Source organism: Papaver somniferum, chromosome 4 (assembly GCF_003573695.1).
Source record: "Papaver somniferum cultivar HN1 chromosome 4, ASM357369v1, whole genome shotgun sequence".
Classification (NCBI taxonomy): Eukaryota; Viridiplantae; Streptophyta; class Magnoliopsida; order Ranunculales; family Papaveraceae; genus Papaver; species Papaver somniferum.
Genome location: NC_039361.1, coordinates 79852247 through 79924335, shown reverse-complemented (window position 1 = coordinate 79924335; position 72089 = coordinate 79852247). Strand labels below are relative to the sequence as shown.

At 36.3% G+C, this 72089-nt stretch overlaps 1 protein-coding gene and 1 pseudogene across 1 annotated transcript; one reads left to right on the top strand and one right to left on the bottom strand.

Moving 5' to 3' along the window:
- Positions 1-31263: 31263 nt before the first annotated feature.
- LOC113272733 lies at positions 31264-33062 on the top strand. Its single transcript, XM_026522531.1, has 3 exons — positions 31264-31599; positions 31997-32608; positions 32742-33062. Exons 1-3 carry the CDS (start codon positions 31264-31266, stop codon positions 33060-33062), a joined length of 1269 nt encoding a protein of 422 aa, XP_026378316.1.
- Positions 33063-36549: 3487 nt separating this feature from the next.
- Positions 36550-36649, bottom strand: LOC113276692 (annotated as a pseudogene).
- Positions 36650-72089: the final 35440 nt, after the last annotated feature.

Genomic DNA, 72089 nt, shown 5'->3' with positions numbered 1-72089 from the left:
CATCACAACTTGATTGTGTTGTTTTGTGCGTCTTGTCTCATATGCCTCATCAAAAGAAACAAGATTGTGCATACCTCAGGATGATAGGTGTAGAATACACCTTAATTTAATATCTATTGGTTATGCTTTCTTTGCTATTTTTCTTGTAAATTATGCATTTTACGCGTGTTTTTGAGTTATTATGTACTCTGGAGTCACAAGGAGGAAAAGAAGAAGAAATTACCCAATTTGAGCAAAAAAAGGCAAAATCGTCATCTCATAGACGAATACTATTAGGAGCCCAACCACATGTTAAGGGGAAACTCTCTTTTGGAAGAATGATTAAATGCAGCCAGTTATGGTTAAGGGGTTGTCATTCAGGGTATCCCTTATCATTTATCAGAGGGTGTAATTATCATTGGGTGTAAGTATCCGTCCAACCCTGAATTGAGAAATATCTCCTCTCAATCATTTGTAAACCTAAAAACAAAAATTGAGAAAGAAAAGCAGCCACTGCTGTTGTCGTGTCCGAGAAAATGGAATCTAAGATCGAGATTTAGATGAAGAAAGTGATAAATTCAGGGTTAGTAAATGAGAAATGTTGTTGCTGATGATTTATGGTAATCGACAGAGATGGAGTTGGAATTGATGATGGGAATGATTTACAGGTCTCTTGAGTTGTTCATGTGATGTTGCTGCCATTGGCTAAGAAGGAATGAGTTGCAGGAATGGACGATAGAGGAGAAGGCAGTGGTAATGGTTTGAGCTACAGACTGAAGATGGAAGATCTCCTAGTGAATGTGTTACTGTGAATGTTTGAATTGAACTAAATGAATCTTAGGATTGTCGCAGGAGAAGACCAAAATAAAGGTCTGAATTCGGTCGGGATTAACCAGAAACAGACGGAACTTTGTCGGATTTTTATGTCGATGAGCCAACTCGGTACCGACCGGTGACAGATCCAACTCAGCTGAGTAAGACCAGTAAGACCGAGTCAGATAGCTTACTCGACTGTCTCTCTTCTTATTTGACCCATTGACTAATGATTGACCGTCTTAACCGTTAACTCTAACGGTATCGTGACAGAATATTTCGTTATCAGAGATGAAAATTGAAAAAGCGAGGGTCTAACAACACCACCCAATATTTCGCTTAGCAATCTGTATGGACTAACTCCGAAATACTTTCTAGAGAATCAACTAGACAGTCAGACTCAATCTAGGTAAAAGTATCTCGAGGAGTTAATATCTCTCTCTTTTTTTGATTTACTCAATCTAATAGAAATCAGCGAGTCTTTAATCAAACACAAGGAATAACTTGTATGGTACCAAAGACCAATTTCCAAGGATTAATCAATGAAAATCAACAACCAAAGGTTGGGTTACTCTAATTGATGATCTAACGCACAACCTGTATTATTTCAATTATAAAGATAAAACAATATAATGCGGAAATTGAAATAACACAGACACCAGAAATTTTGTTAACGAGGAAACCGCAAATGCAGAAAACCCCCGGGACCTAGTCCAGATTGAACATACACTGTATTAAGCTGCTATAGACACTAGCCTACTCCAATCTAACTTCGTACTGGACTGTAGTTGAACCCCAATCAGTCTCCCACTGATCCAAGGTACAATTGTACTCCCTACGCCTCTGATCCCAGCAGGATACTGCTCACTTGATTCCCTTAGCTGATCTCACCCACAACTAAGAGTTGCTACGACCCAAAATCGCAGGCTTTGACAATAAACAAATATTTCTCACACAGACAAGTCTATCAAAGGATCAATCTGTCTCCCGCAGATAAACCCTAAAGGTTTTGTTCCGTCTTTTGATAATAATCAAGGTGAACAGGAACCAATTGATAATCCAGTCTTATATTCCCGAAGAACATCCTAGAGTTATCAATCACCTCATAACAATCTTAATCGAATGGTAGCGAAACAAGATGTTGCGGAATCACAAACAATGAGACGAAGATGTTTGTTATTACTTTTTATATCTTGCCTATGAGAGATATCAATCTCAAGCCAATCAATCTGATTGTACTCGTACGATAGAAGATGCAAGATCAGATCACACAACTACGATAAAAGTAGTATCGGTCTGGCTTCACAATTCCAATGAAGTCTTTAAGTCGTTAACATGGTTTTAGAAGAAGAAAACCAAATGTTAAAGGAGAATCGACTCTAGTATGCAAACTAGTATCACACGTAAGGTGTGGGGATTAGTATTGCACAATACTAGATGTCTCCTTTATATAGTCTTTCAAATCAGGGTTTGCAATTAGGTTACCTTGGTAACAAAGCAATCAATATCCACCGTTAGATGAAAACCTTATTTAGATTCAAGCTAATATTTCTCAACCGTTAGATCGAAAACTTAGCTTGTTATACACACTTTACAATGCACGCTTCTAGGTTTGTTAATCGTGCCCAAACGTATGCACTTGTTGGTTCAATAATAGTTAACCAAAGGTTAGCCATATGAGAATTTCATATCAACCATGTTCTTCCTCACCATAACTAATTCAAATGACTTCAGATGAACTAGTTAGAGAGTTGTTCAATTGCAAGGAAATCTTATGTACTACACAAGACACAATTGAAGAAAATATGATTTGATTCACTCGAATCGGTTCATGAACTTTTATAGCCACGGTTTGCAAACTGCATTCCTTAGGCTTTTTAAGTTTAAGTTCAGAAATCATCTTCAGATATATAACCTTCTCAAGTTCGCAGAATAGGTTCGCGGACTTAAGTCACCGGGCAGTGTTTACAAACTCCAGCAGAAATTCTTGGGCTTGAGAACTTCGCCGGTTCATGGACTGAGTTTGCGTACTTAGCTTCACGCAAGTAATTTGTCAACTCCAGCAGAAATTCTCGGGTTTGAGAACTTCGACAGTTCGTGGACTGAGTTCGCGGACTTGGCTCACGCCATTCTTCTGGTTCTCTTGATCAACAAAGTCCGCAAACTTTGGTTCAAGGAATAGGACTTATACATAAATGTGTTTCCACAACAATGCTTATGTCCACCATTGGTTATGTAATCTAAAATCTCATTTCAATCATTGAAACATTCTTAGAGGACGTTATATAGTTATTACACCATTTGTCGTCAAAGCAATTTTCAAGATGATTGAAACATATCATGACTTTCATCACATGGTAAAGATAAACTTGATCGAAGCGAAAAGCTTACCAACACATATTTCGAGATATAGATAGGCGAGGTATACTCGGATCGAAATACCAAATATGTATAATCCAAGTCTATATATATAGCATACGGCTTCTTGTCTCAAAGAGTAGGAGATAGAGTAGATATACTTTTGAGTGAAAGATAAGTTCAAGTCTTCACATACCTTTTTGTTGAGAATTTCCACCGTTTCCTTGAGTATTTCTTCTACTTGTATGATGAATCGACATGAAGTCCTTGAGCTCAACTACACTTTCTATCCTAGTCCGAGACTTAGCTATAATAGACTAGAAATCAAGACTTATAGTTTTGATCACTAACATTGACAAACATGCTTGAGATAGCAACGCATGCGAGTTCGACCGAGCAATGCTCTAACACAAAATTCAGATGACCGACAGAGATCTTTCTGGCCGGATTCTGGTGGTACCAGGACTTTCCCGGCGACCAAAAATAACAAAATTTTGTGTGAACTTTTCTCATGGGTATGAAGACTTGGATTTGGAATTGGATGTGGAATTTGAATTGAAATTGAATTCGGAAGAGAAGATGAGGATTTTACAAAGACAAGGTCTTGGAAATTGAATGGGAAAAGGATCTTAATCTTGAGAGGATTGCAACCAAAGTGAAGCCTATAAATAGAGAAGTTCTATACTTTTCTCTACACACCTTTACACACACAACACTTGTGTTTTTGCTTGCTTTTCACATCTTTTCTTCTTTTAATTATTTATGTGAACTTCAAAATTCTTCTATTAATTATTTGTGTGAATTTAAAAAACATGAGTAGCTAATTTTATTATTGATTGGGGATGAATTCCTAGTTCTTAACATATGATTTGAGTTTTGTTTTAAAACCTACTTTGAAGTTTTCACATGATTATCGTTTGTTTTTACGAATAAGAATGTTTATGCTTGCATGATAGATCGTTTAGGTGTCCAACTAAATTGATTTGTTGTTCAATCTAAAGCTAGTAAAATTTAGGGAAAACGTAATCGTTTCATGATTCCTTACACAAGTAGAAAAAACGAGACCTTGCAGAGGGATTCTGTCGAGCAATTGTGTGTGAAAACAACGCTAGAAAGTGGACCGAGCGAACCGAGTTTAACTACTATTATTAAACCTAAATTCACAAATCTTAATACGTTCGAGCGAATTACATCTTGTAAGCGAACCTCAAGGTGGTTATTTTGAAAAGAATCTGATAACTAGGCGGACCTGTTACTCAGTGAAACGAGGTATTTTGTGGATAACTAAGCTAACCTGCTATTCTACGGTTGGTGATAATCTGTGACTAATAAAAAGTGGAAAAGAACATAACTTGAATCATTGTTTTGCAACGAAGAACGATTCCTTGATCTAACTTCTCTTATTGATTTCAACTTAAACTTTTGATTGTTTTATTTACGTTCTTTTGTTTTTTAAATCTAAAACCAAAACCCCCCCTTTTTGTGGCAATCTTACAACTAAAAATCTCTTGCTCCTCGTGGGAACGAACTTGACTACACTATATTACTTGTTAATTAGGTGGAAAAATATTAATTAATTTGTTGTGGTTACCACACGCATTAAATTTTGGCGCCGCTGCCGGGGAGCAACGGACGATTTTAGTTGTTTTTATTTTTCTTTTTGCTTTATTCTTGCTTTGTTAGATTCTATATCGTATCTAACTTAGTTTTTGAGAATCTTGTTTCAATTACTATATCTTTGGTGAATGCTTAAAGAGGGAAGACCGAGTCCAATTGGTATACGTCTTCGATCCGGCACTCAACTATTCGACTTTATTCGAGAGGTTAACACTCCGCTTCATCGTTCTTCATCAAGTGAGTTCGCAGATTCAAACATAGAAGAAGAATCAATGGGTGATCATACACTCAAGGACCTAGCTTCTCACAAGATCGATACACAACAAAGGTGTATCCAAAATAACTCAACCTTCGAGATCAAGTCGGTGTTTATTAGAGAGTTACCAAAGTTTCATGGCATGCTAAATGAAGATCCAAACAAACATCTTATGAACTTCCATACCATAGTCATGGGCATGCTTCCACCGGAGACTAATGCGGATGAACCGATGTTGAAAGCTTTTCCGTTCTCTTTGGCGGGCAATGATAATGAATGGTTGTATTATTTGACTTCCGGAAGTGTCACAACATGGAATGGGTTGAATAAACTTTTCCTCGAGAGATATTTTACCGCATCAAAAGCTACTCAAATTCGCTAGGAGATTTGTGGGATGAAGCAAAATGTTGGAGAGTCATTGTATGAATGTTGGGAGAGACACAAGAGATTAGTGGCAAGCTGTCCACACCATCAATTCACTGATGCTATGATAATCCAATACTTCTATGAAGGTCTCCGAACAAGTGATAGATATCTTCTTGACGCCGCGGGTGGTGGTTCACTAGTGAACAAGAAGGTGTCCCAAGCTACCGAGTTGATTAAAAGCATGGCGGCGAACTCGCAACAATTCTATACAATAGGTGAACCAATGGTTAGGTCGGTGCATGAAGTTAGTGATATATCATCACACCTTGATCAAAGGATAGGGAGCATAAAGAGGGTAGTGTCACAAATGGCCGCGGTAATTATTCTGGATGATGAGACCAAACAAGTAAATGCTTTATTTCCAAATCAAAGGCCAAGGTACAATCCATACTCAAATAATTACAATTCCGGTTGGAAGGATCATCTCAACTTTAGTTATGCAAACAAGCAAGCGGCGTTCCCAATCCGTATGAGCAATAAGGTGGTTTCCAACAACCACACTTTCAACCTCAACAACAATTCCAATCTCAAATGAAGGAACGAGGATCTTCGATTGATGATAAGCTTAATATCATGATGCAAAGTATTACGTCATTTTTTCAACAAAACCAACAAAAGACTTATTCGGCAATCAAGGCTTTGCAACAAAATACAGATTCGGCCAGCAAGGATTTACAAACTCAAATGGGACAATTGGCGACCAATATGAACTTAATGAAATCTCAAGCGTCCACAAAGCTTCTGAAAAGGCGAGGGTACCCAAATATACCTCAAGCTAAAACTTTTCCTACCTATAAGTCCTTTCTCTGAAAGTGATTGTCTATGGACTGAGTCGAGACAATAAAACTAATCGGTTCACACTTCGTGTGATCATCTATGGATACGAGATCGAGATAATACAACAACGAAGTATGTTTACTTGATACAAACGTTCGGACTTAACCAAACACAATAGGATTGCTTATCAAGTAAATAGGAATTAACGTTTGTGTAATTTACTTTAGTTATAATAAAAAAATTATAATGCGGAAAATAAAAGTAAATGACACAGCAAGATTTTGTTGACGAGGAAAACTGCAAATGCAGAAAAACCCAGGGACCTAGTCCAGAATTGAATACTCTCAGGATTAAGCCGCTACACAAAATTACACTAACTTCGTATAGTTTACACCAAGTAACTAACCCTATAGTTCACCTAGTTCCGTCTGTATTCACATGCCTCCAACTTATGAAATAAATCACGTACTTGGATCAATCTCTTTGGTTTGTATTCCAAACAGTAAAGGAACAAGAAATCTGTTTGGTATCAACTCTATTCAACCAAGTGATATGAGTCGGACAACGGCTCTTCCGTTTATCTCAACATAAACTCCTTCGTCAGGTCTAGATCTATCTTATGTTCAATCACCCAAATGTAATCGATTAATATTAAGACAATAACACCTTTAATCCGAAGTACTGTGTTGATGCCGATCTACTCAATTAATCAATCCAATCTACCACAAGGATAAACCGATTATTAATTGGATCCTCTTTTACCGAAACAAGTATTTTGCACACCAAAGATTGTAAAACCCAAGTTAGATCTTCAATATCTTCTTTGTCTTCAAATCTTCTTAAATCTTCAATAAAAACCTGCACACAATCACTTGAATCTCTTGTGATCAATCACGCACAGAACGAAGTCTGTTAACAACGGATTATCACAAGATCGTCTTTAAAACTAACAATAGTCTAAAGATCCCGGTCGAAACTCTGAACTAGTTTGAATGAATCTTATATCAGAAGATAAGATTCTCAAGAATAAACAAACTATGTGCAATCAGATTTCTACCACCGTTAGTCAATCAAATCAATCGAAAACAAAGATAAACCGTAATTATCTAGTTTCCCACCAACGGGTCGCGCTAGAGCTTCTCAATGCCAAAGAGGGATTTAAAATGAGCGGCCGTAAGAGATTTCACCTAATTAGATTAATTTCCTCTCCGATAGGCGGCTACACCAGTAACAATAACAAAAGAGTAAATCTGTTGTTACGAAGGATTAATTTGATAGAAAGGCAAACTTCGTGTATTTATAGACAAGGAAGTTTGGACACCAAGGAATTTCCAAAACCGAAAATATTCTCAAGATATTCATTAAAGCACAAATTCGGTTTCCATAATTCCTGTAAATGCTCTGTCCAAAAATAACGATCGAAATCTCTCGGAAAATCTAATTAGTAAATGCACATTACTAATTCTGTAATTTCCTTACAAAATGAAATTAATAACCTTAATTAAAAGATTCTTAACTTACTTATGTTTCGATCCTGGGATTCTCTTCCCTTAGCCGTTAAGGAATATCTTTGAACAATTATAGAAATAAACATTCACAGCACGTGTTCAAAGTTTATCGACATCTTTACTTTGGAAGTTCTCTTTCACACTTACAACCTTGAAACCAATTTTCCACACTTCCAAACAAGTTTAGAATTGGTTCATCTGACTTTCAAGAACTATGTGATTGATCAAACCAACATTCAATCACAATCATAGGTTTAACGGTTCAACCAAAACAAGTTTCGGTTCTACCTCCATGTGAGTACTACGCATAGTCACACTAGCTTCCCAAAGATTCGGTTGACTAGGTACTAGGATCGGTTCCCCACATATATATGGTATCTAACTTATATGTGTTGCACATGTCCATAGGATCGGTTCCCCTTTCTACTATAAACCTTGTTGCACCCCATACAAGGATCGGTTCCCCTTGATGTACTGCACCCCTTACTAGGATCGTTTCCCTTACTAGGATCGGTTACCTTTCCCTTACAAGTATCGGTTCCCTTTCCCTTACTAGGATCGGTTCCATTTCCCCAAGGTCAGACATAATCCGATCATACCACAGGTGATTACTTAAGATTGGTTTTACTAATAAAAGTTATACCAATACATAAGTCAGGACTTTGTGAATAGTTCTACCAAGAACACAACAAGTTATGAGCGGTTATACTCTATCACACATATTGGTTGTTCATAAGATATTTAATGAATAACAAAACCAATAACTCCCGGCAATTTCCTTTTCGGTTCATAAACAAGTTTATGAACTTACTTCCATAGAACACATGTAAACATTGTTCCCTAGGATGAAATCCTCACCTCATACCCATACATAATCACAATAGCGTTCAAATGATTATGGAGATGTCTTATCTACAAAGTTTAATGGTTAAGCAATAAACCTCGTATTGTATTCCTTAATACTATGTCTATCTAGAGTTCGAATATGCTTTGCAGTTATTTTTTCAATATGCACGACTTGAAAGATACGTTAGGGAATGAAACAGTTCAAGTCAAATATCACTAACCTCAAGTGGAAGGATGATTGTTGTCGTTGTAGCTCCTTGCTTCTTCACATCTTCAAGATTTCGCGGTACTTGTAATGTCTCATATCCTAATACTTTCAAGCTAACCTATACAAAGTTTAACTCTAGTACATAATCAAGCGACTCTTAACATGAGTTTTGATTCACTAAAATATGACAACCAAACTTGACATACCAACGCTTGGTGGGTTCAACCGAGCAATTCTCTAACAATCTCCCCCTTTGTCAATTTTAGTGACAAAACTCTTACATCACATGGATAAACGAATTACAAGAATTCATTACAATCCGCTTGATTCCCGATTTAACAGCACAGTAAAACTGCTTACATTCAATCCTTGAAAATGTCGTTGTTGACATTATGATAACAAAGCAAATACTACCCCTAAGGAAGATAGGTAGATATTCAATCCGCACGTCTTTGTTATACCAATCAATATGACATGTTACTCCCCCTTAGTCTGTGCTTTCACTATTTCATTAGATAAAACATTCAAGTACCAATGTTCTTTTCCCTAGCGATGCGAATCAATATAAATATCAATGCCAGCATCACCTGTTTACTCCATATATTTCTCCCCCCTTTTGTCACAAAAATGACAAAGAAATGAAAAAAATAAAGGACAACACGAAAAGAATCTTACAAATCTTAGAATAGACTTGTAAACCTGTAGAGTTAGGCACGAGGGTTCCACACATCATGTTATGATAACCAATATCAAAACCGAAACTACAAGTAGTCTTATTTTGATATGTTACCAAGGAAACAATTTCCAGAAACAATTTTTCCCATTTAGTTTAGCCAACCAAAAACAACTAATCACATTAGTCCCTTTGCTAAACCGATTGTTCAAAAACAATCGTTTAATTCGATAAGACCAAAATAAAGATAAAATCCATTTTTCTCATCAGGTTCTAATTATCCATAAACTTAGACCTTTCAATTTTAAACAATCCAAATACTAGGTTAGTTAACTAGTATTTCCTTGTTTAGGAATTCGATTAGACTTGAATAACCGAAACCTCACTTTGATAAGACAAACTAAGATCAAAATTAACTTAATTTCTTATCCGGAATCGAATTGGACTAAACAACTCATCCCGTACACATATTATTTCGTTAATCCATAAATAATTCTTACAAACCAAAATAAATCAACTTGCATAATTATTCACCTCAACCGGAAGAAATTGAAACAACATAGACATTAAAAGCACCGCAATTGCACCATAATTTTGTAATCCTAAAAAATTGATACCATACAAAAGCAAGATAACAATAGTTTTTCTTAACCGGAACCAATTGAATCACACACACATCAATTGTACCGAAATTTTGTAAGCCTAAACGATTGATACCACACAATAAAGCAAGATAACAATAGTTTTTCTTAACAGGAACCAATTGAAACACACATCCACACACACATCATGGAATAAATATCAATTGAACCTAAATTTTGTTAATCAAAAGCAACAAATATATATAATATAAACTCAGGCTTTTCTTAAACAGGAAAACAATTAACTAACAAGATTGTTACCTCAAATTTCACATCCACTTCTCCAATATGATAGCATCTTCGTCCAGGGTGAATTGATATTGAAATATCACCACGTTGTCATCCTTATGCATAAACAAAAGAATAACAACACACCTCAACCTTTACCAGAGAAAGGTTGAAAACCATCGAAACACATATGCTTTTATGCTAAACCAAAACCGATTCAATATATTGTGACTTTTTCACATACTGTTTCTATTAGAACCCCTCATGATCCTTTTATAAATCCTACCTACTAGGGATAGAACATAATCCCGCTAAATCAAAAAGTCACCCAAACCATAAGGGTTCACAATATATGAGATCGAATATTAAGATAGTAAAACCGAAATCAAACATCTCATAAATCAATTTGCAATACACCATAAATGTTTAACATAAAATAAAGTATTGAAATTACCTCAATCTTGTAGGAAATTGAATTACGAAAACAACGCAAAAATAATGAGGTCATTCCGAGTTCGGACGAAGAAGTTATGTGCAAAACAGTTTTTACACTTCTTCGTAAGGGGACCTCTCACTAGGATCGGTTCCCAAGAGTTACTTGTGACAGATCACAACACTAAACTGTTTTCGACATAACTTTTGCATACGATGTCCGAATTCAGTGATGTTTGGCTCGTTTGACCACAAAAGCAAGAGCTACACATATATGATTAGTAGATATCAACATCATAAACTCACAATTACCATTTCTTTCAAAACCCAAATATAGATAGAGAAAGTATGAGTATAGAAGAAAATAAATATCCTAAAGATGTTAATTAGTCATATAGTAACCGAGAGATCATGTGCTCAGTTTTTCATGTGCTTCCTCACCTTTTTAAAAATATGGAGCACTAATGGTGAGAATGCACATTTTAACACAACTAGGTTGTGTTGAGTTGATCCTTGTCTTGTTCGTCACATTTTAACACAACTAGGTTGTGTTGAGCATGCACATTTTACCTCTTGCTTGGTTTCTTTTATCTTGTTCCATCTCTTGTTTTTCTTCTTTGACTTGTGATGTAGAGTGTCATTATCACAACCTTTACTAGTACAAGAGATTTCAGACATAATGTCTTTCTTTAGCTTTTCAAGAAGACTCTTGTAATTATTGTCACCAACAATTAACAGTTGAGAGTCATTCTTGTGACTAACTTTTGGTCCTTTCTTGGCTATGGAGGACTTAGGGACCTATTTAAAATTGGGTTTCGCAGGAGAAGCTTTCTCCTTCACAATACCATTAGGATCATCGCCCTTTTGAATATTTTGTGAAACACCCTTTCTCCAATTTGGAACATCAGATCTTGTCTTTGCATTTACAAAGTTATCTCTCTTTCTATATTCGGGTTTTTTATCAGATGACCTTGTCGAGTGATATGCAAAATTTGAACTATCATTATAATAATTCTTTTTCCTAAACTTAGGGGAATAACGATCTGATTTCTTATGAGGAGAAAACTTAGCCAATTCGTTTGATACAAAAGAAATGCATCTTGCATCTTACGAACTTTTCATCCCCATTGCAAGTGTCCTTTATATCCACAATAATAACAATGCTTAGTATAAATATACGAAGTATGAGTTTTAATGTTACCTTTTTGTGGATCCTCTTGCATTGGAGCTCGACGAGTTTCTTCTTCTTCTTCTTATCCGTGTTCAACGTTTTTGCTTTATTGACATTAGTGGAAGCCTCGGATTGAGAAGAATTTTTAGCTTTAACAAATTTTACCTATTTGTTAATATTTGAAGCATTTATTCCCTTATAGCCCAATCCTCGTGTATCATGATGATTTCTACTTGCTTCTAACATTGAGGTTAACTTGTTTGAGCTTTCATTGGATTTTTTCAGTTCCAAATTTTCTTATTCCAACGTCTTGATTTTATCAAGAGCACCGGCTAGATCATCCTCAAGGTGTCTTTCTCGTGAGAGATATACACCTTCTTTCTCTTCAAAACTCTTTTGCTGAGAGTTAATCCTTGCATCAGATTCAACAAGTTTCTCTTCCAACAAGTGAATTTTTTTTAGAGCAACATCACGCTCTTTCTCTAACAATTTTGTTTGAGAGAGACTAGCACTGGATTTTTCTTCAAGACCCTGTACTTGTCGAGAATTAAACATTGCTTCCGATTCAGCATGTTTCTTTTCCGACAAAACAGTTCTCTTCGAAGATTTTCACATTCTAATTTCTTAGAATTTAGATCGTTTGTACGATCTTTAAGAAGATAATCATGGTTTTGGAAATCAATATTGTTAGAGCACTGCTCGGTTGAACCCACTAGCATTGGTATGTCAAGTTAGTTGTCAATTTTAGTTGCCAAAATGCATTCTTGATTTAGCATACTAAAGATAGTTTCAGACTAGATTAGGTCTAAGAAGTTGAATTGAAGCTATCCTTAAAGGATGAAGATTGAAGACTGCAAGAATACATCAACAAGTACTTCATCAACAAAGGTATGTGATTTATTTCATTTGGATTCTTTTTCAATTCTACCTTTCTAATCTATCAAGATATATGCTCACTATATGGAACAATTCTGATGACGGTAAATGTATATTTATGTATATATACTTGAGGTTATTTGATTCATGACCTTGTAGACAATAACCTTTATCATTATAAAGAATCTCATGTTATAATGAATGAGCTTACGAATCCAATGAGCCAAGAATCACTCGATTCCGAGTTATAACGATGAAGTTATGAGTGGTTTATTAAAGTAACAATTATAAGTGTTGTTGTAATTGTTACAGTTCGTTAGTAGGAAACATTCCTTGGACTTTTTGTAACAGTACACGGACTTGGGCCCAATTACGTGACTAAAAGGCACTTTTGGTCAAGTTGGTGATGTTTCCTTATTTAGGCAAGATGGCTATTGGTCCAGACATATTTGATTACCATATTAAAGTATTTGTGTTTCCTTCCTAAGTTAAAATGTGATTTATTCACATAAATACAATTTTTGCTAATTAGTTATTTATTTAATTATTTTGGCAAGAGTTGTAACTTAGGAAAGACTCCCATATTTAGGAGAGTCTTGAAAAAGGAAAATAGTCAAAACCCTTTCTTAGCTTCTAAGCTACCTTTTTCACTATAAATAAAGGGTTCACGTTTTTACACGTTTTTATCCCCTTTGGAAAATTGGTGTAAGCTTTGAGGTTGTTTTCCATGTCTTTTGTTCTCCGTGAACAAGAGTCAGATAAAAGTCTTTGTATTGGGGATCACAAAGCCGAGTTGGATTTAATCTTCGTGATTGATCATACAACTTGTAATCTAGGTTTTTCACCTCTTGTCTATTCTAAGGTTTTCTCTTCTGATATAAAACCATTCAAGAGTTGTTGATCATAAACCCTAGGTTTTGATAGATTTAAGTTTCCGATCGCATACCAACACTTGTTAGTCAAAATCGGAGACTAGAAAGAAAAACTTCTATTGAGGCATCTCGTAAAAATCCTTGAGAACTTTTAGACAAGATATCTCTAGATTTATTCTAGTTGTTCTTGTTGTAGAGTTATTAGGTTTCTCTTCCTTTTATTGAAGAGTATAATAATCCCTAATCTACAGGTTTGTTTTTGATATTACTTTTACCTAGTAATTGTTTTTATCAAAACAAACACAAGATTTCCAAAACCTTGATTCACATCTAAAGGGAAATCAAACTGGTGTTTTGTGCAAACAAAATATCAAATCGTATCAATCGTGTTGGTGTATCTTTTAAAGAGAACCTTGGGTTCTGCTAGAAGATTTTTGTGAAGAATTTCTAAAGAGAATCGGTATTCTTATAGGAGTTCGATAAGTACTGAAGCAGGTGTTACATCTAGTCCGAATAGGTAGTAGGAAATTGGTGTAACAACTTTTAATCAGTGTGTGTTTATTCTGGACTAGGTCCCGGGGTTTTTCTGCATTTGCGGTTTCCTCGTTAACAAAATTCAGGTGTCTATGTTGTTTCTTTTCCGCATTATATTTTATTTATATAATAGAAATATCACAGGTTGTGCGTTAAGATCAATCAGTTCTTGTATTCGGCCTTTGGGTTGTTGAGTGAATTGATTGACACTTGAACATTGGTCTTTGGTACCGTTCAAGTTAATCCTCTTATATTCTATCGGGCTCGCGAATTCCTATTTACTGATTGCGGATTGAATCAAGAGATAGAGATATAAAACTCTTCGATATACTTTTTATATATTGAGTCTAACTGTCTAGTTGATTCTCTTGAAAGTATATTGGAGTTTGTCTATTCAGATTGCCAAACGAAATATTGGGTGTGCTTGTTAGACCCCCGCTTTTTCATTTGGTATCAGAGCAGGCAAACACGCTAATACCTCATAAGTATGTGTTTGTAGCAATATGATTCTATGGACAGAGGTGTTATCTCTATAAACGTACCGCCAGCCTTCGGTGGCACGAACCATTTATGGTGGAAAATTGTTATGCGTTCTTTCATTCAAGCGCGATATTTTCAATCATGGGTTCGTATTATTAATGGCTATGATCCTCCATCAGTTACAATAGAAGGTGTAACTGTTGAAAAAGATATTGGTGATTATAATGATCTTGAGATTCTTGTTGCAAAGCAAAATTCTGAAGGATTAGATGCGATCATCCACGCCATTTCCCCAGATCTTCACCACCATGTTACTACGTGTAATAAGTCTAAAGATTCTTGGGATATCTTAGAAACCGTATTCGAATGGAATGCCGCAGAGAAAGAAGCAAGGCTTCAAAATCTAGCTTCTGACTGGGAAAACCTTCGCATGTCTGATGATTAAACCTTTGATGAGTTTAACCAAAGACTTTCTCAAATAGTTAACTCCTCATTTGCGTTAGGAAGAACTATTCCGGAGAAAGATATTGTGTGCAAAATTCTCAGGTCTCTACCGTCAAGATACGAGTCTAATAAACATGCCATTGAAGAAGGAAACGATCTTTCTACACTCTCCCGATATACTCTTGCTGGAAAGCTAAAGATCTTTGATAATGAACACACAAGAAAAGAGTTGATTTCTCTTAAAGATGCAAACAACTCTGAATCCTCTAAGGATAAATCTGGTTCGCCAGATACTAAGGATGTTACTCCACGATAATTTAGAAAATTCTTGAGAGACAGGAAAAAGTGTTTTTCTAAAAATGTAACATCTCCTAAGGATGATGTACAATGCTATAATTGTCGTGGTTTCGGGCACTTGTCTTCAGTATGTCCTAGATGGAGCCATAGACAATTGGCATATGCAGCAGATTTTCCTACTCTTGATGATGGACCTGAATATTATAATCCTCAAGAGATCTTAGGCGAGCTTGCATTAGCTTCTGGAAAAATTCTTTCGGATACTGATTCTGATTTTGACGAAAAAATATTCCATGATGATCCAATTGTTAATAATCTTCTTAAAGAATGTCATCAGAAACTCTTGGATGCTGAAAGCACCATTTTCAGTGAGAGAGTTAAATATGACAGACTTCATAGTCGGAATAAATACTTTCAAGGAAAACTTGATTCTAGTGGTGCAAGAGATTATCTCAACGAAATACGAAAGCTTAAATAAGAAATTGCCGAAGGTCGTGATCGGGAAATTATTCTTCAAGCAAAGCTAGATAACTTGGAAAACATTGAGATTAACTTGTTATTTGATTCAGAACGAGAAGATCTCAAAGTTCAATGTGAATCATCCAAGAATGATCTAGTTATTGCGCTTGAAAGGTCAAAAGTTTGGAAGAAGAAAACTCGAGCTTAAAAGAGAGTTTGTCTAGAAATAGCAGCTCAAATAAATTAACCTCGATATTCGGAGCATGTAGAATTCATCGTGATACACGAGGATTGGGCTATGAAGGAATAGACGCTTCTAGTATTTGCAAAGAGGTAAAATTTGTCAAATCTAAAGATTCATCCCAACCAAAACCTTCCACGGTTGACAAAAATAAAGTGTCTCTATCAACTGATGATAACGAAAAGAGGAAATCTTGTCAAGTTCCAAAGCAAGCACATAAACATTCAGATAACACTAAACATAACTTTTTCCATTCTACTAAACATTGTTTTTATTATGGAAAACTAGGTCACTTGCAAAGGAATTGCAGTTTTCTTAAACGAGATAAAACCAGATATTATTCTGTTAAGATGACAAGATCTGATGTTCCAAACTGGAGAAAAACTGAGTCTCATAATATCAGTTTTTTCAATATCCCCCCCAAGAAGTTCCATAATTATATTGGGGAGAAAAAGAAATACGTTGCTCCAAAAGATGCTCAGAAATGGGTACCAAAAAATACCAATAAAGCAACGAGTACTATTAAGAAGGATCTCCCAGACAAGAGTTAGACAAGGGATAACATCTTAAAAAGGTATGGAACAGTTATTGAAAGTTTCAAGGAGGTTGTTAAATTCTTATATCCCATGTTTGATTTTGTTTAAAATACCTGTTGTGAGCAAGATCTTTCTCACCTCAACACAACCTGATTGTGTTGAAATTGCATCCTCACCAAGAAGCCCTACTAAATGTGGTGAGGATTGAAAAAGAATTGGGGCGCACATATTATGTTGGGAAATTTCTGAATATGTGGAACAATTTATTGTTTCAAGCTGGAGTTTAAATCGCTTACATATTCCTCGAAATATGTGTTGGTAAGCTTTCGCTTCAACCAAGTTTATCTTTACCTAGTGACCACGAAAGTCATGATATGTTTCAATCACTTTGAAAATTTCTTTAACGATAAATGGTGTAACAACTATATAACGTCCTCTAATAATGTTTCAATGATTGGAATGAGAGTTTAGATTACATAACCAATGGTGGATATAAGCATTGTTGTGGAAACACATATATGTAAGTCTTATTCCTTGAACCAAAGTTTGCGAACTTTGTTGATCAAGAGAACCGGAAGAATGGCGCAAGCCAAGTCCGCGAACTGCTGAAGTTCTCCTACCCGAGAATTTCTGCTGGAGTTGACAAACTGTTGCGTGTTTACCAGTCCGCGAACTCAGTCCGCGAACCGACGAAGTTCTCTTTTCCGAGAATTTCTGCTGGAGTTTTCAAACTCTTCCCGGTAACTTAAGCCCGCGAACCCAGTGTGCGAACTTAAGAAGGTTATGTATCTAAAGATGATTTCTGAACTTAAACTTAAAAAGACTAAGGAATGCAGTTTGCAAACTGTGGCTATAAAAGTTCATGAACGGATTCAGGTGAATCAAATCATCTTTGCTTCAATTGTATCTTATGTAGTTACATAAGATTTCCTTGCAATTGAATAACTCTCCAACTAGTTCTTTTGAAGTCATTAGAACTAGTTATGGTGAAGATGAATATGAATATGGATAGATACCACATGTATGATACTTAATTACCTAACTTTATTTGTGATTGAAATTCTTAAATATAACAGGTTAGAAGCAATTATCAAAGCCATGGATGTTGGTTTTTATTGTCAAAGAAACTTTTTCATACTCTTATGGTAACCATTCTTGGTGTAAATCTTTGTGGAAAATTTTATTTTTCCTTCTAAGCATATCAATTCTTGTTCATACAAGTTTGTATCTTAGAAAAGATGATCACAATACTTGATCTTCATGATTACATATTGTGTATTATTACCATGAGATAGTTCTATTGTTCAGTAACTTGATCTCATGAGAGACTTTCAATGATTGGTTCTTAGTTCACATCTCCTTGTGGGTTTTCTAAAATCCAATATATAAATCCTTATCTCTGGAGTAAGGTCGCTCTAGTTGTTCTTTCGGGAATGACATTAAATGGTGGAGAGTTCTTTTGAACATGTGTTTAATGGTCATATCTTGAGGGGTGTGCGGCTGTGGAATTTTAGAGGGGTTATCTTGTATCTTTAAACTCCTTGATGAATGCATTTAGCTTCGGATTTATGATTGCATCTAAATTAGTTGGTATGTATTTTTTTTTCCTTTTTTCATGAAATGTCTCTTTCGGAAATTTCATTATGATCCCGTTCTTGTACCTTTGCCAATTTTATTGACAAAAAGGGGGAGTATTAATATGTAGTTCACACTAAAAATACATATGGTTTTAGGATCATTGTGTAAGGGGGAGTGGTTTCCATGTGAGATGGAGTATTGACTAAGGGGGAGTGATACATGTCACCATAGTATTATTGTCAAAGTTGTGATACAATAAAACTTTCATACTGTGTAATAACACTATGATGGATCTTCAACAAGTACAAGATGAACACATGCAGAGTTGAAGAACCAAGGAAATCAAGATTGTCGTTTTTACTTTTAACAAGTACAAGCCATATGTAAAATGGTTTTGTCACTAAAATTGACAAAGGGGGAGATTGTTAGAGCACTGCTCGGTTGAACCCACTAGCATTGGTATATCAAGTTAGTTGTCGATTTTAGTTTCCAAAATGCATTCTTGATTTAGCATACTAAAGATAGTTTCGGACTAGATTAGGTCTAAGAAGTTGAATCGAAGCTATCCTTAAAGGATGAAGATTGAAGATTAAAGACTGCAAGAAGACATAAACAAGTACTTCATCAACAAAGGTATGTGATTGATTTCATTTGGATTCTTTTTCAATTCTACCTTTCTAATCTATCAAGATATATGCTCACTATATGGAACAATTCCGATGACGGTAAATGTACATTTATGTATATATACTTGAGGTTATTTGATTCATGACCTTGGAGACAATAACATTTATCATTATAAAGAATCTCTTGTTATAGTGAATGATCTTACGAATCCAACGAGCCAAGAATCACTCAATTCCGAGTTATAACGATGAAGTTATGAGTGGTTTATTAAAGTAACAATTATAAGTGTTGCTGTAGTTGTTGCAGATCGTTAGTAGGAAACAATCCCTGGACTGTTTGTAACATTACACGGACTTGGGCCCAATTACGTGACTAAAAGGCATTTTTGGTCAAGTTGGTGATGTTTTCTTATCTAGGCAAGATGGCCATTGGTCCAAACATATTTGATTACCATATTAAAGTGTTTGTGTTTCCTGCCTAAGTTAAAATGTGATTTATTCACATAAATACAATTTTTGCTAATTAGTTATTTATTTAATTATTTTGTCAAGAGTTGTAACTTAGGAAAGACTCCCATATTTAGGAGAGTCTTGAAAAAAGAAAGTAGTCAAAACCCTTGCTTAGCTTCTAAGCTACCTTTTTCACTATAAATAAAGGGTTCACGATTTTACACGTTTTTATCCCCTTTGGAAAATTGGTGTAAGCTTTGAGGTTGTTTTCCATGTCTTTTGTTCTTCGTGCACAAGAGTGAGATAAAAATCTTTGTATTGGGGATCACAAAGCCGAGTTGGATTTAATCTTCGTGATTAATCATACAACTTGTAGTCTAGGTTTTTCACCTCTTGTCTATTCTAAGGTTTTCTCTTCTGATATAAAACCATTCAAGAGTTGTTGATCATAAACCCTAGGTTTTGATAGATTTAAGTTTCCGATCGCATACCAACACTTGTTAGTCAAAATCGGAGACTAGAAAGAAAAACTTCTATTGAGGCATCTCGTAAAAATCCTTGAGAACTTTTAGACAAGATATCTCTAGATTTATTCTAGTTGTTCTTGTTGTAGAGTTATTAGGTTTCTCTTCCTTTTATTGAAGAGTATAATAATCCCTAATCTACAGGTTTGTTTTTGATATTACTTTTACCTAGTAATTTTTTTTATCAAAACAAACACAAGATTTCCAAAACCTTGATTCACATCTAAAGGGAAATCAAACTGGTGTTTTGTGCAAACAAAATACCAAATCGTATCAATCGTGTTGGTGTATCTTTTAAAGAGAACCTTGGGTTCTGCTAGAAGATTTGTTAGAATAATTCCTAAAGAGAATCGGTATTCTGCTAGGAGTTCGATAAGTGCTGAAGCAGGTATTACATCTAGTCCGAATAGGTAGTAGGAAATTGGTGTAACAGCTTTTAATCAGTGTGTGTTTATTCTGGACTAGGTCCCGGGATTTTTCTGCATTTACGGTTTCCTCGTTAACAAAATTCTGGTGTCTGTGTTATTTCTTTTCCGCATTATATTTTATTTATATAATAGAAATATCACAGGTTGTGCGTTAAGATCAATCAGTTCTTGTATCCGGCCTTTGGGTTGATGAGTGAATTGATTGATATTTGAACATTGGTCTTTGGTACCGTTCAAGTTAATCCTCTTATATTCAATCGGGCTCGCAAATTCCTATTTTCTCATTGCGGATTGAATCAAGAGATAGAGATATAAAACTCTTCGATATGGTTTTTATAGATTGAGTCTAACTGTCTAGTTGATTCTCTTGAAAGTATATTGGAGTTTGTTTATTCAGATTGCCAAACGAAATATTGGGTGTGGTTGTTAGACCCCCGCTTTTTCAAATATAATAACCTTGATAAACCTTCTTCAATTTCTTGTTCTCACGACAATGAGGAGTCATAAAACCAAGAAAATCCGAAGTTCTCAGCTTTTTCATTTTTCAAAGGTTCTAGCAGTTTAAAGTATTCTAAGATATCCTCTTCTACTTCTTGTCCAAAATCTGAGTCATCATCATCGGAAATTTCATCTAACCCTTCTTGTAGACGTATTTTCCAGTCGTCATCGGTTTCTACATTATTAACAAGATTAAATTGTCTCGTAGAATCTCTAGAGATGATTTCTTCAGATATTGAATCGTAGATGCCATCATCAAGTGTTAATTCAGAACTCTTTATGTATTGCTTTACGTTAACTGAATCATTCATTAGATTCAATTCTTATAGGTTGGATCGCACCAAACACAGATTGTTAGATCTTTTCGTGTTTGCCTGCTCTGATACCAATTGAAAAGGCGAGGGTACCAAAATATACCTCAAGATAAAACTTTTCCTACCTATAAGTCCTTTTTCCGAAAGTGATTGTGTATGGACTGAGTCGAGAGAATACAACTAATCGGTTCACACTTCGTGTGATCGTCTATGGATACGAGTTTGAGACAATACAACAACGAAGTATGTTTACTTGATTAAATAGGAATTAACGTTAATTCCTTATCAAGTAAATAGGAATTAACGTTTGTGTAATTTACTTTAATTATAATAAAACAATTGTAATGCGGAAAATAAAAGTAAATGACACAACAAGATTTTGTTGACGAGGAAAACTGCAAATGCAGAAAAACCCAGGGACCTAGTCCAGAGTTGAATACTCTCAGGATTAATCCGCTACACAAAATTACACTAACTTCGTATAGTTGAGACCAAGTAACTAACCCTATAGTTCACCTAGTTTCGTCTGTATTCCCACGCCTCCAACTTATGAAATAAGTCACGTACTTGGATCAATCCCTTTGGTTCGTATTCCAAACAGTAAAGGAACAAGAAATCTGTTTGGTATCAACTCTATTCAACCAAGTGATATGAGTCGGACAAAGGCTCTTCTGTTTACCTCAACATAAACTCCTCCGTCAGGTCTAGATCTATCTTATGTTCACTCACCCAAAGGTAATCGATTAAGATTAATCCAACAACACCTTTAATCCGAAGAACCGTGTTGATGCCGATCTACTCAATTAATCAATCCAATCTACCACAAGGATAAACCGATTATTAATTGGATCCTCTTTTACCGAAATAAGTATTGTGCACACCAAAGATTGTAAAACCCAAGTCAGATCTTCAATATCTTCTTTGTCTTCAAATCTTCTTAAATCTTCAATAAAAACCTGCACACAATCACTTGAATCTCTTGTGATCAATCACGCACAGAACAGAGTCTGTTAACAATGGAGTCTCTTGTGATCAATCAGTCAGTCTGTTAACAAGATCGTCTTTAGAACTAACAACAGTCTAAAGATCCATGTCGAAACTCTGAACTAGTGTGAGTGAATCTTATATCAGAATATAAGATTCTCAAGAATAAACAAACTAGGTGCAATCAGATTTCAACCACCGTTAGTCAATCAAATCAATCTAAAACAACGATAAACTGCAATTATCTAGTTTCCCACCAACGGGTCGCGCTAGAGCTTCTCAATCCCAAATAAGACTTTAAACTAAGCGGTCGTAAGAGATTTCACCTAATTAGATTACTCTCCTCTCCGATAGGCGGATACACCAGTAACAACAACAACAGAGTAAATCTGTTGTTACAAAGGATTAGTTTGCTAGAAAGGCAAACTTCGTGTATTTATAGACAAGGAAGTTTGGACACCAAGGAATTTCCAAAACCGAAAATATTCTCAAGATATTCATTAAAGAACAAATTTGGTTTCCTTAATTCCTAGAAATGTTCTGTCCAAAAATAATGATCGAAATCTCTTGGAAAATCTAATTAGTAAATGCACATTACTAATTCTGTAATTTCCTTACAAAATGAAATTAATAACCTTAATTAAAAGATTCTTAACTTACTTATGTTTCGATCCTGGGATTCTCTTCCCTTAGCCGTTAAGGAATAACTTTGAACAATTATAGAAATAAACATTCACAACACGTGTTCAAAGTTTATCGGCATCTTTACTTTGTAAGTTCTCTTTCACACTTACAACCATGAAACTGATTTGCCACACTTCCAAACAAGTTTAGAATTGGTTCATCTGACTTTCAAGTACTATGTAATTGATCAAACCAACATTCAATCACAATCATAAGTTTAATGGTTCAACCAAAACAAGTTTTGGTTCTACCTCCATGTGAGTACTACGCATAGTAACACTAGCTTCCCAAAGATTCGGTTGACTAGGTACTAGGATCGGTTCCCCACATATATATGGTATCTAACTTATATGTGTTGCACATGTCCATAGGATCGTTTACCCTTTTTATATAAACCTTGATGCACCCCATACAAGGATCGGTTCCCCTTGATGTACTGCACCTCTTACTAGGATCGATTCCCTTTCCCTTACTAGGATCGGTTCCCTTTCCTCACGGTCAGACATAATCCGATCATACCACAGGTGATTACTTAAGATTGGTTTTACTAATAAAAGTTATATCAGTACATAAGTCAGGACTTTGTGAATAGTTCTACCAAGAACACAACAAGTTGTGAGCGGTTATACTCTATCACACATAGTGGTTGTTCATAAGATATGCAATGAATAACAAAAACCATAACTCCTGGCAATTTCCTTTTCGGTTCACAAACAAGTTTATGAAACTTACTTCCTTAGAACACATGTAAACATTGTTCCCTAGGATGAAATCTTCACCTCATACCCATACATAATCACAATAGCATTCAAATGATTATGGGGATGTCTTATCTACAAAGTTTAATGGTTAAGCAATAAATCCCGTATTGTTTTCCTTAATACTATGTCTATCTAGAGTTCAAATATGCTTTGCAGTTATGTTTTCAATATGCACGACTTGAAATATATGTTAGGGAATGAAACAGTTCAAGTCAAATATCACTAACCTCAAGTGGAAGGATGATTGTTGTCGTTGTAGCTCCTTGCTTTTTCACATCTTCAAGACTTCGCGATACTTGTAATGTCTCATATCCTAATACTTTCAAGCTAACCTATACGAAGTTTAACTATAGTACATAATCAAGCGACTCGTAACATGAGTTTTGATTCACTAAAATATGACAACCAAACTTGACATACCAACGCTTGGTGGGTTCAACCGAGCAATGCTCTAACAGCTTCCTTCACAACTATTTATGAATCCAAGAGAGAATGTTAATGCGGTTAATTTAAGAAGTGGGAGACAAGTGGAGAGCCCAAGTTATCATGAAGAAGAGTTAGTCAAAGACAATGAGGAAACCGAACCAAGGGAGGATTCAACACCAACCACCCAATCCAAGGAACCAGTTCCTACTTTCACTACTCCACCTCCTTTTCCTAGTCGTTTTTTTAAGTCCAATAAATAATCTCAAGACAAGGCACTCATGGATATCTTCAAGAAGATAAAATCAACATCCCATTCATAGAGGCCATCAAGACAATACCAAGGTATGCTAAGTTCATGAAGGAATTATGCACAAAGAAGGATAGGTTGCTTGATAATGAAATTACTAAAGTTGGCGAGAGTGCGTCGGCTATGCTATTGAAGAAGATGCCTACAAAGTGCACGGATCCGGTGGTTTCATGGTGCCAACTACTATTGGTACGGAAAGGTTTGAACATGATTTACTTGACTTGTCCATTAGTGTGATGTCGGCCAATATATATGACTCCTTGAATGTTGGACCGTTGAAAGAGACAAGAGTCATTATCCAATTAGCAAACAAGTGTAGCATATATCCTAAGGGACTTGTAGAAGACGTGTTAGTGCAAGTAAATGAGCTTATTTTTCTGGTTGATTTCTTCATGGTGGATATGGACAACAATGAGAATCGGTCATCTTCTTCTCTACTTCTTGGGAGGCCATTTATGAAGACCGCAAAGATGAAGATTGATGTTGATAAGGGTACACTTACTATGGAATTCGACAAGGAGATAATCCATTTCAACATATTTGAATCCATGCACTACCCAAGTGATGTGCATTCCATTTACTCCATTGATGTGGTTGGTTCATTAGCGCAACAAATGGTGGAATTGAGCCAAGAGGACGAACTTTGTGTGGTATTGCAAAAGAGCATTGAATTGGACATCCACGACTTGTCTAACTTGGAAGTTGAAATATCCAAGGAATTGGTGGAGATGTGTGGTGCCTTGACGACATTACAAGAAGCTAAAATGGGTAATGTTTCATATATTTCTTTATACGTGAATGATGAATTACTTGTACCATCTATTGTAAAGGCGCTTAAGCTAGAATTGAAGCTGTTAGAGCATTTCTCAGTCGAACTCGCACGCGTTGCTATCTCAAACATGTTTGTCAATGTTAGTGATCAAAACTAATGTCTTGATTTCTAGTCTACTTATAGCTTAGTCTCGGTCTAGGACAGTTAAGTATAGTTGAGCTCCAGACTCCATGGAGATTATCTCACGAAGTCTAAGAACTACTCAAGGAACTAGTGGAACTTCATCCGAATAAAAGGTATGTGGAGACTTGAACTCATCTATCACTCAAAAGTCTACTCTATCTCCTACTCTTGAAACAAAAGTCGTATAAGTATGATAGTTTTCATATATACACATTTGCTATTTCAAGCCGAGTTTACTCGCCTATCTTTTTCTCGAAATATGTATTGGTAAGATTTCTCTTTAACCATTTTCATCTTTACCCGTGACGAAAGTCATGATGACGTTTCAATCTTGAAAATAGCTTTGATGACGATAGTCGTGAAGTACGATTGTTATAACATTATAGAAGAATGTTTTAATGATTGAAATGTACAGTTGAGATTACCATCTATGGATATAAGCATATATAGCGTGTTCGCACATTAGTGTATAAATCCATGTACCGGAAACCAAGTGTTGCATATGTGTGCATGCGGTATTGGTGAAGGAGACAGGTTGGGTACGCATACTGGCGGAACTTTCCTCCCGGAAAATTCTACTGAGTTTGGAGTTTACGAACTCATAAACCAGTCACCTTAGGTACGCATACCCGTACGCGTACTGGCGGAACTTTTCTACCCGAAAAACTCTGTTGAGTTTGGAAACCAAAACCAACTCAAAATCCGGTAGCTAAGGTACGCATACCCATACGCGTACCCAAGCTGGTTATTTCTCAAATGGGTAGTTTATGGACTTAAAACAATAATTTATAAGGAACGCAATCTTTGCAAACCGTGGCTATTTTGTTCATGAATTGATTCAAATGAATCAAACCGATTTTGTTTCAATTGTTTCTATGCATAAAGACCTAAGCAATTGAAAAACTCTTCAACTAGTTCTTTTGAGTCAATTGAACTAGTTATGAGAAATATGAATACGGTTAATATGAAAGTTCTCATATGGATAAACATTGGTTAACTATTTGTGAACCAACTAAATGTACACGTTTAGGTATGGTTACTCAAACCTAAATGAAATACACTTCATTTGTATGTGACAAGATAAGTTTCGATCTAACGGTTGAAAGCTATTAGCTTGGTTGAATCAGGTTTTTCACCTAACGGTGAATATTGGATACTTTGTTACCAAGGTAACTTAGATTGCAAACCCTGATTTGAAAACTATATAAAGAGGAACTCTAACGATGGAAAAACTAATTCCCACACCTCCTGTGTGATACTAGTTGGTTTTGCTAGAGTCGATTCTCCTTTAACCTTAGGTTTCTTCTCGAGAACATGTAGGTTAACGACTTAAAGACTTCATTGGGATTGTGAATCCAGACGAAACTACTTCTCTTATAGTTGAGCGATCTGATCTTGCCATTTTCTATCTTACGATTTCAATTGAAAATTGACTTGAGATTATATCTCCGATAGGGCTAGATAAAAATAAATCACAAACATCTTCGTCTCATCGTTTGTGATTCCGCAATATCTTGTTTCGCTACCATACGATTAAGATTATTGTGAGGTGATTGATAATTCTAGGCTATTCTTCGGGAATATAAGTCTGGGTTATCAATTAGTTCCTGTTCACCTTGATTTCTATTAAAAGACGAAACAAACTCATAGGTTTATCTGTGGAAGACAGATTTATCTATTATCGTAGACTTTTCTATGTGAGACAGATTTGTTTATCAAGTCTTCGACTTTGGGTCGTAGCAACTCTTGGTTGTGGGTGAGATCAGCTAAGGGAATCAAGTGCGTAGTATCCTGCTGGGATCAGAGATGTAAGGAGCGCAACTGTACCTTGAATCAGTTTGATATTGATTAGGGTTCAACTACAGTCCAGACCGAAGTTAGTTTGTAGTAGGCTAGTGTCTGTAGAGGCTTAATACAGTGTGGTGTTCAACCTGGACTAGGTCCCGCGGTTTTTCTACATTTGCGGTTTCCTCATTAACAAAACTTCTGGTGTCTGTGTTATTTCTACTCCGCATTATATTTTGTTATATAATTGAAATATCACAAGTTTTGCGTTGTATCGATCAATTGTGAATTCCAACCTTTGGTTGTTGATTGGAGATTGAATGATCCTTGGATATTGGTCTTTGGTACCATCCAATTTCATATCTCTTGTATTTGATAAAGACTCACCGATTTCTATTTGTTTGAGTATATATCAAATCAAGGGATGGAGATATTAACTCCTTGATAAACTATTTATTAAGATTGAGCCTGACTGTCTAGTTGATTCTCTTGAAAGTATATTAGAGTCAGTCCATACAGATTGCTAATAGAAATATTGGGTGAGGTTGTTAGACCCCTGCATTTTCATAAGCCACTTCCGGACCATTTGAAGTATGCTTTCTTGGGAGATGGAGATGAGCTTCCGGTGATTATTGCAAAGAACCTCACACCGGTACAAGAAGACCATTTGCTTAAAATTTTGAGAGAGCACAAAACAGCCATTGGGTGGATAACTGCGGACATCAAAGGAATTAGTTCATCCATGTGCATGCATAGAACTCTAATGGAAGAGAACGTGAAGCCGGTACGTGATGCTCAACCTAGGATTAATCCTCCCATGATGGAGGTTGTGAAGAAAGAGAGACTCAAATTACTAAGTGTGGGGGTAATCTACCCAATTTCCGATAGGAAGTGGGTTAGTCCGGTACAAGTGGAACCAAAGAATATTTAGAAATCAAGACGATGAACTTGTTCATATAAGAGTTCAAACCTGTTGGAGAGTGTGCATTGACTATAGGAAGATTAATTCCGCAACCCGAAGGATCACTTTCCTTTACCTTTCATTGATCAAATATTAGAGCGGTTATCGGGGCATTCTCATTATTGTTTCTTAGATGGTTACTCGGGATACAACCAAATTTTTATTGCACCGGAGGACCAAGGGAAGACCACTTTCATTTGTCCGTTTGGAACATTTGCTTATAGACGGATGTCGTTTGGTCTTTTCAATGCACCGGCTACTTTCCAAAGATGCATGGTAAGTATATTATCGGATTATGTGAAGCGTATCATCGAGGTATTTATGGATGATTTTAGTGTTTATGGAATTTATTTTGATAGTTGTTTAGACAACCTTGAACTAGTTCCTAAATGATGCACAGACACAAACCTTATCCTTAATTGGGAGAAATATTATTTATGGTAAACCATGGAATAGTACTTCGTCACATTGTGTCTCTCGAGGGCTCAAAGTGGACAAGTCAAGGATAGATTTAACAAGAAACTTATAATATCCCACTTCGGTGAGGGAAATCTGTTTATTTCTTGGCCATGCAGGTTTCTATAGGCGTTTTATCAAGGATTTCTCCAAAAATCTCCATGCCGATGTGCAAGTTACTACAAAAGGAGGTACCTTTTCACTTCAACAAGGAACGCAAGGATGCCTTTGATAAATTGAAGGCATCCTTGCATTCCTTGTTGAAGTCAAAAGGTACCTCCTTTTGTAGTAACTTGCACATCGACATGGAGATTTTGGAGAAATCCTTGATAAAACGCTCTGCAAATCGGGCGACAACTCAGTAAGATTTTTCAATCTACGTTCTTCAATTTCGAGGTCAAATCCATAAATTTCAGGTGTTTTTTGTTTCGATTTCATTCTTCATGATTAACAAGCATTAAGTCAGGTGGATTTATGAATTTTGGTCTGAAATCCACCTGTTTCGATGAGTCTCATTTAGATAATTTACAACCTAATTCAGAAATGTCTTCTTTAAAAGTCCCCTCAATTGAATTGCCTGATGATTTGTTTGAAGAGGCTTTAAATCCATGGAAGTTCTCGCTTATACGGAGATTAAATTTACAGTATATCAAATTTGTTGATGCTACTGTTATCTTAAGGCAGCAACGGAAGTTAACTGGGGAATGCAAACTCGTACCATTAGGAAGAGGATTTTTTACAATTAAGATGGACAATGAGTTATATCGTAGAACTATCAAAGCTGGTCAATGGGAGGTTCTCAATCAGGTTCTATAGGTAAGGAATTGGAGTTCAAATTTTAGACCATCTAATCAGCGTACTTCTAAAGATCGGGTTTGGGTTCGTCTTCCTGGTTTGGGTCTAGAATTCTGGAAGAAGGAAATATTTTTCAAAATCTTCAAAGAAATTGGAACACCTATTAAAATTGATGCTGCTACTAAAAGATGTGAATCAGGGTATTATGCAAATGTTTTGGTTGAGATGGATTTCGCTCAGCCAATTCCTAATAAAATATGGATTAGTACAAAGTATGGTAGTTTTTTTCTGGATATTTCGATCCCAGTTCTTCCTAAATATTGTCATCATTGTAAAATCATTGGTCATGCAACAACTGATTGTAGAGCTCAACAAACCAGTACTGAAGGCAGTGTACAAAGGAATAAAGGAAAAACAGAAGTGCCTCAAATTCCTTTTGATATTTGTGACAGATCAGAGGTAGAAAGATTTATATCAAAGGTACAAGCTAGTACCTCTAATTAAACTTACAAGCAACATTTATTGTAAGACTATCTAGTTACCAACATTACAACTCCTGTTACAAAGCACAACTCAAACTCTATCAAATCTGGTTTGGTAGGAGGAAGATTTAATGTTTTGAATTCTGAAGATAATAAAGAAGAGGAAGAAATAAATAAGGAAGAAACTACTGTTAAATTACCTCCTCAAAAATTATTTCAAATTGCTGAATTTACTGGGCTTGAAACTAGTGTTGTTAAATTTATTGATGCTGATACAGGGCAGGTAACACTTGAATCTGTTCCTTTTACTTCTTGGTTATCAGTAGTTAAAACTTCTGCAGAGAAAAAAACATCCAAGTCAAATGATAAATTGAGTAATATCACAACTGAACAAGTTAGTCCTGTTTCAAATAATGAGGTTGTTAAGAATGTTATTCCTGGTAATAATTCTTGTGGAAAAATAGATAACCCAGTTTCTCATAAATACACCTTTAGGAAAAACAATGGTAAGGGAGCTCCAAAAAACCTCCATATCAAACCATGAAAGTACTCTTTTGGAATTTAAGGGGCCTTAGAAGATTTAGGGCTCAACAAAAACTACATTCTTTAGTTAACCAATTTAAGCCATCACTTGTGTGGATTGCTGAACCAAAAATTAACTGTTCCTCCTCCTTTTGTAGTAAACTAAATTTACCTGGTATGCAATATATGGTTATTCACAATGAAACTAATGATAACAAGGGAAATATATGGTTATTATGGAGTAGGTCAATTTCCACTCCTCAAGTGGTTTCTATTACAAGTCAAATGATTACAATGGTTGTGGGTGAAGTACTAGTATCTGGTGTACATGCTCATGTTAATGTGGTCCAAAGAAGATATTTATGGGATGAAATGTTGGCAATTAGTGAGTTTAAGAAACCTTGGGTTGTGTTAGGTGATTTTAATGCTATCTTGTCTATGGAAGAGAAGGTGGTTGGCAGATCTCCTTCAAGAAGATCTATGATTGATTTCAATGATTGTTTAAATGCATGTGAATTAATGCAAGCTCCCAAAATTGGTCTGGAATTTTCTTGGTCCAATTGTCAGCAGGGTAGCAAAAGAATTTTATGTAACCTTGATAGAGTTGTCTTCAACATGAAATGGCTGCAAATTCATAGTGATTGGGGATACAAGGTGGGTCTCAGAATTGCTTCTGATCATGCTCCTTTATTAGGTGGATGTGCAAGTGTTCCAAGACCAAAAAATGTTCCTTTAAGGTTTCAAAAAATGTGGCTGGAGCATCCTAATTTCATGAAAATAGTTCAAGATTGTTGGGGATAAAAAGTACATGGTGATGCTGCTTTCATTTGTATGACAAAACTTAAAAAGTTAAAACAGATCCCCAGAGAGTGGAACTGGCAGGTGTTTGGTGATGTTAAATTCAAAATTCAAGAGGTAGAAAAAAGGGTTAAAGAAAAGATGATAAGTTCAGATTCTAATCCTCACAATGAACTGGCAGTGCATGATCTGGTTATTGCTCAAAATGAACTTAATTTAAGAGAAGTGCAGTACAAAAATCCAGAATAAAGTGGGTAATGGAAGGATCTTCAAATTCTAATTTCTTTCATTCAAATATTAAGATTAGGAAAACAACAAATGCCATTTGTGAACTGGAGGAAGAAAATGGGAATTTGGTATCTGATCAAGCAAGAATCAGTGACATGTTAGTGAATTTTTTTGAACAAAGATTTAAATCTCAAGATGTGGTTGTTAATGACTCTATTCTTGATGTCATACCTAAAATTATTATTGAATCAGATCAATTTATGCTTGAAGTGATCCCTGAAGCAGAGGAGATTAAAGCTGCAGTTTTTGGAATGGATGGAGATAGTGAACCAGGGCCTGATAGTTTCTCAGGTATGTTTTACAAGGCATGCTGGGGGATTATTCAGCATGATTTCATCAAGGAAATTCAATACTGCTGGAGCAGAAAGTACATTCCTAAAGGTTTAAATTCTAACTTCTTAACTCTTCTGCCCAAAATTAAAAGAGAAAAAAAACCCAATCAATTCAGGCCAATTGGTCTCAGTAATTTCAGTTTCAAGGTGTTTAATAAAATCATTTCTATAAGGATGGCCAATCTTATGCATAAATTAGTATCTCCACAACAAGTTGCTTATATCAAGGGGAGAAGTATTCATGAGCAAATTATCTTAGCTTCTGAATTAGTCAATGAGATGAAGAAAAAAAGAAGAGGAAGAAATTTGAGCTTGAAACTTGATATTTCTCAAGCATATGACTCTGTAAGCTGGGATTTTTTGTTTAAAGTTCTTCTCAAGTATGGTTTTTCCAAGGATTGGTCAGTGGTTAGAAGTTCTCTTATCATCTGCCAAAATATCTGTCATGGTCAATGGTGGGCTAAATAGTTTCTTCTCAATGCAAAGGGGACTCAAACAAAGGGATCTTTTATCTCCAATTTTGTTTGTTTTAATGGAGGAAGTACTAAGCAAAAATCTGACAAGGTTGGTGGAAACAAACAAGATTCAACCAATGGTAACAAGAAATGGTATTGCTCCTACCCATTTTCTTTTTGCTGATGACATTTTCCTTTTTAGTAATGGTTCAAAGAAAAGTATTCTCAATCTTTTACAATTACTTGATGATTACCAACTTTGTTCTGGTCAAAGCATTAATAAAGTAAAAAGCAAGTGTTTTATTGATGGTTGTTCTAATGTCAGAAAAGCTCAGATTGCAAACATTTTACAAATGGAGTTAACTTCATTCCCAGATAAATATTTGGGAGTCATTATCCATCCAGGGAGAGTTAAAACTGCTACATTATGGCCAATGGTTGAAAAGATGCAAGAATATTTGGCAGTCTGGAAAGGGATGATTTTGACTAAACATGTTCTTAGTAGCATTCCCATATACAATATGGATGTATATAAATGACCATCTTCAATCATTAAAGAATGTGAAAAAATTATGAGGAACTTTCTATGGTCAGGAGATGCAGAAGTAAAGAAATCTAAAACTATTTCTTGGAGAAGAGTTTGTACACCTTTTGCTGAAGGAGGATTGGGGATTAGAAGATTTTTCAGATATTAATAAAGCATTATTAATGAAAATGATGTGGAGACTCATTAGTTCTAAAGAAGATTGGTCATTATTTTTTGCAGCCAAGTTTAAAGACAAAAATGGAAAATGGACTGAGAAATGGAAGCTTTCTTCTGTGTGGCCTGGATTAAAATGGGCTTGGAAATCTCTTAAATGTGATGCTAGATGGCTTATAGGAAATGGAGAGTATACTTCTGTTTGGTTTGATCTCTGGAATGGTGAATTCCCTATAATTGACAGAACTGGTTTTACTGAATATGTTAAATCCAATTTGTAGATGAAGGTTAAAGACTTAATACAGGATAATGAATGGGTTATTCCCATTAAGTTACAAAATGTAGTGCACTATCCTTTGCCACCTATATCTGGTACTCAAGATGATTTGGTTTGGTGTGGTGACATGAAAGGAAGGTTCTCTACTTCAGCAGCGGTTAACAAAGTAAGACATAAGGAATCAATTCTTCATTGGCCTTCTTATATATGGAAACCTTTCATTCACCCTGGTATTTCAAGTAACATCTAGAAACTGCTGCAAGGAATTTTTGTTGATGATCAGTTGAAAGTTCAACAAGGGTATTCAATGGTATCTATTGATAAACACATTTTTGCGTACGATTTGTCTCGATTCTATATATTGTTAGGGCTCATTTTTATACTTATTATGGTGTTTTATTTATTTGTAGGTATTTTTGGCTAATAAACATTTTTGGAAAAAATTGGCTCGAAAAGTTGTCGGAAAGCACCCGGAGGAAATTTGCTATTCGGACTCTCACTTTGGATAAGGGGTAACCTAATTACTAAGGGGAATCCCATTTCCAGGCAGTTTCTAATCGCACCCCTACTCTGGATAAGGGGCAACCATCTTCAACATTCAAAAATCGGGATTTTGGCGGGAAAAAAGTGTAGTTAAAGAACAGTTTTGGCAATCGTGATTTGGAGGAGTTTGAGGTCGATTAAACCTCTGATTTTCATAGGATAGACTCCTTATGGGTCTAGGGATCTGATATGGGTGTTTAAATCGATTAGACTGGGCTCAATCGACGGATTTTTCTCACAACAGAAAATATGGAAAGTCACGTGTGTGACCTGTTTTAGGGAATTTTAGAGAGATTAAAACGATGTAAACCTTCCAAAAGATTTGTATCTATCTAAGGAAGAGTTTAGAATAAAAAGGAAAGCTCAGAAACGCGTAGAAATCCTAAAACAAGAAATTGCCGCAACTTGGCCGTGAAGAGAACGAAAGAGATTTTGGAAGATTTGGGAGAGATTTAATCGGTATTTTTGATATAAATAGATGTCTTGGGTCATGTAGAAGAGGTGTCGAGAGTTTGGAAACCTAAGGAGAGCCAGAGAAGAAGAAATCAGAGCTTTACCAAACTCTGTTTCTGCTGCTGCTGAGGAAGAAGAACGCGAAGAACATTGACGCTCGATAAACAGTCGCAGAACAGTGTCGTTGTTTAACAGCTGAAGAACATTAAGCTGTTCAGGGCAGTCTTATTTTAGGGTCTTAAAATCAGCGACAAAGCAACAGTTTTTATGTAACAGTTCCATTATAAAAGTTGTTTTGCAACACCAGTACACTGTTGCAAACAGTCTGTGTTATTAATTTTCACTCTTTTAATCATCTTTTGAGCAACCAACACACATTTTGAGATCATGATTAATATGAGGAGCTAAACCCCATTGCAGAGGCGATAGAGGAAGCTATTTTTCCAACAAAAAGTGGTATATTCTATTTTATCTTTTTATTTGCAATAATTATATGATTATTTTCCTTGAACTATTATTGAATATGATTTTTATTTGAGTGATTGTGATCTATTTTGATGGAGTATGCTTAGGTTTAAGACTTTTGATGCTTCATGCTTGGTATTTACAATTATTACTTTTGAAAATCTACTTGTTGCAATATTTTAGAATCAAATTAAACAAGAAAATTGCATAAATATAAGTATTGGTTTAATCACTTTGAACTTGGAAAATAATGGAATCTTAGCCTCAGTGTTTCTTTTAGTATTGATATCATTTTTGATTGAGTTTGCTATAATTTTTAGTGAGTTTTCTATTTTAATATTAGAATTTAAGTCTAATTAATATCCTTCACAAGTCTGAGAATCGAACCACTTTTACCACTATCTACAAATCACATCAATTTTTGGCGCCGCCGACGCAGACTTGTTTTTAGGGTTTTAGATTTTTTTTTATTTTTTTTGTCCTTTTTTATGTTTTTGGGTATTTATCTTGTGTCTACAGGTTCTGGATCATAAAGAAAATTGAGCCAAGGAGTTTGGTGATTTTATAAAGACTTGGAGCTAAAGATTAAATCAAAAAGAACAGAAAAGAAGACAATTTTATTTTAGACAATTTTAGTTTAGGGTTTGTTTATTTTATTTAAAAAAAAAACTGTATTAGGGTTTATTATTTTTGTAATTTTTTTTTATTTTTTTGGACCTTTGGACTTTTTGACTTTGGGACATTATTTTTTTTTATTACCCTACGGAAGGGTACTTTAAATATAAATTGTTTGCAGAGAAGGAGGACAATTACGATATTGTCTCTGCACCTTGGGTTCGTACACTAGACATCAGAGTCAGTGGCCCGAGTCGACTACAACCGATTCATCCCCCGTCTGGAACGGGAGGTAAGATTCTAAACACTCGCGAACCCCCTGTCAGCGAGTTACTGGAATCCTTCGTATGCATATATGTTGAGGACTGAATACGGACATTTATTTTTCTAGTAAAGGGCAAGGCCTGGCCATACAAGATAAGGGTTAGGATTTCATCACCGTTCTCTTCTTGCCCACTTTAGGAACACGTAACCTACGCGAACCTAAGCCTAAAACTTTTACTAGAACGAGACCGATAGGGTAACGAGCTTAACAGGAAAGTCATTCGAAAAATATTGGTTACTCTTTTAAGCATACTTCGAAGTTCTTGACGGTTTCTGTAAGTTGAATGCGTGATGCGCCGCCTTGTAATACCAGTGAGGCCTTGGGTATCAAAGCTCCACCGAGCTTCCCTCGCCTCTATTCAACTTACGTTAACTCGGATTGATTCCAGAGGGGTTTGCTTAAATTGTAACGAATTCCCGTTTGAAGGATTAGAAGCTGGTCTAGAAACAATCTAAGTGGAGCCATCATGCTTTTTGTTTGCTAGAAATCAATAGGTTTGATTTGGTTGAGTCGGCCTTGATCTGTGTTTGCTTACCCTTCCAATTTAGAAAATTATATTGTATGCCTGAACGTAAAAGAGACGCACTAGGTAGATTTGTTAAAGAGAAACCTAGTAGTTCGAAGCGTCTCGATTACCTTAATCTAGAAAGTCCGGCTTTTGAAGAGTCTGTTTTTGAACGTTCTTTGACTGAGGAGAGAATCCATGTTGCTCCGATAGCACCAGAAATGGCAACTTTGAAAGCTTTGTTGAATCCAACTAGGACTACCCGTCCTTCGTGTATTAAGTTAGCTGAAACGGAGGCACCCTATGAACTGAAACCTGGGACCTTACAGATGCTCCCAATCTTTTTAGGGAAAGAAAATGAAAACCCTTATTACCATGTTAGGGATTTTGAGGAAATTTGTAGTACTCTAAGAATTAGAGGCTTAGATGATGATGCTTTGAAACTTAGGTTACTCCCATTTTCCCTGAAAGATAAGGCCAAGTCGTGGATGTATAGTTTGGACTCCGAGTCACTTGAGACATATGAACAAATTACATCTGCCTTTTTCAATAAATTCTTCCCTAGGCACAAAACATCGTCTATTAGGACACAAATATGCACATTTTCACAACAAGAGGGAGAATCTTTATATAGGTATTTGGAAAGGTTCAATGATTTATTATCCCAATGTCCTCATCATGGTTTAGAAAAGGTTAGGCTAGTTCAGATCCTTTATGAGGGTTTAGATTATTCCACAACGACCATGGTCGAGTCTCTATGCACTGGTGGATTTGAAAACCAAACTGTTGATGCGACGATGGAATTTTTTAATGAAATCGCCGAAAAAACCCGGCAATGGGAAAATAGTAGGGCACCCCAGAAAACAATTCTTTTAAGTAGAGGAAACGTTAATAGGGTAGAAGGAGGCTATGAATCAGATGCCAAAATTGCTGCTATAGCAAAAAGGTTAGAAGCCTTAGAAGTGGGCCAGACTAGTGGTAGAGTGGAGCCTTTTTGGGAAGGATAGAATATTGAAGAGCATGCCAATGCTCTTTATAATAACACTAGATTTGATAACCGTCAAAAGATTGACCCATATTCAGAAACCTATAATCCTGGTTGGAGAAACCATCTGAACCTTTCGTGGTCTAAGGGCCAAAGTCAAGGTCAGTTTAGTAATTCTAATGCTCCCCCAGGTTTTGGCTATACTAAGAATCCTTGAGTACATGCTCAGTTTCAGAATCAGTCAGATAAGAAAATCCTAAGTTTAGAGGAATCTCTCGCCTTGTTAACTCAGCAAACTGCAAAATTCCAGTTATCCGTAGAACAGAGTCTACAAGCTAGTAACAGGATAGGACAAGAAAATAGTCAGGCTATTTCCGAGTTAAAAACCCAGGTTGGTCTGAGTGATTCTTTGAGAGAAAAAGGTAAGTTTCCTAGTCAAACACAACCCAACCCTAGAGGAGTTCATGAATTAGGTGCAAAACCATCGAATCAATTGAATGTTGTTAGAACCCTTAGAAGTGGTAGAGTTGTAGACAATAAGGTAACCATGCCCGATAGTGAACATACTGTAGTTCACCCCTCAGGATCTCACCTCTCAGGACCAGTAGCTGAAGAGACTGATAAAGTTTCTGATGATGTGAATTCGGTTCCTGAAAGGTCTGATTTTAGGTCTAGAGCCCCATTTCCTCAGCTATTAGTACCAACAAAGAAGGAATCGAATGTTAATGACATAGTGGAGGTTTTTAAGCAAGTTACCATAAACCTTCCCTTATTAGATGCAATTAGGCAAATTCCTGCTTATGCCAAGTTCCTTAAGGATATGTGTACGCGAAAGCGAAAAATTAGCGTCCATAAGAAAGCCTTTTTAGCTAGTCACGTAAGTTCAATCATTCAGAACACCACAACTCCAAAGTACAAAGACCCAGGTTCTCCTACCATTGCTTGCACAATAGGTAACTTCCGGGTATAAAAATCTTTACTTGATTTAGGAGCCAGTGTGAACTTACTGCCATTCCATGTATACTTACAGCTAGGACTTGGTGAAATGAAACCTACTCAGATGACACTGCAATTAGCTGATAGGTCTGTTAAAATCCCTCGAGGTGTTATCGAGGATGTTCTTATTGAGGTCGACAATTTTATTTATCCAGTGGATTTCGTGGTCCTAGATACCCAACCTGTCCCTGACCCAGAGAACCAGATACCTGTGATTTTAGGTCGCCCATTTTTAGCTACGTCTAATGCGATCATTAACTGTCGAAATGGTGTGATGAGTTTATCTTTTGGCAATATGACTATGGAGATGAACATTTTTAATGTCAGTAAGCAACCTCATGAGCTAGATGACACATGTGTTGAGGAAGTGAACATGATATAAGCCTTAGTTCAGGAGTCATTACCAAACATCTTGTCTGAAGACCCATTAGAAAGTTGTCTATCCCATTTTGGTTTAGATTTTGACGACGATAGCACTATTGAACAGGTGAAGTCCCTATTAGATTCTACCTGATAGACGCATTTATGTGTCTAATATAGCTCATTTGTATATATTGTTAGTGCTCGATATCGTACTTATTTGGTTATTTTATTTATTTGTAGGTGTTTTTGGAAAAATAAGGCTTTTGCGGCGAAATTGGCTAAAAAATGGTTTTTGCGCCCGTGGGAGAAAATTACTATACGGAATCTCGCTTTGGATAAGGGGTAACCTAATTACTAAGGGGTGACCCATTTCCAGGCATCTGCTAAAGGGAGACCGGAACTGGATAAGGGGAGGTCATCTTCATAATTCAAATACAAGTTTTGGTGGGAAAGGACTATGCAGCGTCTGGCAGATTTGGAGATCGAATTTCGGACGTGATTTTAGGAGATTCAACTGCTGTATTTGGTACGTATGGAATCTACATGACTAAACAGGCCTGGTACAATCAATTGGACCCAACCAATTGAGCTGGAATGGACGGGAGAAGTAATCAAAGTCCTAACACGACACGGTGTTCTGTTTTGAGTTTCAAAGATTGGTGAGAGATTTTTGGGGGATTTTCTACGCTGTACAACCGTGTATTTAGTCTAGTTCAAGTCAGAGAAGATTTAGGGAGCAATAGAATAGCTAACAGTCGCATACAAAGATCGACAGATGGAATTATTGTTCAAACTGCACGTGAAGAATAAGAGATTTATTCTCGAATTTGATCGAGTTTCTAGGGAATCTGAAGGCTATATATAGTTGGGTTTTTGTCATAGAAGGGTTAGAAAAGTTTGGAGAGAAATAGGAGAGAGTTCAGAGCCGAAACGAGGAAGATACCATTGATTGTTGCTGCTGTTCAAGGAGGAAGACGAAGAACGAAGAACAGACGCTCCTGGAGCGTCGTTCTTCAATAGTACCTACAGCAGCATAACTGTGTCGTTATTTTGCTGCAGTTCAGAAGTATCATTTACAGGCAGTCTTTTTTCGAACATTGTAACAGTCACGCTGTAACATTTATACAGCGTTGCAAAAAATTCTGTTAAACACCATATCATCAATAAAAACATCTATTTAGCCATGAATTTATCTTGTGAGTGTGTTTTTGGGATGAGGAGCTAAACCCAAACCCAGGGGTGACAGAGGAAGCCATTCTCACAATAATTATGTGGTAATCTCTATTTTATTAATTTATGCAATATTTTTATATGATTGATTGCATTGATAAAAATGATTTAAATGGTTTTTATTAATCAAATGTGTTTTCCCTTGATAATGCATGCTTAGTTTTAAACTCTTGATGCATTATACTTGTGATTAACATTTGATATTTTGGAAAATCTGCTTTTGGCAATATTTAGAATCAACCCAATTATTTAAATTGCATAGTAAAAAAATATTAGATCACATAAGTATTGTTGAATGGTGGAATCTTAACCCCTATTTCTCAATAAAATTTTACGTCAGTTTGCTATTTTCCTAAATTTTATTTAAATCTAGAAATTTTGTTACCTTCACAAGTCTGAAAAGAACCTTTTTACCACTACAACTACAACCAATTTGAAAAAACCATCAAATTTTTGGCGCCGCCGACGCGGACCTGTGTTTAGTTAGCATTTTTTTTTAGATTTATTTTTTTTATTTATTTGTTCTTCTTTACGTTTCTGGTTTTTTGTCTTTTTCTTTCAGATTCTTGAATTTGGAGCGAAAGAAATTTTTTCCAAAGTTTTTGGTGGACATTTAAAGACTTGGAGTAAAAGGAAAAGCAAAAGGAGCAAAAGAAGAAGAATTTTATTTATTTTTTGATAAAAAGAGAGAAAAAAAAGAGAGACATTTTTTTTTGTAATTTTTTTTAGACTTTCTTTTCTTTTGTATTTTTTTTATGGACTTTGGACATTAATTTTGGACATTTTTATTTTTTTTACCCTACGGAAGGGTACCCTTAAATATAAACTGTTGCAGGGAAGGACGGATTACGATATCGTCTCGGCCCCTCGGGTTCGCACACGACATAGGAGTCGTGGCCCGAGTCGACTTCAACGGTTCATCCCCGTCTGGTACGGGAGGTAAGTCCAATCGAAACACTCGCGAATCTCCTGCAAGCGGGTTACTGTATTCCTTAAGGTGATAATTGTTTGAGGACGAACCGGACTGTTTTTATATTCCTAGTAAAGGGCAAGGCCTGGCCTAAACAAGATAAGGGTTCGGATTTCATCACCGCTCCCTTCTTGCCCGCCTTAGGAAAACGAAACCTAAAGCGAACCTAAGCCTAAAATTTGGACTAGAAAGAGACCTATAGGGTATCGAGCTTAACAGGACAATCATTCGAAAAATATTGGTTACTCTTTTAAGCACACCTCGAAGTTCTTGACGGTTTCTGCGAGTTGAATGCGTGACTGCGCCGCATTGGATCGGTGAGGTTTTGGGTATCAAAGCTCCACTGAGCTTCCCTCGCCTCGATTCAACTTACTTTAACTCGGATTGATTCCAGAGGGGTTTGCTTAAATTGTAACGAATTCCCTTTCGAAGGATTAGAAGCTGGTCTAGAAACAATCTAAGTGGAGCCATCATGCTTGTTGTTTGCTAGAAATCTTTAGGTTTGCTGTGGTAAAGTCGAGTCAGCCTGCTGTGTGATTGCTAGAACCTTCCTGTTAGGATTTTTATTTCTTTTTGAATTCTTTTTAGTGTATGCCCGATTTTGTTAATAGGGCTTGGAAAAGAGATACTCTAGGTCGATTGATTAGCGAAAAACCTAGTAGTTCTTCTGATTTAAGCAGGGAGCTCGAAGACTCTTCTTTTGAGAGCCCTGTTTTTGGAAACTTCAGTTTTGAGAACCTATCTCTTCATGAGGAAAGTACCCCTAGTACTTCTGCTGTGTCAGCGATGGAAACTTTGAAAGATTACATGTTCCCAACTAGGTCCAACCGAGCCTCGTGCATTAAATTGCCAGCCACTACGGCTAATTTTGAGATAAAACCTAGTATTCTTCAGATGATCCCTATATTCTTAGGAAAGGATGATGAGAACCCTTATTTTCATATTAGGGACTTTGAGTAAATTTGTGGAACAATTAGGATAAAGGACCTTATCGATGAAGTCTTGAAACTTAAGATGTTTCCCTTTTCTTTGAGAGACAAAGCCAAGACCTGGCTGAACATCCTACCTTATGAATTCATAGAAACATGGCAGGAACTTATCGCTTCCTTCTATATGAAGTTCTACCCTAAGCATAAAACTGCAGCTGTTAGGCAGAACATTAGTACTAGTGTGCAACAAGAGGGAGAGTCTCTTTATAGATTTTTAGAGAGATTCAATGATCTTCTATCCCAGTGTCCTCACCATGGATTTGATAAGATGAAACTTGTAGAGATTATTTATAATGGTTTGGACTATTCGACCAAAGATATGGTCGATCTAGTGCGCTGGTGAGTTCACTAGTAAAAATGTGTGAAGATGCTTTTACCTTCTTAGGAGCTATCGCTGAAAAATCCCAACAGTGGGAGTCTTGTGTTGAACCCCTAAAAGACTCTTGGTCAATAGAAGTAGCACCAATGTGGTAGATAAAGTTTTGGTTCAGATGCTAAGTTTGCTGCTTTATCTGAAGGTTAGAAGCTTTGGAATTGAATCAGCCTAAAAATAGGTCCCTTGTTGAACCTAATAGAGCCTCTCAAGTCTCTAGTTGGAATAGAGCTCGATAATTCATTTGGGAAGGTCAAGTTAGTGAAGAACAATCCCATGCTGTCTATAACAACTCTAGGTTGAGAACCGTCAGAGAGAAGTTTGACCCCTACTCAGAAACCTACAACCCTGGTTGGGAAAACCATCCTAATTATCTTGGTCTAAGGGCCAGAGTCAAGTCCAGTCTAGCAATTCTCAGCCTCCCCCAGGTTTTGGTTTTAAGAATTCTTCAGGTCAAACCCAGTTTCAGAACACTTCTGAGAAAAAGATCTCTACCTTAGAAGAAACTCTCACTATGTTAGCAAATAACCATGACATGCTATCAAAGAACCACCTTAGCTTTCAACAAGAAACTAGGCAAGAGTTGAAGAATAATTCCCAGAGTCTTGCCAAATTAGAACTTCAAGTAGGACAAATAGCTAAGTTTATAAGTGAGAGAGAAAATGGAAGGTTCCCCAGTCATACTGATCCTAACCCCAAAGGAGAGAAATCGTACAATCATGTGAATGCTGTCACAACCCTGAGGAGTGGAAAGAAGGTTGACAACAAGGTTGCCATGCCTGATAGTGAACATGCTGTAGTTCACCCTGCTGAGCCAGAAAATGAGGAGACTGATAGAGTCTCCAAAGAGACCAATGAGGGTCTTGTTGAGCCCGACTTTGTTCCCAGAGCCCCGTTTCCACAACTGCTAGTTCCGACTAAGAGGGAGTCCATCTTTAATGATATATTGGAGGTTTTTAAGCAGGTTAATATCAACCTTCCATTATTAGATGCAATTAGGCAGATTCCCTCTTATGCCAAGTTCCTTAAGGACTTGTGTACGCGAAAGCGTAAGATCAGTGTCCAGAGGAAAGCCTTCATAGCTATTCATGTGAGTTCTATTATTCAGAATACCATTACTCCTAAGTATAAAGACCCAGGGTCCCCGACCATTTCTTGCACAATAGGTAAATACCGTGTTGAGAAAGCGTTGCTTGACTTAGGAGCCAGTGTGAACTTAATGCCATACCATGTGTACCTTAAGCTAGGACTTGGTGAGATGAAACCTACCCAGATAACACTTCAGTTAGCTGATAGGTCCGTTAAATTTCCTCGTGGTGTGATCGAGGATGTTCTCATAGAGGTTGACAAGTTTATTTATCCAGTGGATTTTATTATCCTAGATACCTAACCTGTCCCTGACCCAGAGAACCAAATACCAGTGATTTTAGGTCGCCCGTTTTTAGCCACGTCTAATGCGATCATAAACTGTCGAAATGGTATTATGAATCTATCTTTTGGTAATATGACTATTGAGTTGAATATTTTTAATGTCAATAAGCTACATTCTGAGCTAGATGACACGTGCATTGAAGAGGTCAACATGATAGGAACCTTAGTTCCGAAGTCTGTACCAAACACCGAATCGGAAGATCCATTAGAGAGTTGTCTAGACCGTTTTAGCATGGATTTTGACGATGATAGCAACATTGAACAAGTAAATGCTCTGTTGGATTCTATTCCTATGTTAGATACCGATAGATGGCAATCTAGGTTTGAACCATTACTAGATACCGAATCTACCTTAAGCCCCTATTTCGAAGAGCCTAAAGATCCTCCTAAGTTGGACCCCAATTATGCATTTGTAGGCCCATCTGAGATTTTGCCTATAACTTCCGATTTGGATAGTGATCATGAGATTAGGCCAGGAACTGTGCTTCAACACAATAAGGAAACTCTAGGGATGACCATAGAGGATATGAAACATATAAGTTCTATAACTAGTATACCTCAAAAGAATTTAGAGGATGAACCACCTGATTATAACTCAGAGAAAGCAATTGACCTTTTTCAGGAACCGGATGGTCTAGAAATTAGGAATATTGTGACTAGTTTATCTAGAGACACCCAAAACTCTAAGTTTGGGGGTAGTGAACTAGAAGAAGCTCTAGAGTATTTTAAATACTCTCCGGATCCGGAAATTCAAGCCATAGTTAAAGGTATTACGGAGAATAGTGATTACCCTAAATTTGGGGGTAGAGATTGTCAATTATCCCCAGTAGAAGTCCCTAACTTGGGACTCAAGCCTAGTGCATCTGAGGTATCGCTTGAGTCTATTCAGACTCCACAACCTGATCCGCCTGATACTGTCCAGGAGAAAATCCATATGTTAGAGACCCGTTTTTCGGATGAATCTGTTTGCCGAGACACTCATATGAAGCCCAAGTGGGAACCTCAGATAAATCCAGTTGTCTTGCGAGAAACTTTAGATCAGGTTGTGCTCTATCTGCTCATTTTTCTGATCTTGAGCATTTGTCTCCTATTCGTGGCAGTTCTATTTGGTCTTATGGACCCACAATTGTTTCGACTATTGGTATACGACTTTGGAAGGTGACAATTCTTTTAGAGGTATTTGATGTCTAGCTAATGACTATAAATTTAGCATTTACTGGGAGGCTCCCGCGTTCATGTGATACGGTAATATCCTTCCTTATTTCTTTTCCCCCCCAGTGGTAATAGTTTCTCCTTGTTCATGCTTTTAATTTCATCTTTAGAACATTGAGGACAATGTTAGATTTAAGTTTGGGGGTATGGGAGAAACTATTGTGTTGCACTTTTGAAACTTCTAGCATCACATGGTATCCGGTTAGCTAAGTTACATACTGTTTCTCACCGAAAAGATAGAAATTGGAATGCTACAGATAACAAATTATTGAGACATTAGAGAAAAAGACATTGAGATCCTTGAAATTCAGGAGAGAACTTGTTCTTTTTAGAGGGTAACCGTGATGGACCTAACCATACATGATGGAAAGGTAAGTAGGTCAGGAAATGCCAGAAAGACAAAGCAACCTCACAATGTAGTCTTAGTTACTGGATTGCGACTCTCTCTCAGTAGAAACTCATCATCATCAACAAGTGGAGCGACATCAAAATCTATGAAGAAAGTGAAGACGTTTTAGGTTTAGAAGCAACAATAGAAGAGAATAATTCAAAAATCAAAGTTGAAGTTATAAGAGAAAATGATATAAGTTGTTAGAATTCATGATACCAAGACATCACAAGTTGCGAAGATCCAAGTTTTGAAAGTCCTTCTCTCATGGCCATGTAAATTTTTTTCTTGTAATATATCAAAAAGCAAAAAAAAAAATGAAAAAAAAAAAATGAAAAAAAAAAATGAAAAAAAAATGAAAAAAAAGAAAAAATGAAACATCATTACGTTCTTTTTGTTCAATAAGGCCATAGGGAAGAAGAAATTTATAAGTCAAGCAAGAAATCGAAGAGAAGAGTTAATTGTCAAGGTTCCATGAGGTTCGAGAGTTTATCATCAACAGTTGAAGACCGAAGAAGACGTTGTTCCTACTGGGCACTGTGAGAGAGTCGAAGAAAGATGCATTTTGGTTGCTTTGTTAGTCTGCTTTCAATCTGGCATTCAAGATCTTTCTAGCACTGGTTTAACTCATCACACGTAATTAGTCCAGCTGTATAGCAGATGTCCCTCTCATTTTTATCTCTCTCCTAATCTTATCCAGCTGTAAAGCAGCGGACGCATCTTACAATGTTTATCTAGCTGTATAGCGGATATCTCTTTATCTAGCAGTCTTGTGGATGTGTCTCCCCTTTTCTTCAGTTAGCTTTAGAGCTGACACCTTTAATTTCTCTGGTATTCTAGTTACTTGGAGATAGGTTGAGAATATGTATGTCCTCATAGCTCTTTGGATACTTGTGACCAATTAGGAGTAAAGGTTTTGTGGGTATATCTCTGGTAAGCCCTCCCGAGACTATAACTCGGCCACTAGGGCCACCTAGGGGTTTAAAGGCTTATTGCATACGCTAAATGCAATCAACGATGCCTGCGACAGTGAGTTAGGATTTTATTTTGTAGCTTTGATTTGCTCGAGGACTAGCAAATAATAAGTTTGGGGGTATTTGATAGACGCATTTATGTGTCTAATATAGCTCATTTGTATATATTGTTAGTGCTCGATATCGTACTTATTTGGTTATTTTATTTATTTGTAGGTGTTTTTGGAAAAATAAGGCTTTTGCGGCGAAATTGGCTAAAAAAATGGTTTTTGCGCCCGTGGGAGAAAATTACTATACGGACTATCGCTTTGGATAAGGGGTAACCTAATTACTAAGGGGTGACCCATTTCCAGGCATCTGCTAAAGGGAGACCGGAACTGGATAAGGGGAGGTCATCTTCATAATTCAAATACAAGTTTTGGCGGGAAAGGACTATGCATCGTCTAGCAGATTTGGAGATCGAATTTCGGACGTGATTTTAGGAGATTCAACTGTTGTATTTGGTACGTATGGAATCTACATGACTAAACAGGCCTGGTACAATCAATTGGACCCAACCAATTGGGCTGGAATGGACGGGAGAAGTAATCAAAGTCCTAACACGACACGGTGTTCTGTTTTGAGTTTCAAAGATTGGTGAGAGATTTTTGGGGGATTTTCTACGCTTTACAACCGTGTATTTAGTCTAGTTCAAGTCAGAGAAGATTTTGGGAGAAATAGAATAGCTAACAGTCGCATACAAAGATCGACAGATGGAATTATTGTTCAAACTGCACGTGAAGAATAAGAGATTTATTCTCGAATTTGATCGAGTTTCTAGGGAATCTGAAGGCTATATATAGTTGGGTTTTTGTCATAGAAGGGTTAGAAAAGTTTGGAGAGAAATAGGAGAGAGTTCAGAGCCGAAACGAGGAAGATACCATTGATTGTTGCTGCTGCTGCTGCTGCTGTTCAAGGAGGAAGACGAAGAACGAAGAACAGACGCTTCTGGAGCGTCGTTCTTCAATAGTACCTACAGCAGCATAACTGTGTCGTTATTTTGCTGCAGTTCAGAAGTATCGTTTACAGGCAGTCTTTTTTCGAACATTGTAACAGTCACACTGTAACATTTATACAGCGTTGCAAAAAATTCTGTTAAACACCATATCATCAATAAAAACATCTATTTAGCCATGAATTTATCTTGTGAGTGTGTTTTTGGGATGAGGAGCTAAACCCAAACCCAGGGGTGACAGAGGAAGCCATTCTCACAATAATTATGTGGTAATCTCTATTTTATTAATTTATGCAATATTTTTATATGATTGATTGCATTGATAAAAATGATTTAAATGGTTTTTATTAATCAACTGTGTTTTCCCTTGATAATGCATGCTTAGTTTTAAACTCTTGATGCATTATACTTGTGATTAACATTTGATATTTTGGAAAATCTGCTTTTGGCAATATTTAGAATCAACCCAATTATTTAAATTGCATAGTAAAAAAATATTAGATCACATAAGTATTGTTGAATGGTGGAATCTTAACCCCTATTTCTCAATAAAATTTTACGTCAGTTTGTTATTTTCCTAAATTTTATTTAAATCTAGAAATTTTGTTACCTTCACAAGTCTGAAAAGAACCTTTTTACCACTACAACTACAACCAATTTGAAAAAAACCATCACTACCCCTGTGTTAGACACTGATAGATGGAAATCTAGGTTCGAACCGTTACCAGTTTCTGAGACTACCCTAATTCCTTCTTTAGAAGAGCCCCCAAAGTGGGACCTTAAATCGCTACCGGATACTCTAAAGTATGTGTTTTTAGGCCCATCTGAGACTTTTCCTGTGATTGTAGCTTCCAATTTGGATAGTGATCAGGAATGTAGGCTAGTAAATGTACTTCAAGACAATAAGGAAGCTTTAGGGTGGACTATAGCAGACATTAAGGGTATAAGTCCTACTGTGTGTATGCATCAGATTCATTTAGAGGAAGACTCCAAACCTTCTAGGGAGATGCAACGTCGACTAAACCCTAACATGAAATAGGTAGTTCGAAAAGAGGTGCTTAAGTTGTTAGATGCGGGTATTATTTAACCAATTTCAGACAGTAAGTGGGTCAGCCCTGTTCAGGTTGTCCCCAAGAAATCAGGTATCACTATAGTCCAAAATGATAATAATGAATTAATCCCAACCCGAGTGACCACGGGATGGCGTGTGTGTATTGACTATAGGAAATTGAACAAGGTCACAAGGAAGGATCACTTTCCCCTCCCTTTTATCGACCAAATTCTAGAGCGATTAGCTGGACATAGTCACTATTGCTTCTTAGATGGCTACTCTGGTTATAATCAGATCGTTATTGGCCCAGAAGACCAAGAGAAAACCACTTTTACTTGTCCCTTTGGTACCTTTGTGTATAGACGCATGCCTTTCGGGCTATGTAATGCCCATGCAACTTTTCAGCGTTGTATGATGAGCATATTTTCTGATATGGTAGAACGGTTCTTAGAGGTCTTTATGGATGATTTTTCAGTGTTTGGTTCATCTTTCGATGAGTGCTTGCATCATTTGACATTAGTTTTGACTAGGTGTAAGGAAAAAAATTTAGTGCTTAATTGGGAAAAATGCCATTTCATGGTTAAATCAGGAATTGTATTAGGGCATATCATCTCTTCGAAGGGTATAGAGGTAGACAAAGCCAAAGTTGACCTTATTAAGACTTTACAGGTCCCAAAAACCGTAAAGGATATTAGGTCATTCCTAGGGCATGCAGGTTTTACCGTCGATTCATTAAGGATTTTAGCTTGATTTCTAGACCTCTTTGCAATTTTCTTGCAAAAGATGTTAAGTTTGTCTTTGATGATGCTTGTTTAGAGGCTTTTGAGAAGCTTAAAACTTTACTCACTACTGCCCCAATAATCCAGGCACCTAACTAGAACCTACCCTTTGAGATTATGTGTGATTCTTCAGATTATGCTATAGACGTCGTTTTAGGACAACGAGAAAGCAAATTACTTCATGTGATTTATTATGCTAGCAAAACTCTGAATGATGCCCAAATGAACTACACAACTACCGAGAAGGAACTTTTAGCCATCGTGTTTGCCTTGGATAAGTTTAGGTCCTACCTATTAGGTTCTAAGATCATAATCTATACAGATCATGCTGCTTTGAAATACCTTTTATCTAAGAAGGATACCAAACCTAGATTGATTAGATGGATCCTATTGTTACAGGAATTTTCCCCAGACATTAGAGACAAAAAGGGTGCAGAAAATGTAGTAGCAGATCTTTTGTCTAGGCTAGTTGTTAGTTTCCCTAGTGATTCCCTTCCTATAAGGGATAGCTTTCCTGATGAACAATTGTTCTCTGTTTCCCAGTCACCTTGGTATGCAAATATAGTGAATTATCTTGTTACTGGTCGAACCCCTCAACATTGGGGTAAGCAAGATTGTTCTAGGTTTTTAGCCGAGGTTAAGCATTTCTTTTGGGACGATCCTTATCTGTTTAAGTATTGTCCGGACCAGATTATTAGGAGATGTGTATCTGAGAGTGACCAGTCTAGTATTATCTCCTTTTGTCATGAACATGCATGTGGGGGTCATTTTAGTGCTAAGAAGACTGCTGCTAAGATTTTGCAGTGTGGATTTTACTGGCCTTCGTTGTTTAAAGATTCCCATAGTCATTGTGTTTCTTGTGAGCGTTGCCAGAAGTTAGGAACCATTTCCCGTAGAAATATGATGCCTTTGAACCCTATTTTAGTGATTGAGGTCTTTGATGTGTGGGGCATTGATTTTATGGGTCCATTTCCTATTTCGTTTGGTTATCTTTACATACTTGTCGTTGTAGACTATGTGTCTAAGTGGGTTGAGGCGGTTCCGTGTAGAACGAATGACCACAGGGTCGTAGTCCAGTTTTTGAAAGAGAATATACTTACACGTTTTGGTACGCCGCGAGCTATAATTAGTGATGGAGGTTCACACTTTTGTAATAGACCGTTTTCTCTTTTAATGAAACAATACGGTATTACCCATAAAGTAGCAACCCCATATCACCCTCAGACTAGTGGTCAGGTAGAGGTTTCCAATAGGGAAATTAAACGTATTCTAGAGAAAACAGTTAATCCAAATAGGAAAGACTGGTCGTCGAGGCTTACTGATGCCTTATGGGCTTACCGTACTGCGTTTAAGACACCCATTGGAATGTCACCTTATCGTTTAGTGGGCAAGGCATGTCACCTGCCTGTTGAGTTAGAGCATCGAGCCTATTGGGCTATTAAGAACTTAAACTTTTCACTTGACAAGGCAGGAGCTCAAAGAAAGCTCCAGCTCAATGAGTTGGACGAGATTCATAGAGATGCATACGATAGTGCTAAGGAGTATAAGAACAAAATGAAACTTGTGCATGATAGGAATATTTTACGAAAGTCATTTTCTCCAGGTCAAAAAGTTCTTCTGTATGACACTTGTTTGCATCTATTCCCCGGGAAGTTGCGCTCTCGGTGGACCGGTCCTTTTGTGGTCCGTACTGTTTTTCCCCATGGCACTGTTGAGATTGAGACACCAGATGGTAGTGGTTCTTCGAAGGTTAACGATCAGCGATTGAAGCCCTTTTTAGAGCCTTTTCCTATAGGTGATGTTGAGGAGGTCCCTCTAGAGGACCATGTTTACCTTGATTGACCATCGAGGCGATTTTGTATGTTGTATAATATTTTTGTAGGTTTTTGGTTACACTTCACCCAGGTACTATCTTTCCGACTTCTCTCTTTACTATTTTATCATGTTACTTATATTTTTGGTACTGTTCTTTGATTAGAAACATTGAGGACAATGTTAGATTTAAGTTTGGGGGTGGGGTAGAACTTTTTGTTACCTTTTCGTTGCAATAAATAAACTCCAGAGCCTAGAAATTTATCCCTATTAAGGATGGCACAAACCAATCTAAATGGATGGAAGCATTTTGGTTGTAGGAGTTGAGGAACCAATCTGACTAGATGGCAACATCTAAAGAGTCTATTCATAAAAGCACAGAGCTCAGGTGTTAGAAATAGTTTCACCATATCTCGTTGAGTCCTTTTCACTTCTGTCTTTATTTTGTTTTGTTTTTAAACTATGTTTCTCTAAGTGATTAGGTGGGGCTCACGATTCAAGTTGTTACCAATGCTAGGGTGAATTAGAGTGATTGAGATACAAAAAAAAAAAAAAAAAAAAAAAGACCAGACCATCAGACCAACTGTAATAAATTCAATAAAGTCGACCACTGGAACCCTTGTATATGCCAGTCGTGTTGACCTAGAGTTAGGATTATCAATCACTGGTTCCCTTGTATATGCCAGTGTGTTGATATTAATTAGACTAGTATCTCAGCCCATTAGGATAGGTTCATTTTGGCGGAGGCCTTCAGACAGATATGAGAAACATCGTTCACCTAGTAAACATCAAAACCATCTATGTTTTTCTATATCCATCTTCTTGATCTATCCATGTGATTAGTTTTGACTCTGGATATTAATGTCCATAGTGCGACTATCTGAGTAGAGCTATGTTACTTCATATGAATTTTAGTATGCGTGAGTGCAAACCCGTGTAAAACAATTGGAATTTCGCATCAGGGTACTTCCTCCTGTAGTCAATAAGTATGCCAACCAAGGAGATTCTTTAGTGCCTTCCAAGGTTCTGTGTAGATAGCTAGGGTCTGGAGTATAAAGGTTTTGTGGGTATACCTCTGGTAATCACTACGGAGACAACACTCCTCCACTAGGGACACCTAGGGGTTTAAAGGCTTATTGCATATGCTAAATGCAATCGACGATGCCTGCGACAGTGAGTTAGGATTTTATTTTTATTTTATTTTCGCTCGAGGACTAGCAAATAATAGGTTTGGGGGTATTTGATAGACACATTTTTGTGTCCGATTTGTCTCGATTCTATATATTGTTAGGGCTCATTTTTGTACTTATTATGGTGTTTTATTTATTTATAGGTATTTTTGGCTAATAAACATTTTTGGAAAAATTGGCTCGAAAAGTTGTCGGAAAGCACCCGGAGGACATTTGCTATTCGGACTCTCACTTTGGATAAGGGGTAACCTAATTACTAAGGGGCATCCCATTTCCAGGCAGTTGCTAATCGCACCCCTACTCTGGATAAGGGGCAACCATCTTCAACATTCAAAAACCAGGATTTTGGCGGGAAAAAAGTGCAGTTAAAGAACAGTTTTGGCAATCGTGATTTGGAGGAGTTTGAGGTCGATTAAACCTCTGATTTTCATAGGATAGACTCCTTATGGGTCTAGGAATCTGATATGGGTGTTTAAATCGATTAGACTGGGCTCAATCGACGGATTTTTCTCACAACAGAAAATATGGAAAGTCACGTGTGTGACCTGTTTTAGGGAATTTTAGAGAGATTAAAACGCTGTAAACCTTCCCAAAGATTTGTATCTATCTAAGGAAGAGTTTAGAATAAAAAGGAAAGCTCAGAAACGCGTAGAAATCCTAAAACAAGAAATTGCCGCAACTTGGCCGTCAAGAGAAGGAAAGAGATTTTGGAAGATTTGGGAGAGATTTAATCGGTATTTTTGATATAAATAGATGTCTTGGGTCATATAGAAGAGGTGTCGAGAGTTTGGGAACCTAAGGAGAGCCAGAGAAGAAGAAATCAGAGCTTTACCAAACTCTGTTTCTGCTGCTGCTGCTGCTGCTGCTGAAGAAGAAGAACGCGAAGAACATTGACGCTCGGTAAACAGTCGCAGAACAGTGTCGTTGTTTAACAGCTGAAGAACATTAAGCTGTTCAGGGCAGTCTTATTTTAGGGTCTTAAAATCAGCGACAATGCAACAATTTTTCTATAACAGTTCCATTGTAACAGCTGTTTTGCAACACCAATACACTGTTGCAAACAGTCTGTGTTATTACTTTTCACTCTTTTAATCATCTTTTGAGCAACAAACACATATTTTGAGATCATGATTAATATGAGGAGCTAAACCCCATTGCTGAGGCGATAGAGGAAGCTATTTTCCAACAAAAAGTGGTATATTCTATTTTATCTTTTTATTTGCAATAATTATATGATTATTTTCCTTGAACTATTATTGAATATGATTTTTATTTGAGTGATTGTGATCTATTTTGATGGAGTATGCTTAGTTTTAAGACTTTTGATGCTTCATGCTTGGTATTTACAATTATTACTTTTGAAAATCTACTTGTTGCAATATTTTAGAATCAAATTAAACAAGAAAATTGCATAAATATAAGTATTGGTTTAATCAATTTGAACTTGGAAAATAGTGGCATCTTAGCCTCAGTGTTTCTTTTAGTATTGATATCATCTTTGATTGAGTTTGCTATAATTAGTGAGTTTTCTATTTTAATATTAGAATTTAAGTCTAATTAATATCCTTCACAAGTCTGAGAATCGAACCACTTTTACCACTATCTACAAATCACATCATCTATGTGCTGTGTTTGCAAACAAGATCAAGACAGCATGATCCATCTTTTGTGGTCCTGCAGTTTTAGTATACAGATCTGGCAATGGCTAGGTAATATCTTTAACTTCTCCAATCCTTCCTCTTTTGATGATGTGATTTATTATGCAAGCAACCATAGTCCTATAATTAAACAAATATGCTTAACAACAGCTTTTGCTACTATGAGGGAACTATGGTTCCTTAAAAACAGAATTATGTTTGATAATGCCAAACCAAATATAAATGCTTTTAAGAGTAGAGTCATCAGCCTAGTTCATTATGGAGGATATAAAATGAAAGCAACAAGATGGAATCATGATTATGACTCACACATTCTTTAATTCTTTAATTTAGGAGACGGGGGAAGTAAGTTCACAACAATTAGAGAATGTATCTGGTTGTTCCCTCCAAGAGGAATCATTCTGTTTTGCTGTAATGGAACTGAAATAGGGAATCCAGGATTGGCAGGATTTGGTATTATTACCAGGGATCATGATGGTAATGTTACTGGTATCATTTCATAAGGTCTGGGGGTTGCTTCTAGTTACATAGAAGAAAAAAAATTCAGTAATCTGGGCTATTGAATGGGCAGAAAAAATGCAATGTAAAAACATTATTATCAGAGCAGATTCAAAATCAGTAATAACTGATTTCCAAGAAGGAGCAGTCCCATGGTGTTTTAAGGAAAGATGGATACAGGCTACAAACAGATTAAATCAAATATGTTATGAACATTGTTACAAGGAAACTAACTTTTCATCTGACAGCTTAGCTAAAAAGGGAGCACAGATGCAAATGGGAGAAGTTGAACATCATGTTGGAAGACCAGACCACTTGATTACAATGGAAATGCCAAATAGAAAATATTACAGAATATGTTAGGTGCTTCAAAATCTTGTAATTTTGCATTGTAATTTTGTTTTCCTTTCTTTTTGTTGTAAAACACTTAGTTTTTTGATATAATAAAAATTTGGAGATTCAGAAAAAAAAAAAAAAAAAAAAAAAAAGGATAAATTGAAGGCAATGTTGACAAGTGCACCGATTATCAAGTCACCGGATTGGAATCTTCCATTTGAATTAATATGTAATGCTAGTGATTATGCAGTTAGAGCCGTTTTGGGTCAAAGAATGGACAAGTTGTCCCACGTTATCTATTATGCATGTAAGACCCTTAATGATGCACAAATCAACTATTCTACCACGGAGAAGGATTTATTGGCTATAGTTTTTGCATAAGAAAAGTTTCGATCATACTTGGTGGGCACAAAGGTTATTATATATTATGATCATGCCGCACTTCGACACTTACTAAAGAAGAAAGAAGCTAAGCCAAGACTAATCTGGTGGATCCTATTGCTACAAGAGTTTGACATAGAAATTCGAGACAAGAAAGGTATGGATAATACCGTTGCGGATCATCTTAGTAGACTTGTTATGTATCAATAAGAACTTCCATTACAAGACCACTTTCCGGACGAACAACGTTTCTCCTTAGAAGAATCAACACCTTGGTACACAGATATAGTGAATTACTTGGTGACAAGGAAGGTACCTAGTACAATGTCTAACTTCCACAAGATAAAACTTAAGAATATATCCAAGCAATATGTGTGGGATGAACCATACTTGTGGAAATATGGCGTTGATCAAATAATGCGAAGGTGCGTACCTAACTTCGAATTTGAATCTATTCTTTCCTTTTGTCACACTCTTGCTTGTGGTGACCATTTTGGTTCTAAACGTACCGCTCTCAAAGTTCTCGAGAGTGGATTTTATTGGCCCACCTTGTTTGAAGATGCATATGTTTTTTGTAAATCGTGTGATAGATGTCAAAGAACGGGTAATCTAGGTGCTCGAAATCAAACGCCACTCACACCAATTCTCGTCGTTGATTTTGATGTGTGGGGAATCGATTTTATGGGCCCTTTTTTTAATTCAAATGGAAACTTTTATATACTTCTTGCGGTGGATTATGTTTCAAAATGGGTGTAAGCTAAAGCCACCAAGACAAATGATTCTCAAGTTGTTTGTGATTCTGTAAGAGAAAAACTATTCACTAGGAACGGTACACCAAGAGTGGTGATAAGCGATGGAGGATCACATTTCAAGAAGTCTTTCCACGCTTTTCTCAAGAAGTACAACATAACACACAAGATTGGTACGCCTTTCCATCCAAAAACTAGTGGACAAGCGGAAATTTCAAACCATGAAATCAAGTCCATTCTTGAGAAAACGGTGAATACAACAAGGAAAGATTTGAGCTTTAATCTCAATGATGCACTTTGGGCGTATATAACGGCGTACAAGACAGCAATTAGTATGTCTCCATATCGATTGGTTTATGGCAAAGCTTATCATCTTCCGGTTGAACTTGAACATAAGGCTTATTGGGCGATAAAGAAGTGCAACATGGAGTATGATGAAGCGGGGAAGCAAAGAAAGTTACAGCTAAATGAGCTAGAGGAGATACGTAATGATGCATACGAGAGTGCCCGTATTTACAAGGAAAAGACCGAGCTTTTTCATGACAAGATGATCTCTCGAAAAAGTTTTGTTGTGGGGAAAGAAGTTCTTTTATTTAATACTCGTCTATGTTTATTTACGGGTAAGCTTAAGTCCCGTTGGGTGGGACCATTTGTTGTTACTAATGTTTATGATTATGGTGCAGTTGAAATTGTTAGCGACAAAACAGGAAAACCTTTAAAAGTCAACAGCCATAGGTTGAAGCCATATTATGAAAACTTTCCAACGGAGCATGTGGACATGACTGGACTTCAAGATGTGCTCCCTCTGGAGGAGTAATGTGAAGCAAGATCTAAGTCGGGCCGATGACGTTAAACCAAGCGCTTCATGGGAGGAAACCCATTGGTTTTGTATTTCTTATACTTTTGCTTTTTATTTTTTATTTTTTCTTGTTCCATATCATGTTAGTATTTCCCACCTTAACTTTACAAGGACGATTCAATTACATTAAGGACAATGTAAGGTTTAAGTGTGAGGGAGTGGTTCAGCATATATTAAAAAAAAAAATTACATAAAGCCTCCAACTTGTAAAGATTTTAGAGTCTCTAGCATACTTCTGGCTATGTTTACATACGGAATTCTCGGCCGAAATAATGGAACTTAAAAGTGCTAAAGAATTGTTAGAGCATAGCTCGGTTGAACCCACCAAGCGTTGGTATGTCAAGTTTGATTGTCATATAATAGTAAATCAAAAATCATTTAAAGGGTCGTTTGATTATTTACTAGAGTCAACTTCGTATAGGTTAGCTAGAAAGTTACTAGGATATGAGACTTACAAGTAATACGTGAAGACTTGAAGAATGTGAAGAAGTAAAGAGCTACAACGACGACATCATCCTTCCTCTTGAGGTTAGTAATATTTTACTTGAATTGTTTCATTCCTAACGTATCTTTCAAGTCATGCATATTGAAACCTAACTGCGAAGCTGTGAATTATTGTACTCTAGTTAGACATAGTATTAAGGAATTACAGTACGAAGTATAACGTCCACACATACCCAATACGTAATCACAATAGCATTCATAGATTATGTCGATGTCTTATATACGAAGTATAACGTCTATCTTTCGAACTTCGTATATAAGACATCGACATAATCGTATGAATGCTATTGTGATTACGTATTGGGTATGTGTGAAGATTTCGTCCTAGAAAACAATGTTTTACATTCGTTTGAAGGAAGTGCAATTCATAAAATTGTTTTATGAATCGAAAAGGAAATCGCTAGGCTTATTGGTATTTTTATTCATTACAAATCTTTGGATTACCAATATGTGTGTTTAGTTGTATCTTGGTAAAACTATTCACAATGCTTGACTTTTGTATTGGTATGACTTTTATTAGTGAAATCGATCTTAAGTAATTGATAGACGCATTTATGTGTCTAATATATCTCATTTGTATATACTGTTAATGCCCATTTTTGTACTTATTATGGTGTTTTATTTATTTATAGGTGTTTTTGGAAAAATAATCTTTTGCGGCGAAATTGGTTAGAAATGCGGCGTTTGGAGCTCCGTTGACGGTGTACCGGAAGTACCCAAGAAATACCCCGGAGGAACCTCGAAAAAGTGCGAAAAATGTCCCAGAAAAATTACAAAAGGCACCCAAAAGAAATTGATTAGGGGCACCCCTTTTCTTCACGAGTTCAAAATAGAATTTTGGCGGGAATTTTCCATGCACGTCTCCATGATTTGATTTCTGGGCAGCTTTGAGCGAGATTCAATCGCTGGAAATTATTGGGCTAAGCCTGTTAAGGCTAAACAGGCCGAATGCAAGTGATTTTAGCGATCAAGTTGGGCTGGAATGACCGGGAGAGAAGATCAAAGTCCAAACAGGGGAGCTGTTTTCACGGGTCTGCTGTGGAGGAACTTATGGAGAATATTTGAGGATTAAGGGAAGATATCTTCTATTATTTGATTCCAGTATATCTTGGGAACTTTTGGTAACAAAATTAGACGCGTACGAAGAGATTTGAAGGGATCAACAGTTATGAGGGAATAATATCGAAACCATGCAGTGAAGATTAAAGAGAATATTCCGTGAATATTTGGTGAGATATTACGTATAAATAAGCATCTTTAGGAGTCATAGAGGTTTTATCAAGAGTTTGGGGTCGATCCAGAGCTAGGAGGAGCGAGAAAATGGAACCAGCAGCAATGTTCACCTGCTGCTGCTGCTGCCATTAAAAAGCTTCAAGAACACGAAGAACAGACACTTAAAGACAGTCGTTCTTCAACAGTTCCAGCAGCGAAAGGAAGTGCCGTTGTTTACAACACTCAGGTTCTATCGTTCTTTTACAACAGTTTAGTTCTATCGTTTCTTTCTGGACGCCTTCTGTGAGTCTTAGAATCATTGTTTTATAACTTTTGACTCTTTTAATCATATTTTGAGCATCAAATATATATTTTTAGAACATGATTATTATGCATAGCTAAACCCCATTACTGTGATGATGGAGGAAACCATTCTTTATGCATGAGTAATTCTATTTAATTCTTTTATGACTATTTGCACTATTATGAGTTGATTTATGATTTTTCTTGATTATTTGTTATTTTATCTGATGATGTATGCTTAGTCTAGGAACTCTTGATGCATCATGATTATGATTTACATCTAATACTTTACAAAATCTATTTTTCAAAGAAAAGAGTCGATATTTGTTATCATTATAAGCTATAATTGTCTAGAATTAATAGTTGATTCGCATGAGTATAAGAATTGGTGGAATCCTGAGTCCTAGTATCTCTTGATCCTGTGACAAATTTTGTATATATTTTTGTTTTAAAAATCTTTTCAAGTCCGAGCAACGAATCTTTATTTACCGCAATCGAAATACTACAACAAAATGGCGCCGCTGCCGGGGACTTGTGTATAGATTTATTTTTATACCCTACGGAAGGGTACCCTTAAATATAAACTGTGTGCAGGGAAGGACGACGATTACAATATCGTCTCGGCCCCTCGGGTTCGTACACGACATAGGAGTCGTGGCCCGAGTCGACTACAGCAGTTCTTCGCCCGTCTGGTACGGGAGGTAAAATTCTAAACACCCGCGAATCTCTTGTCAGCGGGTTTACTGTCTGTCTTAAGGTGATTATATGTTGAGGAATGAACCGGCTGCTTTAATTTCCTAGTAAAGGGCAAGAACTGGCCATATAAGATAAGGGTTCGGATTTCATCACCGTTCCCTTCTTGCCCGCCTTAGGTAAACGAAACCTAACGCGAACCCAAGCTTAAAATTTGATTAGAACGAGACCGATAGGGTAACGAGCTTGGTAGGAAAATCTTTCGAAAAATATTGGTTACTCTTTTAAGCATACTTCAAAGTTCTTGATGGTTTCTGTAAGTTGAATGCGTGACTGCGTCGCCTTGTAATACCGGTGAGGCTTTGGGTATCAAAGCTCCACTGAGCTTCCCTCGCCTCGATTCAACTTACATTAGCTCGGATTGATTCCAGAGGGGTTTGCTTAAATTGTAACGAATTCCCTTTCGAAGGATTAGAAGCTGGTCTAGAAACAATCTAAGTGGAGCCATCATGCTTTTTGTTTGCTAGAAATCAGTAGGTTTGATTTGGTCGAGTCATCCTTGTTTGTGATTGTATAGAATTCCCTTGTAATTAAGAATGTCGAACTGGTATGACAGAAGCCAATACAATGAGTATCGATCTGAATTTGAATATGGACATCATCATTTTTATGACCATGGTGGGAATAGTAGTTGGGAACGCCAACCTTTTCAAGGTTATGGTTCATACCATGGTGAGCCCAATTACTATCCACACGCGAATTGGTCTTACGAGCAAGAAAATCAGGAACACTGTAGTACTGGTTACTCGTTTTTGGAAACTAGTCCTGATTATGATATTTATGAACCTGTTCCATCTCTAGAAGAGACCCAACAATGGATTGAAAGGACGTAAAATGTTAAGTTGCAATGAATAGTTCAAAAGAAGAGTGTACACGATATTCTGAGATGATAAACGAGAGTGGTGAACGTATAAGTGTTATGCTCAGTGAAATTCAGGCACGTCTAGAGGCAGAAAATGAACAGTTGGCTAATCCTGCTCGAAATAATCTAAATTTCCAAAATAGGGTTTCTAATTCTACCCTTGATATCAATAGTGAATATTTGCCTAATTTAGAGGACTAGGATAGAATAAAAGACACTACTTATTTAAATAAGGTTCAATCATCTCTGTACTATTATGATGATGAGGATAGTAGTCATGAAGAATCTGAAATATGTAGGCATAGTGATCAGGAATCTATTAATCCAATTGAGCTTTATAATGATTATATTATTTCTAGTTCAAATCCAAATAATTTTTATGATTATTCACCTATTCAAAAGGACGAGGATTTGATTATGGATACCACCGTTTTAGATGATGTAGTTTTTCCTTTTGATTACGAAGCCGATAGTGGTTTAGAGGAACGGGTTTATTCCGAAAATGTTGTTTTAGAGTCTAGCGACTTAGAAACAATAGTATTAGATGAAGAAGATATACCCGTAGATATGAGTAAAGATGCACTACCTGATAATAAATTAGAAGAATCAATTGACCATTTTCAAGAATCTAATGATCCAGAAATTAGGGAGATTGTAACTAGTCTATCTAGAGACATTGAAAACTCTAAGTTTGGGGGTGATTATCACCTTCCTAGTTCCTTACATTTAACTCTCAGAAAGTCCCTTCACTTAAGACTTGATATCTCTTCCTCGACAATTTTACAAGATTACCTTCATACTCGTTTTCCCGAACCTAATGATGTCCAGGAAGAAGTTCAGTCGTTAGAAACCCATCCTCTGGTTGATGTGGTTTGCCCAGGCTATGATCCCCAGATTGACTTTGTTTTCCCACCAAATAGTTTTCTTCCAATTGTGGGAACGTTTATATTCCAAATGTGTCGAATATTAAGTTGTGAGACTAAACCTAAATGCTTTAGGAAATTAGAATCGACACATTTGCTTAAGAATGACCGCTACTCTCATTTTGGTCAATTATGTAAGTCAAATCTTATTGACTTAGAGGATCCTCAGTTATTTAGGTTATTATTGTGCGCTTCTAAGATCATATTTGAGTTTTTCCAGACTCTAGGACCTTATGATTCGGATCCCACCTATGAAGAAACGCAACCAATGAAAATTTTCTATTTAGACCCTTTCATAGAACCTGAACCACAATTAGATATAAATTTCTTAATCAGGAAACTAAGTAAGGGCATGCTAGTCTTGTTCACTTTCTTGGTTCATTGCATTTTCCTTTGGTCAGCTCTATTTAGTTTTGAAGGCCCACAGTTATTTCGACTGTTACTATATGATTCTACGTGGTGACTAATCCCTGCTTAGTCTGGCTGAAGACTTTAAACTTAGCACTTCTTGGGAGGTAACCCAATATTCATGCGACACGGTAATATCTTTCCTTATCTCTTTTGCTTCATTGGTAACAGTTTCTCCTTGTTCATGCTTTTAATTTCATCTTTAGAACATTGAGGACAATGTTGGATTTACGTTTGGGGGTATGGGAGAAACTTTTTAGTTGCAATTATTAAACTCCAGAGCCTAGAAATTTATGCGTATTAAGGTTTGCACTAACTAATCTAAGTGGATGGAAGCATCTTGGTTTTAGGAGTTGAGGGACCAATCTGACTAGATGGAAACATCTAAAGAGTCTATTCATAAAAGCACAGAGCTCAGGTGTTAGAAATAACATGATAGTTTCGCCATATCTCGTTGAGACCTTTTCATTTCTGTTTCTATTTTTATTTATAACTATGTTTCCCTAGGTGATTAGGTGGGGCTCACGATTCAAGTTGTTACCACTGTTAGGGTAAAATAGAGTGACTGAGTCTTGAAAAAAAAAAAGTTATGAAAAAAAAAATTATTATTAAAAAAAAAGTTTTAGACCAGACCATTTGACCAAACGGAATAAAATTCAATAAAGTCGACCACTGGAACCCTTGTATATGCCAGTTGTGTTGACCTAGAGTTAGGATTATCGAACACTGGTTCCCTTGTATATGCCAGTGATTTGATATTAGTCAGACTATCTCAGTCATTTAGGATAGGTTTATTTTGGCAGTGGCCTTCAGACAGATATGAGAAACATCGTTCACCTAATTAACATCAAAACCATCTATATTTTTTCTATATCCATCTCTTAATCTATCCATATGATTAGTCTGACTCCGAGTATGATGTCCATCGTGAAACTATCTTAGTAGAGCTCTGTCACTTATATGAATCTTAGTATACTTGGGTGCAAACTCGTATACAGCAATTGGAATTTCGCATCAGGGTACTTCCTCCTGTAATTAATAAGTATGCCAACCAACGAGGTTCTTTAGTGCTTTCCAAGATTCTGCGTAGATAGTTAGGGTCTGGAGTAATGATTTTGTGGGTATATCTCTGGTAAGCCCTCCCGAGACTATAACTCGGCCACTAGGGCCACCTAGGGGTTTAAAGGCTTATTGCATATGCTAAATGCAATCGATGATGCCTGCGAAAGTGAGTTAGGATTTTAATTTGTAGTTTTGATTTGCTCGGGACTAGCAAATAATAAGTTTGGGGGTATTTGATAGACGCATTTATGTGTCTAATATATCTCATTTGTATATACTGTTAGTGCCCATTTTTGTACTTATTATGGTGTTTTATTTATTTATAGGTGTTTTTGGAAAAATAATCTTTTGCGGCGAAATTGGTTAAAAATGCGGTGTTTGGAGCTCCGTTGACGGTGTACCGGAAGTACCCCAGAAATACCCCGGAGGAACCTCGAAAAAGTGCGAAAAATGTCCCAGAAAAATTAAAAAAGGCACCCATGAGAAATTGATTAGGGGCACCCCTTTTCTTCACGAGTTCAAAATAGAATTTTGGCGGGAATTTTTCATGCACGTCTGCATGATTTTGATTTGATTTCTGGGCAGCTTTGAGCGAGATTCAATCGCTGGAAATTATTGGACTAAGCCTGTCAAGGCTAAACAGGCTGAATGCAAGTGATTTTAGCGATCAAGTTGGGCTGGAATGACCGGGAGAGAAAATCAAAGTCCAAACAGGGGAGCTGTTTTCACGGGTCTGCTGTGGAGGAATTTATGGAGAATATTTGAGGATTAAGGGAAGATATCTTCTGTTATTTGATTCCAGTGTATCTTGGGAACTTTTGGTAACAAAATTAGACGCGTAAGAAGAGATTTGAAGGGATCAGCAGTTATGAGGGAATAATATCGAAACCATGCAGTGAAGATTAAAGAGAATATTCCGTGATGATTTGGTGAGCTATTACGTATAAATAAGCATCTTTAGGAGTCATAGAGGTTTTATCAAGAGTTTGGGGTCGATCCAGAGCTAGGAGGAGCGAGAAAATGGAACCAGCAGCAATGTTCACCTGCTGCTGCTGCTGCCATTAAAAAGCTTCAAGAACACGAAGAACAGACACTTAAAGACATTCGTTCTTCAACAGTTCCAGCAGCGGAAAGGAAGTGCCGTTGTTTACAGCGCTCAGGTTCTATCATTCTTTTACAACAGTTTAGTTCTATCGTTTCTTTCTGGACGCCTTCTGTGAGTCTTAGAATCATTGTTTTATAACTTTTGACTCTTTTAATCATATTTTGAGCATCAAATATATATTTTTAGAACATGATTATTATGAATAGCTAAACCCCATTACTGGGATGATGGAGGAAACCATTCTTTATGCATGAGTAATTCTATTTAATTCTTTTATGACTATTTGCACTATTATGAGTTGATTTATGATTTTTCTTGATTATTTGTGATTTTATCTGATGATGTATGCTTAGTCTAGGAACTCTTGATGCATCATGCTTATGATTTACATCTAATACTTTACAAAATCTATTTTTCAAAGAAAAGAGTCGATATTTGTTATCATTATAAGCTATAATTGTCTAGAATTAATAGTTGATTCACATGAGTATAAGAATTGGTGGAATCCTGAGTCCTAGTATCTCTTGATCCTGTGACAAATTTTGTATATATTTTTGTTTTAAAAATCTTTTCAAGTCCGAGCAACGAATCCTTATTTACCGCAATCGAAATACTACAACAGTAATCACCTGAGATCGTATGATCGATATATTGTAACTGGTATAGCCAACTCAATACATTGGGGAACCGATCCTAGTAAGAGGTGCAACCAATCACAAGTATGTGGAATCGATCCTTGTAAGAAGTAAAACAAGTCTAAGTAATTGTCTAGTTAATTCTCTTTGTAGAGTTGCTTGGATAGAGCTTGTTCACTGGATTAATTATTTTTTCAATATTTATCTTGGTTGATTTTTTACCAAATAAGTTTATATTGATTAAAATAAGATCCTTCATACTAAAATTTATCTCTGATCATTCCGGGTTTGGGAGATAGGAAAGTGAGATGGTTACTGACACAGGTTATTCCTTTATTGTTTCAGATTATGATCCAAAGGAGTTAAGAACAGAAGTTTTCACAACATATGAATCTGTTAGAGCACTGCTCGGTCGAACTCGCATGCGTTGCTATCTCAAGCATGTTTGCCAATGTTAGTGATAAAAACTATAAGTCTTGATTTCTAGTCTACTATAGATAATGTCTCGGACTAGGAGAAAAAGTGTAGTTGAGCTCAAGAACTCCATGGAAATCATCACAGAAGACGAAGAACTACTCAAGGAACTGGTGGAACTTCATCGAATAAAAGGTATGTGGAGACTTTAACTTATCTATAACTCAAAAGTCTATCTACTCTATCTCTTATCTATGAGACAAAAGTCGTTTTGCTATATAGACTTTGATTATACACATTTGCTATTTCGAGCCGAGTTTATCTCGCCTATCTATTTCTCGAAATATATGTCGGAAAGCTTCCGCTTTGGCCAAGTTCATCTTTACCTAGTGACGAAAGTCATGTTATGTTTCAATCACTTTGGAAATGGCTTTGACGAAAAATGGTTTGTGAATAACAACTATATAACGTCCCCTAAGAATGTTTCAATGATTTAAATGAGAGTTTAGATTATATAACCAATTATGGATATAAGCATTGTGTGGTAGCACATATATGTATAAGTCCTTATTCCTTGAACCAAAGTATGCGTACTTTGTTGATCAAGAAAACCGGAACAAGAGCTGTGAGCTCAGTCCGCGAACCCAGTCCGTGAACTGGCGGAGGTTCTCATCCCGAGAAAATATGCTGGAGTTTGTGAACTCCTTCCGGGAACTTAAGTCCGTGAACTAAGTCCGCGAACATGAGTTGGTTATAACCAAAGACGATTATTTATGAACTTATATTGATACTAACTAAGGAATGAAATTTGCAAACCGTGGATATATAGTTCATAAATCGATTCGATTGAATCAAATCGTTTTTGCTTCGATTGTGTCTTATATACTTCTATAAGATTTATGCAATTGAACAACTCTCTAACTAGTTCATTTGAGTCATTTGAACTATTATGGTGAAAAAGAATATGGTTGATATGAAAGCACTCTTATGGCTAACCATTTGGTTAAATATTGTTGAACCAACAAATGTACATGTTTGGGTACGGTTACACAAACCTAAAATCGTGCATTTCATTTGTGTGTAACAAGCTAAGTTTTCGATCCAACGGTTGAAAGATATTAGCTTGAATCTAATCAGGTTTTCATTTAACGATGAATATTGAATTCTTTTGTTAGAGCATTTCTCGGTTTAACTCGCATGCGTTGCTATCTCAAGCATGTTTGTCAATCTTAGTGATCAAAACTATAAGTCTTGATTTCTAGTCTACTATAGATAAAGTCTCGGACTAGGATAGAAAGTGTAGTTGAGCTCAAGAACTCCATGTAAATCATCATACAATACGAAGGACTACTCAAGTAACTGGTAAAACTTCATCGACTAAAAGGTATGTGGAGACTTGAACTTATCTATCACTCAAAAGTCTATCTACTCTATCTCCTATCTTTGAGACGAAAGTCATTTTGCTATATAGACTTTGATTATACACATTTGCTATTTCGAGCCGAGTTTATCTCTCCTATCTATTTCTCGAAATATGTGTTTGTAAGCTTTCGTTTTAGCCAAGTTCATCTTTACCTAGTGACGATATTCATGACATGTTTCAATCACTTTGAAAATTGCTTACTTTGACGAAAAATAGTTTTTGAATAACAACTATATAATAACATCCTCTAAGAATGTTTCAATAGTTGAAATGAGAGTTTAGATTATATAACCAATGATGGATATAAGTATTGTGTGGAAACATATATATGTATAAGTCCTATTTTCTTGAACCGAAGTTTGCGAATTTTGTTGATCAAGAGAACCGGAACAAGAGACGTGAACTCTGTTTGCGAACCCAGTCCTTGAACTGGCGGAAGTTCTCGACCCGAGAAAATCTGCTGGAGTTTGTGAACTCCTTCCGGGAACTCAAGTCCGCGAAATAAGTCTGCGAACTTGAGTTGGTTATATATAAAAAGGATTGTTTGTGAACTTATACATTTATAATAACTAAGGAATGCAAAATGCAAACCGTGGCTATAAAGTTCATGAACCGATTCGAGTGAAAAAAATCGTTTTTGCTTCGATTGTGTAGTTAAATAAGATTTCCTTGCAATTGAAAAACTCTCAAACTAGTTCATTTGAGTCATTTGAACCAGTTATGGTGAAGAAGAATATGGTTTATATGAAAGTGCTCATATGGCTAACCATTTGGTTAACTATTGTTGAACCAACAAATGTACATGTTTGGGTACGGTTACACAAACCTAAAATCGTGCATTTCATTTGTGTATAGCAAGCTAAGTTTTCGATCCAACGGTTGAAAGATATTAGCTTGAATCTAATCAGGTTTTCATCTAACGGTGAATATTGAATGCTTTGTTACTAAGCTAACATTGATTGGAAACCCTGATTTGAAAGACTATATAAGAAAGAACTCTAGCAACTGGGAAACCTAATCCCCAGACCTCCTGTGTGATACTAGTTGTATTAGCTAGAGTCGATTCTCCTTTAACCTTAGGTTTCTTCTTGTAAACCAGGTTAACGACTTAAAGAATTCATTAGGATTGTGAAGCCAGACCGATACTACTTTCTCGTAGTTGTGTGATCTGATCTTGCTGATTCTATCGTGTTGAGTACAATAGTAACGATTGGCTTGAGATTAATATCTCCGATACGCAAGATATAAAAGTATTCACAAACATCTTTGTCTCATCGTTTGTGATTCCAAAATATCTTCTTTCACCGCGTCGATTATGATTATTGTGAGGTGATTGATAATACTAGGCTGTTCTTCGGGAATATAAGTCTAGGTTATCAATTGGTTCCTTCTCACCTTGATTTATCAAAAGACGGAACAAAACTTGTAGGTTTATCTGTGGGAGACAGATTTATCTATTCTTGTAGACTTTTCTGTGTGATACAGATTTGTTTATTAAAGTCTTCGACTTTGGGTTGTAGAAACTCTTAGTTGTGGATGAGATCAGCTAAGGGAATCAAGTGCGTAGTATCCTGCTGGGATCAGAGACGTAAGGAGTGCAACTGTACCTTGAATCAGTGTGAGATTGATTGGGATTCAACTACAATCCCGACCGAAGTTAGTTTGTAGTAGGCTAGTGTCTGTAGTGGCTTAATACAGCGTGTGTTCAATCTGGACTAGGTCCTAGGATTTTTCTGCATTTGCGATTTCCTCGTTAACAAAATTCTGGTATCTGTGTTATTTCTATTTTGCATTATATTTTGTTATATAATTGAAATATCACAGGTTGTGCGTTTGAATCAATCAATTGGAAATCCGACCTTTGGTTGTTGATTGAAATTAATTGATCCTTGAACATTGGTCTTTGGTACCGTTCAAGTGATTTCTCTTGTATTCAATTAAGACTCGCAGATTCTATTTGCTCGAGAAAGAATTGAATCAAGAAAGAGAGATATAACTCTTTGATATACTTTTTTAAGATTGAGTCTTGTTGATTCTCTTGAAATTATATTGGAGTTTGTCCATACAGATTGTAAAGCAAAATATTGGGTGTGGTTGTTAAACCCCCGCCTTTTCAATTGGTATCAGAGCAGGCAAACACGTTTAAAGACCTTACAAGTCTGTGTTTGTAGCGATCTGACTCTATGGACAAAGGTGCTATCTCTATCAACGTACCACCAGTCTTCGATGGCTCTAATTACTTATTGTGGAAAATTCCTATGCGAGCTTTTCTTCAAGCACGTGATTTTCAATCATGGGTATATGTTTTTAATGGGTATGATACTCCCGTTGTGGCAGTGGGAAATGTAAACATTCCCAAGAATATTGGTGAATACAGTCCTTCCGAGATACTTGGTGCAAAGCAGAATTCCGACGGTTTGAATGTCATCATACATGCCATTACCCCGAATCTTCAGCGCCATGTATCAAATTGCACTAAGTCTAAAGATGCGTGGGATATATTACAAACCGTATTCGAAGGAAATACCAGTGAAAAGGAAGCTAGGCTTTAAAACCTTAATTCCGATTGGGAAAACCTTCGTATGGCAGATGAAGATTCATTTGATGAGTTTAATCACAAAGTGTCTGAAATTGTTAATGCATATTTTTCGTTGGGTAAGGCTATTCTTGGAAAGGACATTGTGATGAAAATTCTCAGATCGTTTCCATCTAGATACGATTCTAAAAAGAATGCCATCATTGAGGGAAATAACCTTGATACACTATCCAGAAATTCCCTAGCTGGAAAATTAAAAAAATTCGATCTTGAACTTGAACAAAGAGAGAAACATCATTTGGTTAACAACCTTGTTGCTACATCTGATCATAAGTCTCGAAGTTCTAAATTGACTGACAAAAGAAATGAGAACTACTTCAATTCGACTCTGGCACTGTTTATACAACAACATAAGAAATCTCTTAGACAGAGAAAAAGAAAGTCTCAAAAGAAAGCTCAGTCAATCAATAAAAAGGTTCAAAAAAACTATGTTAACTATTCTAGTTTCAAGTGCTATAGAAGTGTTCACAATACTTCTAAATATCCTGATACGGAGACAAGCGAGATAACTAAAGCATGGATGGCTACTCTTGACTACTGTCCAGAGGATGATGTCTATGATGGTTCTCTTAATCTATTTGTTTATAATCATGTCAGTCCTCCAAACAGTTCTGATTATTCCATGATAAACAATCTTACTTCCTTAGAAATACTTCAACTTGAAAAGGAAGTCTTAATTAAGAGGACTGAAAATCTGGAATGCCAACTGTATAATTTAAAATTGGATATGATCAATAGTGACTCTCAGAAGACATATCGAACCTCTTCGACTATGAATCGTCAGCAAATTCCTCCTGATTCTATATCATTCGTAAGTCACATTGACGACAAGAATCATATAGAAAATCACAAGGATTTATCTAATCTCGTGATTTCCTCATATGATCATCAGGATCATCTTAAAACCTGTGGCACTTTGAAACATGAAAAGTTCTCCTCTGTCAAACGTCGTTTGCAGAAGAAGAAAAAGAAATCTCATACAAAATCCTCATCTTTTGTAAAAGAGATTTCCAATAGAGTGCATAGTTTACGAAAATCAACAATCAAGGTATTCAAATCTGTGCTAAAAGAAAGAAATAATGAAGTACATAACTCTCTTTCTTAAAAACAAGACAGAAACAAGGTATAACTTCGTCCCCTTCAAAGAAGTTACCCAGTCCTGGAAAGGATTGGAACAACTACAGTTTGTAATATTGTATTGATGATTCTTGTCTATCCCTCTTAGACAAAAATCATAATCTTTAAGAGGGTTGTGATGAATTAGTGTTGTTGTTTTAAGTCTTGAAATGCTTACGCTTTCAAACGTTTTTTCTTCTTAGGACCTTTTCTGAGAATAATCTTTTCTGTTAGGGTTTTGGTCAAAGGTCTTTTTGGGTATTTATCTCCTTCCTCGGTTTATTTTAAAATGAAGTTTTTCTCCTCTGCATAAAAATTTCATCTATCTCTTCCATTATGTCCTCTTCAAGTCTTTCATGCAAAGAAAGTGATGTTTGGACTGTTCTCTTTCCATCTAAGAAGATACGGTTTGATTCTTCTGATAATGTAATGATCCCTGATAATCACGGCTCTTCTCTGGACGGGAACATCTCTGTCTCTCATTTTGATAAGCTCTCTTCAACCATGAATCTCGTCTTGGAACAAGTTCGTGCCCTAAAAAGTGAACTTGAAATCTCTTCCAAGAGACTTGAAGAAAAGATGGATAATATGGAATCTAGAATTGATCTGATCGAAGATGAGCTTGATGAATACAGAGAATATGAGAAGAGTATTCAAAGTAAGTGAAAGGCTTTATAGGAGTTTATTTGCCTAGTAAATCTTCTATTTTCTTGTTTTGTTTAAGAAGAATAACTAGAGTTTGGAATAGCAATTATTGTGATTGCACATAGCTATGTCCAACGTTTTCATCTTCATGTTTTTAGATTTATTGGTTTAAATTCTAAACTTGTTTGGAAGATTATTTTTGCAGTATAAATCTTTATGGTTTCATATATTGCAATTTGTTATGGGATATGTGTATTTGCGTCAGTGAACTGTTATTGTCCCATACCTTGTCAAAAGTTAAGTCCTTTATAGGTCGATATGCATGTATTGATAAAAGAAGGAATGAACTTTTGACAATACAAAAGTTAAGCCTATTATGTCAATTATTGATGGAAGATAGGTTAAAATCTTTTGTTTACAAGGATTATGTCTATTGTATGTCATTGTGAAAATGGTGATGGAAAATAGAATGAATCCTTCATATTCCACGGTATTTCGACGACCTCCGGTCTACATTTTTTGTGCACATACTGTGTTGTTCCATAAAGTGTCTTATATTGAGCGCAATCGACTGAGTTATTCATTCGTTTATGATTAACTTAGTTGTTGCTCCATGAGGTACTTTATGTAGAGTATGATCAACTAAATTAATCATCCTCGGTTGGTTATTTAGTTGTTGCTCCGTAAGTTCTCTTATGTCGAGCATGACCAATTAAATTGATTACTTTTGCGGTTAATTTGGTTGTGTATTCCGATTAGATTAATTATGGGTTCTCTTATAATTAATCTAATTGAGTTTTTTTGAGTCTCCATAAGTTCACTTATGTTGAGTATTTCCGATTAAGTTAATCATTGATTCTCTACTGGTTAATTTAATTGAGTATTATTGTTTGGATTCAAATTCATACTTGTATGTGATTTGTTATGTCCAAAGAAATCTTTCATTTCTTTCGAAATTAAGGTCGCTCTTGTTGTTCTTTCGGGAATGACATTTTATGGGGGAGAGTTCTTAATTGAACTTGTGCTTAATTGCCAAATCTTTGTGGGGAGTGCGATTGTGGAATATTATAGGAGTTATCTTGTATCTTTATAAACTCCTTGATGAATGCATTTAGCTTCAGCTATATGATTGCATCTAAATAAGATGATATGTGCTTTTTTTGGTCATGAAATGTCTCTTTCGGAAATTTCATTAGGATCCCATTTTCGTACCTTTGCCAATTTTATTGACAAAAAGGGGGAGAATTAATATGTAGTTCACACTACAAATACATATGGTTTTCGGATCATTATGTAAGGGGGAGTGGTTTCCATGTGAGATGAATGTATTGACTAAGGGGGAGTGACACATATCACCATAGTATTGTTGTTGAAGTTGTGATACAATTGAACTTTGATACTATATAATGATACTATGACACTGTATAACAATGATTGAGAACTCTTGTTTTCTCGTTGTTATAGCTACGGATTTTCAACAACGATGATGCTGAACTTACAACCTTTGGGATCATTGGAGTACTTGGAAGTGACGAAGATATCGAGTAATGTTGAAGATTAGGCATGTGAAATAGGAGCTACAAAAGTTAATTCATTTATTTTTGTATTTCATATGTATTGATAGTTTTGTCACTAAAATTGACAAAGGGGGAGATTTTTAGAGCATTGCTCGGTCGAACTCGCATGCGTTGTTATCTCAAGCATGTTTGTCAAGCTTAGTGATCAAAACTATAAGTCTTGATTTCTAGTCTACTATAGCTAAAGTCTCGGACTTGGATAGAAAGTGTAGTTGAGCTCAAGAACTCCATGGCAATCATCATACAAGAAGAAGGACTACTCAAGGAACTGGTGGAACTTCATCGATTAAAAGGTATGTGGAGACTTGAACTTATCTATCACTCAAAATTCTATCTACTCTATCTCTTATCTTTGAGACAAAATTCGTT

Bases quoted from the DNA above. Each gene is read 5' to 3' on its own strand.
- LOC113272733 (XM_026522531.1), top strand. From the start codon at position 31,264: ATGGAAGGATCTTCAAATTCTAATTTCTTTCATTCAAATATTAAGATT. The intron at 31,600-31,996 runs GCATGCTGGGGG...TTTTGTTTAAAG, and splicing joins TCTCAGGTATGTTTTACAAG to TTCTTCTCAAGTATGGTTTT. The intron at 32,609-32,741 runs GTATATAAATGA...CTTTTGCTGAAG, and splicing joins TTCCCATATACAATATGGAT to GAGGATTGGGGATTAGAAGA.